The 72,089-nt window shown below is 44.0% G+C and overlaps 2 protein-coding genes and 1 pseudogene across 4 annotated transcripts; 1 reads left to right on the forward strand and 2 right to left on the reverse strand.

The window, feature by feature from the left end:
• The first annotated feature begins 9,832 nt into the window (after positions 1 to 9,832).
• On the forward strand, positions 9,833 to 12,020 carry LOC103637063 (putative polyol transporter 1). Its single transcript, XM_020546413.1, has 2 exons — positions 9,833 to 10,111; positions 10,208 to 12,020. The coding sequence occupies exons 1-2, from the start codon at positions 9,964 to 9,966 to the stop codon at positions 11,617 to 11,619; spliced, it is 1,560 nt and encodes a 519-aa protein (XP_020402002.1). The 5' UTR covers positions 9,833 to 9,963; the 3' UTR covers positions 11,620 to 12,020.
• A 17,042-nt stretch (positions 12,021 to 29,062) lies between these two features.
• On the reverse strand, positions 29,063 to 33,491 carry LOC100216908 (uncharacterized; annotated as a pseudogene). Its single transcript, NR_158612.1, has 7 exons — positions 33,381 to 33,491; positions 32,734 to 32,794; positions 32,439 to 32,646; positions 31,416 to 31,692; positions 30,979 to 31,148; positions 29,866 to 29,994; positions 29,063 to 29,313 (listed from the first exon to the last, which is right to left on the reverse strand). The product of NR_158612.1 is annotated as an uncharacterized protein (transcript).
• Positions 33,492 to 35,492: 2,001 nt separating this feature from the next.
• LOC100279761 (uncharacterized) lies at positions 35,493 to 41,242 on the reverse strand. 2 transcript variants are annotated; one of them, XR_004857141.1, is made up of 7 exons: positions 40,867 to 41,242; positions 39,220 to 39,820; positions 37,750 to 39,041; positions 37,579 to 37,657; positions 37,140 to 37,507; positions 36,150 to 36,243; positions 35,493 to 36,050 (listed from the first exon to the last, which is right to left on the reverse strand). XR_004857141.1 is itself a non-coding variant. In NM_001360996.1 (7 exons), exons 2-7 carry the CDS (start codon positions 39,770 to 39,772, stop codon positions 35,898 to 35,900), a joined length of 2,544 nt encoding a protein of 847 aa, NP_001347925.1. In that variant the 5' UTR covers positions 39,773 to 39,820; positions 40,867 to 41,104; the 3' UTR covers positions 35,534 to 35,897. The 2 variants fall into 2 exon arrangements, 1 of the variants encoding a protein (NP_001347925.1); NM_001360996.1 differs by having other exon boundaries at positions 35,534 to 36,050; positions 36,150 to 36,248; positions 40,867 to 41,104.
• Between the last annotated feature and the right edge of the window lie 30,847 nt (positions 41,243 to 72,089).

The raw sequence follows: 72,089 nt of genomic DNA on the forward strand, positions 1-72,089 counted from the left end.
AAGATTAGTCTCAAAAGGTCAAGTTGTAGCACTTCTCCCCCTAAATATGTGCATCATTTACACATGGACTTGTGAGGTCCGGGGATCCCTTGCACAACTTGAGCACCATAAATAAGCAACAATTCATATAAATGCATGAAGTAACACGATCAAAGGCATAGAACACATGTATGCTATAGATCAATCCAAGTTACGCGAATCTAAAAAATTTAGCTCACTACGCAACCTGCAAAAGGTTTTCTCATCCAACGGCTTGACAAAGATATCGGCTAGCTAGTTCTCGGTGCTAATATGGTACACCTCGATATCTCCCTTTTGCTGGTGGTCTCTCAGGAAGTGATGCCGGATGTCTATGTGCTTAGTGCAGCTGTGTTCAACAGGATTATCCGACATGCGGATTGCACTCTCATTGTCACATAGGAGTGGGACTTTGCTCAGATTGTAGCCAAAGTCCCAAAGGGTTTGCCTCATCCAAAGTAGTTGCACGCAACACTGTCCTGTGGCAACATACTCGGCCTCAGCGGTGGATAGGGCAACAGATGTTTGTTTCTTTGAAATCTAGGACACCAGGGACCTTCCTAGAAATTGGCACGTTCTTGATGTGCTCTTCCTATCAACCTTGCACCCGGCATAATCGGAGTCTGAGTGTCCAATCAAGTCAAAGGTAGACCCCTTTGGATACCAGATCCCGAAGCAAGGCGTAGAAACTTAATATCTAAGAATTCGCTTAACGGCCACAAGGTGACATTCCTTGGGGTCGGATTGATATCTAGCATGCATGCATACACTTAGCATAATGTCCGGTCTACTAGCACATAAATAAAGCAATGACCCTATCATAGACCGGTATGCCTTTTTATCAACGGACTTACCTCCTTTGTTGAGGTCAACATGCCCGTCGGTTCCCATCGGTGTCTTTGCGGGCTTGGCGTCCTTCATCCCAAACCGCTTGAGAAGATCTTGAGTGTACTTCGTTTGGGAGATGAAGGTGTCGTCCTTGAGTTGCTTCACTTGGAACCCAAGGAAGTAGTTCAACTCACCGTACCCATCATCGACATCTCAAACTTTTGAGTCATCACCCTGCTAAACTCCTCACAAGACTTTTGGTTAGTAGAACCAAATATTATGTCATCGACATAAATTTGGCACACAAAAAGATCACCATCACAAGTCTTAGTGAAAAGAGTGGGATCGGCTTTCCCAACCTTGAAAGCATTAGCAATTAAGAAATCTCTAAGGCATTCATACCATGCTCTTGGGGCTTGCTTAAGTCCATAGAGCGCCTTAGAGAGCTTAAACACATGGTCGGGGTACCTGTCATCCTCAAAGCTAGGGGTTGTTCCACGTATACCTCCTCCTTGATTGGCCCGTTGAGGAAAGTGCTCTTGACATCCATTTGAAACAACCTGAAAGAGTGGTGAGCGGCATAGGCTAACAATATTCGAATAGACTCTAGCCTAGCCACAGGAGCAAAAGTCTCCTCAAAATCCAAACCTGTGACTTGGGCATAACCTTTTGTCACAAGTCGAGCCTTGATTCTTGTCACCACCCCGTGCTCGTCTTGCTTGTTGCGGAACACCCACTTGGTTCCCACAACATTTTGCTTGGGACGTGGCACCAGGCTCCAAACTTCATTTCTCTTGAAGTTGTTGAGCTCTTCCTGCATGACCAACACCTAATCCGGATCCTGCAAGGCCTCTTCTACCCTGAAAGGCTCAATAGAAGAGACAAACGAGTAATGCTCACAAAAGTTAGCTAATCTTGAGCGAGTAGTTACTCCCTTGCTTATGTCACCCAGAATCTGATCGACGGGGTGATTTCTTTGGATCGTTGCTCGGACTTGAGTTGGAGGGACCTGTGGTGCTTCTTCCTCCATCACTTGTTCTTCCTGTGCTCCCCCTTGATCCTGTCCCTCTTCTTGAGGTACCTGTTCACCGTCTTGAGTTGGAGGATGCACCATTGTGGAGGAAGATGGCTGATCTTGCTCTTGTTGTTCCTGTGGTCGCACATCACCTATCGCCATCGTGCGCATTGCGGCCGTTGGAACATCATCTTCATCTATGTCATCAAGATCAACTTGCTCTCTTGGAGAGCCATTAGTCTCATTAAATACAACGTCGCTAGAGACTTCAACCAAACCCGATGATTTATTGAAAACTCTATACGCCTTTGTATCTGAGTCATACCCTAGTAAAAACCCTTCTACTGCCTTGGAAGCAAATTTAGAATTTCTACCTTTCTTCACTAGAATGTAACATTTGCTCCCAAATACATGAAAGTAAGAGATGTTGGGTTTGTTACCGGTAAGAAGTTCGTACGAGGTCTTCTTGAGAAGGCGATGTAGGTAGAGCCGGTTTATGGCATGGCAAGCTGTGTTCACAGCTTCCGACCAAAACCGCTCGGGCGTCTTGAATTCTCCAAGCATCGTTCTCGCCATGTCGATAAGTGTCCTGTTCTTCCTCTCTACCACACCATTTTACTGTGGTGTGTAGGGAGCGGAGAACTCATGCTTGACGCCTTCCTCCTCAAGATATTCCTCCACTTGCAGATTCTTGAACTCGGACCCGTTGTCGCTTCTTATCTTTTTCACCTTGAGCTCAAATTCGTTTTGAGCCCTCCTTAGAAAGCGCTTTAGGGTCTCTTGGGTTTCTGATTTATCCTGCAAAAAGAACACCCAAGTGAGCGGGAAAAATCATCAACAATTACAAGACCATACTTACTTCCCCCGATGCTAAGGTAGGCAACGGGTCCAAAAAGGTCCATGTGAAGAAGCTCCAGTGGTCTTGATGTTGTCATCACATTCTTGCTGTGATGAGTGCTTCCCACCTGTTTTCCTACCTGACATGCTGCACAAGGTCTGTCTTTCTCAAAACAGACATCGGTTAGTCCTAACACATGATCTCACTTTAGAAGCTTATGAAGGTTCTTCATCCCAACATGTGCTAGACGGTGATGCCAGAGCCAGCCCATACTAGTCTTAGCTATTAAGCATGCATCTAGATCGGCATTCTCTTTCGAAAAATCAACTAAGTAGAGCTTGCCATCTAATACACCCTTAAATGCTAATGAACCATCACTCCTTCTAAAGACAGATACATCAACATTTGTAAAAAGACAATTGTAACCCATGTGACACAATTGACTTACAGATAGGAGGTTGTAACCAAGCGACTCTACTAGAAATACATTCGATATGGAGTGCTCGTTGGTGATGGCTATCTTTCCCAAGCCTTTGACCTTGCCTTGGTTCCCATCTCCAAAAATAATCGTATCCTAGGAATCCTTGTTCTTGACGTAGGAGGTGAACATCTTCTTCTCCCCTGTCATATGGTTTGTGCATCCGCTGTCGATAATCCAGCTTGAACCCTCGGATGCATAAACCTGCAAGGAATTTAAGCTCGGGTTTTAGGTACCCAACTCTTGTTGGGTCCTACAAGGTTAGTCAAAACAGTTTTTGGAACCCATATGCAAGTCTTGTCTCCCTTGCATTTGGATCCCAATTTTCTAGCAACTACTTTTGCATTCTTACATGAAAGAACAAAAGAAGTGTTGCAAGCATGGAAAACATTAGTAAATTCATTACACACTTTCCTAGGCACATCATGCACAACATGATTTCTCCTAGGCCTACTTCTACCGTGAACAAAAGTAGAACTAGAGGCAAACATAGCATGTGAATCAAAAGCATCATGATCATAACTCCTATTATAATTGGAATGACTAGCAATTTTCCTATTATAAATGAAAGCATGATTCCTTTGAGTACTACTAGCCATAGGGGCCTTCCCTTTCTCCTTGTTGGGAATGGGAGCCTTTGGCTTGTTAAGTTCTTGGCTTTCTTTCGAAAACCAAGTCCATCCTTAATTGAGGGGTGTCTACCAATGGTGTAGGCATCCCTAGCAAATTTTAACTTATCAAAATCAATTTTGCAAGTCTTAAGTTGAGCATTAAGACTTGCCACCTCATCATTTAGTTTAGCAATAGAAATAAGGTGTTCATCACAAGAATTAACATCAAAGTCCTTGCATCTATTGCAAATAACAACATGTTCTACACAGGAACTAGATTTATTAACTTCCTCTAGCTTAGCATTTAGTTCATCATTTAAACTCTTTAAACTAGAGACCGATTCATGGCAAACAGACAATTCAGAGGATAACATTTCTTTTCTCTTCATTTATAAGGCAAGGGATTTTTGCACACCAACAAATTTTTCATGTTCCTCATATAAAATATCCTCTTGTTTTTTCTAATAATCTAACCTTTTCATTTAGAGCATCGATTAATTCATTAATTTTCTCTACTTTGGTTCTATCTAAACCTTTAAATAGACTAGAGTAATCTACTTCATCATCGGAGGAATCCTCATCACTAGAAGTAGAGTACTTAGGGGAATCTCAAACACTTACCTTCTTCTCCTTGGCCATGAGGAAAGTGTGGCGTTCATTGGGGAAGAACGACGACTTGTCGAAGGCCAAGGCCGCCAGTCCCTCATCGTCGGAGTCGGATAAGGAGCAGTCGGAATCACATTCTTTTCCAAGATGAGCCTCGCCTTTCGCCTTCCTATAGCTTTTCTTCTTCTCCTTCATCCCATGTCTTTCTTGTCCCTGGTCATTTTCATTATCGGGACATTGAGCAATAAAATGACCATTCTTACCGCATTTGAAGCAGGAGCGCTTTCCCCTTGTTTTATTCTTGTTGGGGTACTCCTTGCGTTCTTTAAATGTGGTCTTGAAGCGCTTGATGATAAGCGCCATCTCATCTTCGTTGAGGCCGGCAGCCTCCACTTGAGCTACCTTGCTTGGTAGTGCCTCCTTGCTGCTAGTTGCCTTGAGCGCAACGGGCTGCGGCTCGTAGACGGACAGAGGGCCATTTAAGGCGTCATCTACATACCTTGCCTCCTTAACCATCATGCGTCCGCTTACAAATTTTCCGAGTATCTCCTCGGGCGTCATCTTTGTGTACCTGGGATTTTCACGGATAAGGTTCACAAGATGGGGGTCAATAACTGTAAAGGACCTGAGCATGAGTCGGACGACGTCGTGATCCGTCCATCTTGTGCTTCCATAGCTTCTAATCTTATTGACCAGGGTCTTGAGCCTGTTGTAGGTTTGTATTGGCTCTTCACCCCTGACCATGGCGAATCTCCCTAGCTCGCCTTCCACCAACTCCATTTTGGTGATCATGGTGGTGTCGTTTCCCTCATGAGATATCTTAAGGGTGTCCCAGATCTGCTTTGCATTGTCCAAGCCGCTAACCTTATTGTATTCATCCCTGCACAGAGATGCTAGCAAAACAGCAGTGGCTTGGGCATTTTTATGAATTTGTTCATTAATAAACATGGCATTGTTAATACTATCAAAGTGCATTCCATTTTCAACAATCTCCCAGATACTAGGATGGAGAGAAAATAAATGACTACGCATTTTATGACTCCAGAAAGAATAGTCTTCTCCATCAAAGTGGGGAGGTTTTCCAAGAGGAATTGATAGCAAATGAGCATTAGAATTGTACGGAATACGAGAATAATCAAATGAATAGTTTTGATTAACCGGTTTCTTTTTTGATGAGGAGTCATCGTCGTCGTCGTGTGGTGAAGAAGACGAGGCATCGCTGTCGTAGTAGATGATCTTCTTGATGCGCCTCTTCTTCTTCCCGTCTCTTTTCTTGTGACTTGAGCCTGAGTCGGTTGGCTTGTCGTCTCTAGGCTCGTTGAGGAAGGACTCCTTTTCCTTGTCGTTGACCACCATCCCCTTTCCCTTAGGATCTATCCCTTCGAGCGGTTAGTCCCTTAGATGAAGAGTACGCCTCTGATACCAATTGAGATCACCTAGAAGGGGGGTAAATAGGTGATCCTGTAAAATCAAACACTAATAGCCACAAAAACTTAATTTAAAGTGTTAGTACGGCTAAGTGGTTGAGAGACAAGTTCTTGTGGACAAAACAATCACAGAGAAAGCAATCACAAGAGACACGCGTTTTTTATCCTGTGGTTCGGCCAAGTAACACTTGCCTACTTCCACGTTGTGGCGTCCCAATGGACGAGGGTTGCACTCAACCCCTTTCAAGTGATCCAATGATCAACTTGAATACCACGACTTTCTTCCTTATAGTATTTTCCCGTTTGCGAGGAATCTCCACAAGTTGGAGCCTCTCGACCTTACAATATTGATCACAAAAAACGCACAAGAGTAAGGTTGGGAAGACCAACACACACAAGACTCAAATATGCAGAACAACCACGCACACAAGTCACGACTTGAGCTCGAAACACAAAGCACGGAGTTTACAACTCAATTGGAGCTCAAATCTCTATCACAAAGAATTGAATGCGTGAAGTTGGAGTCTTGGAGTCTTAGGATGCTTAGTGAATGCTTGGGTGACTCCTCCATGCGCCTAGGGGTCCCTTTTATAGCCCCAAGGCAGCTAGGAGCCGTTGAAGACAATCTTGGAATGCTAATCTTGCCTTCTGTCGTGTGGTGCACCGGACAGTCCGGTGCACCATCAGACAGTCACTATAGCTTTCTGGTGCGCGATTGCCTTCCAAAACAGGCGTAGTTGACCGTTGCAGCTTCGGGCCCATTGGCGCACCGGACACTGTCTGGTGCCCCCTGCCGACCATTGGAGCGGGCCACGCGTCGCCCGCGGATAGCACGGCCGACCGTTGTGCTGGCGACCGTTGGCTCACCGGACAGTCCGGTGCACCACCGGACAGTCAGGTGAATTATAGCCACGTCCCCTTTTCCGTTACCCGAGAACGACGAGTTCGCCGTGGACGACTCACCGAACAATCCGGTGCACCACCGGACAGTCCGGTGAATTATAGCAGTACGCCGTCGTCGAGTCCCAAGAGCGGCCTTTTCACGCGAACCAGCTTGGCGCACCGAACACTGTCTGGTGCACCACCGGACAGTTCGGTGTGCCAAGCTGAGCTGGAGTTGGCTGCACAGAGCCAAGTCTTTTTCCAATTCTTTTCTCCCTGTTTCTAGCACTTAGACAAAATACATTAGTACTCAAAACAATGTACTAAGTCTAGAAACGTACCTCATGCCTTGATTTGCACTTTTTAACCTTTGGCACGTTAGAACTTAATTTAAACATGTTGGGCACTTAATCGCCAAAACATTATAGAAATTGCCCAAGGGCACATTTCCCTTTCAAACATAGGTAAGTTCTCAAACCCTGAACCCTAATGCATAAGCTAATATTTTTGGTATTTGAAAAGTAAGACATCATGTTATCCTTAGATTTGTCAGAAAAATTCAAGTGAGAGGAAGCTTTGAATAACTAGATCAAAGTTTAGATTTACACTTTTATTTTAATGTTAAGTTTTAAAAAGTATCTTTTCATATGCCCTAAAATTCATAAATGTGAAGTATCGAAACAAGTGACCAAAAGGGGGAGAGGGGATGGGATTACGAGAGTTAATATTTCTTTTTGCTCTAGGCAATCTTGGCTTGCTTTACAAAACTTCACCATGCCCTCAAGACGACGAAAATGGCAAATGAGTAGCTCATGGGACAAACAATGGATGAATATTCTTGGTGATGATTGACAAACATTTTTAGCACTAAAACCACCAAGAAACTAAGCACAAACATGGAAAGCCTTCAAAATCAGAAAAATAAATGTTCTCACTTCTATACAAGATAAAGTAAGAGCACACACATAAATAACTCAACCCAACTGGTGGTATGATGGCTTAAAAAAGTTCCTTGGTTGATTAGGAACCCATATGAACAAATTGATTGAGAAACTTAAAACTTCAAAACCACTCAAAACTTCAAGGGCATAGAAAAATCGGTCTAGCTAGGAAGAAGGGTTGATCTGACCGAGTTGCTCCCTAGCAATGGCCAAACCTAGATTGGCTAGAATGTAGGGGTGGCCTAGCTAAGATGGCAACCGAGTCGAGATGCAAGGGCAGTCTGGCTAGGATGCCATATTGGCCTAGTAGAGTTTCACACATCCACCCCTATAAACATTCCTAAAAAATATTCACATTAATTTCAACTCAAATTAAGATGAAACTAGGTATGCAATTTCACAAGAATATTAGGAAGATATCTAGAAAGTTTAACCTCTTATATTCATCAAGTCGACTGATATTGACCGGACCGCTCTCCGAATCAGGTTTTGTCCACAACTAACAAAAGGCAATACTTTGTGCTCTTGTGAGATTTACTCGACCCATCTTGAAGATGGATCTCAAGAAACCATAGCATGTAGAGAAGGCCAATAAATAGATCCAAAGCACACATGCCAACTAGTTTACCAAAATACTAAAAAAGTGAAAATCGGGTACGTAAGGCAAAGTGCAATCAAAACTTAGCAAACAACAAAAAACTGAGTGCCACAAACCTAGGAGGTAAAGGACTATATTCTGAGAAGATTCATCTGTTATAGAGTCTAATTGCACTGGTAAATGATTTCTAAAGTGTCTATATCATCTATGGATCTCAATATCAAACTAGAGAAAACAGAAAACCTGCAAGATGGAATGAAATGATGTGCTAGGGAGACAAGAATGGTTGGATTAACCTCCCCTTATTTGTAGAACTATTACACATTCCAACTTGCCACTAGGTAATTAGAGTCAAATCACTTAACCCTAGGGGTGTTATGGTTGAACTCAAGATATGTAGATATGAGGGCCACGAGCTCTTCATGACTTTGCTTTGCATCAACACAAGCTTCATGATGATGCCACCTATCGACTCTAGTTCCAGTTAGAACTTTACCCAAGTTTTGAGGCCCAAACCTAGAAATTTTCCACCAATGGTTTTGACCTCAAAACCACTCGCGAGTAGCATACTCCATATGCTTGCCCCACGATCATGACACATGTCACCTCTAGTCCTTCACTACCAGATCACCAAGTCCTCTAGCCCCTGTACTTGATTCGATCAATCGTCATCTTGACTTTGTCAACATGGCCTACTCATCCATGTCCTCTTGCACTTATTGATGACCCTAGGTATCAGCCACCCATGGTTGGTCCTATAGCTTCTTTATCTATACTCAGTCCAATCCTGGCGTTTGTCATTCACCACTCCCAATCCATCATCACAAATTCGCATGACCTTCACCTTCGGTGTTGACCATAGCCTCTATGTTCCAAATATGTGCACCACAAACCAAAACGCTTCTAAAATACCACATCTCACATTAAGGTTAGTTAACACTAAACCAAAACCGATCATCTCCTTAACCATTACTCATTACACTTGAATAGAGTGGACACATATCAACCACATGTTTGCAATCCCCCTTGATGAGTGCATGGTCAACACAAAACACAAAGAGATGAATCAAAAGCAAAAGGAAAACATAGAACTCACCAAAATGACCAAAACCTAGTGAAAAAATAAAATAGGGTTATTTGAAACGAATAAAGGTCTATGCCCAAAGATGTGGACAATGGCTCAACACAACTAATAAAAGAAAATGCATAAATGGATACGCCTCCATGTCCTCTTGCACTTGTGAATGACCTCTGGTGTCAGATAACCTCAAGTAGGTCCTCTAGTTTTTCCGGTCCCTCAGTCTAAGCCTGATGTTCATTCTTCACCGCTCTAAGTTCATCATCACAAAAACACATGGTCTTCACCTTCTCCGTGCTCCACACCCATTTTCTAGTTTGAACACATCATATGTACGTATCAACCATGTGTTCGCAACAACCAATTCTTTCGAGCAGCAGCTACATATTATATGTAGCATCCTCAAACATGAAAGCTGACACGGAAACAATACCTCTCCGATAATCGATCGGTGGTGTTCACATATCCAGCCAGCTTTTAGGCCCACTGGCCTATATATGCACGCCCCCTTCACAGCTTCTTTTGCTCATTGGCTAGGGACATGTAAAACCTTGTACACCACTAGTCTACCTAGTAAGCAGCAGCCTGATCCAACAAGTGCAGTGTGTGCACGGTACGTAATCTCAAGCCGCCAAAGCTAACAATGGCAGAACAGCACAAAGGCCCAACAAACAGGGTAGCCTCCGATGGCCTCCCGGACGGTGTTGCGCCGCCGCGGAAGAAGAGCAACGTCCGGTTCGCCTTCGCCTGCGCTATCTTGGCCTCCATGACCTCCATCCTCCTCGGCTATGGTACGTGCATGATGATGTTTTAGCTAGTTCATGTTATGTTATGTCAGATATATAGTTAACCTCTTCGTTATTTATGTATATACGTGTGGTTTCTAGACATCGGGGTGATGAGCGGCGCGGCGCTGTTCATCAAGGAGGACCTCAAGATCTCAGACGTGGAGGTGGAGGTCCTGCTTGGCATCCTCAACCTCTACTCGCTGATCGGCTCCTTCGCGGCAGGGCGCACCTCCGACTGGATCGGACGCCGGCTCACCATCATCCTTGCGGCCGTCATCTTCTTCGTCGGGGCCTTCATGATGGGCTTCTCGGTCAACTACCCCATGCTCATGGCCGGCAGGTTCGTCGCGGGCATCGGCGTGGGCTACGCGCTCATGATCGCGCCCGTCTACACGGCCGAGGTCTCGCCGGCGTCGTCACGGGGCTTCCTCACCTCCTTCCCCGAGGTGTTCATCAACTTCGGCATCCTGCTCGGCTACGTTTCCAACTACGCCTTCTCCCACCTCAGCTTGAAGGTCGGCTGGCGCCTTATGCTCGGCGTCGGCGCCGCGCCTTCCGTCGTCCTCGCGCTCATGGTGCTCGGCATGCCCGAGTCCCCACGGTGGTTGGTCATGAAGGGCCGTCTCGCCGACGCCAAAGTGGTGCTCGGCAAGACCTCCGACACGCCGGAGGAGGCTGCTCTGCGCCTCGCGGACATCAAGGAGGCGGCCGGCATCCCCGCTGACCTCGACGGGGACGTCGTCGCGGTGCCCAAGCGGACCGGCGGCGAGGAGCGCGTGTGGAAAGAGCTGATCCTCTCCCCGACGCCGGCCGTCCGGCGCATCCTCCTGTCGGCGCTCGGCATCCACTTCTTCCAGCAGTCGTCGGGCATCGACTCGGTGGTGCTCTACAGCCCGCGCGTGTTCCAGAGCGCCGGCATCGCCGACAAGAACAAGCTGCTCGGCACCACGTGCGCCGTCGGCGTGACCAAGACGCTCTTCATCCTGGTGGCCACGTTCACGCTGGACCGCTTTGGCCGCCGGCCTCTCCTGCTGGCGAGCACCGGGGGCATGGTCGTCAGCCTCGTCGGCCTCGGGTTCGGCCTCACCGTCATCGGCCACCACCAAGAGGGCACCACCATCCCCTGGGCCATCGGCGTCTGCATCGCCTCCATCCTCGGGGTGGTGGCCTTCTTCTCCATCGGGCTCGGCCCCATCACGTGGGTGTACAGCTCCGAGATCTTCCCGCTTCACCTGCGCGCGCTCGGGTGCGCTCTCGGCGTAGGCTTGAACCGCGTCACCAGCGGGGTCATCTCCATGACCTTCCTGTCGCTGTCCAAGGGCATCACTATCGGGGGCAGCTTCTTCCTCTACGCGGGCATCGCCTCGCTCGCCTGGGTCTTCTTCTTCACCTACCTCCCCGAGACACGCGGCCGCACGCTCGAGCAGATGGGCGGGCTCTTCGGCATCCCCAACATGGCCGGCGACAGCGACCAGCTGACCAGCAGTCGCCCGAGAAGGAGAAGACCTTGAGCAACGTCGAGATGTCATCGACGGCCACTAGTAATGATATCGATCTGAGACGAACGAACTGATCGAGTAATTAATAAGAACTAATAAGAAGACGAGAAGATTGCGCGGCGGTGGTGACCGTACCGCGCGTCCGCCAGACGCGCGGCTTTTTTATGTTCAAAACTACTAGTACTAGTATAGGAGTACTTATTGCGAGCGGATAACTTTCTTGTTTGACCTTTTTGGCTTCTTGTATGTACGGCTAAGTAGGAAATTATTGGACTTGCAATACGTGTATGTTTACGTGTATCGTGTATAAGTAAAAAAAAGGGTGATGTATGGACTCCGGAGTCAAACCAATATGCATGCATGGTTGTTGGTTTGTACTCGGTATGAAAAAAAGCTAGCTAACGTTTGTACTGTTTGGTTCACATTTTGTAACGTAAATGGTAATGATAATGATTCACACTCGAATAACAGTGGTAACAAGTTTGAATAGATCAGTATCAATTTCTAGTGTGGTATTCGATTACAGCTAGACTTAAACAAAAATGATTTAACGTTATCGGTTATCCATTACGTTACCAACATGTTAACCAAACGACATCTTTAGTGGCGTGTACGACCTTATTTAATATGTGATCTTTTTAGGGATTTTTAAAGAATTAATTAAAGGAAAATATACCTATTGTTTGTCAATTGTATTTATGATCAAAGGCTATAATATAAAAAAGTTAGAATACCATATAAAGGATACTTTTAAGTTTATCTTAAGTGAGCCAAACTTTGATTATGGAATACTTTTTACGTTTTTGCGTTTGAATGCTTTGGAAATAATGCGAGTAGATTGGTCTAGTTTTATATATCTACTTATATGATAAAGCAGTAGTGAAAATTTGATTAACTCACAACAAAAAAATTAGAACAACAATATTTCTGGCTCGAGTGTCACACCCAGTTTTAGAAGGCAAACCGAATGTGAACCATGTACGTGTCAGGATCAGCAATTCACGTACATAGCAGTTACATAACTGGACATCATCACACAATGCTCAAATAATGACATAAAAGAGGGTATAATAGTCGATTACATCATGATGTCCAAGACATCTGAAAGGGAATTAGGCTTACACCTAGTTCCTAAATAATTTTGGTGGTTGAATTGCCCAACACAAATAATTGAACTAACTAGTTTGGCCAAGTGTATAGATTATACAGGTGTAAGAGGTTCACACTCAGCCAATAAAAAGATCAAGTTTTGGATTCAACAAAGGAGCAAAGAGGCAACCGAAGGCACCTCTGGTCTGGAGGCACCGGACTGTCCGGTGTACACCAGACAGTGTCTGGTGCGCCACCGGACAGTGTCCGGTGCACCAGAGGACTCCAACTCGACCTCGCCACCTTCGGGAATTTCTCAAGCCGCTCCGCTATAATTCACCGGACTGTCCGGTGTACACCGGACAGTGTCCGGTGCTCCAAGGAAGAGCGGCCTCAGGAACTCGCCAGCCTCGGGATCGCGCAGCAGCCGCTCCGCTATAATTCACCGGACATGTCCGGTGTGCACCGGACTGTCCGGTGTAACCACGGAGCAACGACTATTTCGACGCCAACGGCTACCTGAGGCGCATTTAATGCGCGCTCTGCGCGCGCAGAAGTCAGGCGCGCCCATACTGGCGCACCGGACAATGAACAGGCACCGGACATCCAGGCGGGCCCAGAAGTCAGAAGCTCCAACGGTCAGAATCCAACGGCATTGATGACGTGGCAGGGGCACCGGACATGTCCGGTGTGCACCGGACTGTCCGATGTGCACCGGACTGTCCGGTGCGCCATCGAGCAGACAGCCTCCCAACGGCCACTTTTGGTGGTTGGGGCTATAAATACCCCAACCACCCCACCATTCATTGCATCCAATTTTTCCACTTCTCAACCACTTACAAGAGCTAGGCATTCAATTCTAGACACACCAAAGAGATCAAATCCTCTCCAATTCCACAAAAGGCTTTAGTGATTAGCGAGAGAGATTTGCCGTGTTCTTTTGAGCTCTTGCGCTTGGATTGCTTCTTTTCTTTCTCACTTGCTTTTGTGATCAACACTCAATTGTAATCAAGGCAAGAGGCACTAATTGTGTGGTGGCCCTTGCGGGGAAGTTTTATTCCCGACTTTGATTTGAGAAGAGAAGCTCACTCGGTCCGAGGGACCGTTTGAGAGAGGGAAGGGTTGAAAGAGACCCGGCCTTTGTGGCCTCCTCAACGGGGAGTAGGTTTGCGAGAACCGAACCTCGGTAAAACAAATCCGCGTGTCACACTCTTCATTTGCTTGCGATTTGTTTTGCGCCCTCTCTCGCGGACTCGTTTACATTTCTAACGCTAACCCGGCTTGTAGTTGTGTTTATATTTGTAAATTTCAGTTTCGCCCTATTCACCCCCCCCTCTAGGCGACTATCAATTGGTATCAAAGCCCGGTGCTTCATTAGAGCCTAACCGCTCGAAGTGATGTCGGGAGATCACGCCAAGAAGGAGATGGAGACCGGCGAAAAGCCCACTACAAGCCACGGGAGCACTTCATCGGAAGAGTCCCGCACCAAGAGAAAGGAGAAGAAGAAGAGCTCCTCCAACAAAGGGAAGGAGAAGAAATCTTCTTCTCACCACCAAGAGAAGAAGTCTTCTTCTCACAAGCCACGTCGGAGTGGGGACAAACACAAGAGGATGAGGAAAGTCGTCTATTACGAGACCGACACTTCATCAACATCCACCTCCGGCTCCGACGCGGCATCCGTCACTTCTAAGCGCCAAGAGCGCAAGAAGTATAGTAAGATCCCTCTACACTACCCTCGCATGTCCAAACATACACCTTTACTTTCCGTCCCATTAGGCAAACCACCAACTTTTGATGGTGAAGATTACGCTAGGTGGAGTGATTTAATGTGATTTCATCTAACCTCGCTCCACAAAAGTATATGGGATGTTGTTGAGTTTGGTGCACAGGTATCGTCAGTAGGGGATGAAGACTATGATGAGGATGAGGTGGCCCAAATCGAGCACTTCAACTCTCAAGCAACAACAATACTCCTCGCCTCCTTGAGTAGAGAGGAGTATAACAAAGTTCAAGGGTTGAAGAGCGCCAAGGAGGTTTGGGATGTGCTCAAAACCGCGCACGAGGGAGATGAGCTCACAAAGATCACCAAGCGGGAAACGATCGAGGGGGAGCTCGGTCGGTTCCGGCTTCGCAAAGGGGAAGAGCCACAACACTTGTACAACCGGCTCAAGACATTGGTGAACCAAGTGCGCAACCTCGGGAGCAAGAAGTGGGACGACCACGAAATGGTTAAGGTTATTCTAAGATCTCTCATTTTCCTTAACCCCACTCAAGTTCAGTTAATTCGTGGTAATCCTCGATATACTAAAATGACCCCCGAGGAAGTTATCGGGAATTTTGTAAGTTTTGAGTGCATGATCGAAGGCTCAAGAAAGATCAACGAGCTTGATGATCCCTCCACATCCGAAGCTCAACCCGTCGCATTCAAGGCGACGGAAGAAAAGAAGGAGGAGTCTACACCAAGTAGACAACCAATCGACGCCTCCAAGCTCGACAATGAGGAAATGGCGCTCGTCATCAAGAGCTTCCGCCAAATCCTCAAGCAAAGGAGGGGGAAAGACTACAAGTCCCGCTCCAAGAAGGTTTGCTACAAGTGTGGTAAGCCTGGTCACTTTATAGCTAAATGTCCATTATCAAGTGATAGTGACAAGGGCGACGACAAGAAGGGGAGAAGAAAGGAGAAGAAGAGGTACTACAAAAAGAAGGGCGGCGATGCCCATGTTTGTCGGGAGTGGGACTCCGACGAAAGCTCAAGCGACTCCTCCGACGACGAGGACGCCGCCAACATCGCCGTCACCAAGGGACTCCTCTTCCCCAACGTCGGCCACAAGTGCCTCATGGCAAAGGACGGCAAAAAGAAGGTTAAATCTAAATCCTCCACTAAATATGAGTCTTCTAGTGATGATAATCCTAGTGATGAGGAAGATAACTTGCGTACCCTTTTTACCAACCTTAACATAGAACAAAAGGAAAAATTAAATGAATTGGTTAGTGCTATTCATGAAAAGGATGACCTTTTGGATTCCCAAGAGGACTTCCTTATTAAGGAAAATAAGAAACATGTTAAGGTTAAAAATGCTTATACTCTAGAAGTACAAAAATGTCAAAAACTATCTAGTGAGCTAAGCACTTGCCGTGAGATGATTGACAACCTTAGGAATGAAAATGCTAGTTTAAATGCTAAGGTTGATTCACATGTTTGTAATGTTTCAATTCCCAATCCTAGAGATAATAATGATGATTTGCTTGCTAGGATGGAAGAATTAAACATTTCTCTTGCTAGCCTTAGAAATGAAAATGAAAAATTGCTTGTTAAGGCTAAAGATTTTGATGTTTGCAATGCTACTATTTCCAATCTTAGAGATAAGAATGATATACTTCATGCTAAGATTGTTGAACTTAATTCTTGCAAATCCTCTACATCTACCATTGAGCATGTCACTATTTGTACTAGATGTAGAGATATTGATGTTGATGCTATTCATGATCACATGATTTTAATTAAACAACAAAATGATCATATAGCAAGATTAGATGCAAAAATTGCCGAGCATAACCTAGAAAATGAAAAGTTTAAATTTGCTAGAAGTATGCTCTATAATGGGAGACGCCCGGGCATCAAGGATGGCATTGGCTTCCAAAGGGGAGACAATGTCAAACTTAATGCCCCTCCTAAGAACTTGTCTAACTTTGTTAAGGGCAAGGCTCCCATGCCTCAGGATAACAAGGGTTACATTTTGTACCCTGCCGGTTATCCCGAGAGCAAAATTAGGAGAATTCACTCTAGGAAGTCTCACTCTGGCCCTAATCATGCTTTTATGTATAAGGGTGAGACATCTAGTTCTAGGCAACCAACCCGTGCTAAGTTGCCTAAGAAGAAAACTCCTAATGCATCAAATGATCATGCTATTTCATTTAAAACTTTTGATGCTTCTTATGTGCTTACTAACAAATCCGGCAAGGTAGTTGCCAAGTTTGTTGGGGGCAAACACAAGGGCTCCAAGACTTGTGTTTGGGTACCCAAAGTTCTTGTTTCTAATGCCAAAGGACCCAAAACCGTTTGGGTACCTAAAGTCAAGAACTAAAATTGTGTTGTAGGTTTATGCATCCGGGGGCTCAAGTTGGATACTCGACGGCGGGTGCACAAACCACATGACCGGGGAGAAAAAGATGTTCTCCTCATATGAGAAAAACCAAGATCCCCAAAGAGCGATCACATTCGGGGATGGAAATCAAGGTTTGGTCAAAGGTTTGGGTAAAATTGCTATTTCACCTGACCATTCCATTTCTGATGTTTTTCTTGTTGATTCATTAGACTACAATTTGCTTTCCGTTTCTCAATTATGTCAAATGGGCTACAACTGTCTATTCACTGATGTAGGTGTCACTATCTTTAGAAGAAGTGATGATTCAATAGCATTTAAGGGAGTGTTAGAGGGTCAGCTATACTTGGTAGATTTTGATAGAGTTGAACTCGACACTTGCTTAATTGCTAAGACTAACATGGGTTGGCTCTGGCACCGCCGACTAGCCCATGTTGGGATGAAGAATCTTCATAAGCTTCTAAAGGGAGAACACATTTTAGGATTAACAAATGTTCATTTTGAGAAAGACAGGATTTGTAGCGCATGCCAAGCCGGGAAGCAAGTTGGAACCCAACATCCACACAAGAACATCTTGACGACCGACAGGCCGCTTGAGCTACTCCACATGGATCTATTCGGCCCGATTGCTTACATAAGCATCGGCGGGAGTAAGTATTGTCTTGTAATAGTGGATGATTATTCTCGCTTTACTTGGGTGTTCTTTTTGCAGGAAAAATCTCATACCCAAGAGACCTTAAAGGGATTCTTGAGACGGGCTCAAAATGAGTTCGGCTTAAGGATCAAGAAAATTAGAAGCGACAACGGGACGGAGTTCAAGAACTCTCAAATTGAAGGCTTCCTTGAGGAGGAGGGCATCAAGCATGAGTTCTCTTCTCCCTACACTCCACAACAAAATGGTGTAGTGGAGAGGAAGAATCGAACTCTATTGGACATGGCAAGAACCATGCTTGATGAGTACAAGACACCGGATCGGTTTTGGGCCGAAGCGGTCAACACCGCTTGCTACGCCATCAACCGGTTATATCTTCACCGAATCCTCAAGAAGACATCCTATGAACTCCTAACCGGTAAAAAGCCAAATATTTCATATTTTAGAGTTTTTGGTAGCAAATGTTTTATACTTGTTAAAAGAGGTAGAAAATCTAAATTTGCTCCTAAAACTGTAGAAGGCTTTTTACTAGGATATGACTCAAACACAAGGGCATATAGAGTCTTTAACAAGTCCTCAGGACTTATTGAAGTTTCTTGTGACGTTGTGTTTGATGAGACTAACGGCTCTCAAGTAGAGCAAGTTGATCTTGATGAGATAGGTGAAGAACAGGCTCCATGCATAGCGCTAAGGAACATGTCCATTGGGGATGTGTGTCCTAAGGAATCCGAAGAGCCTCCATATGCACAAGATCAACCATTCCCCTCCACGCAAGCATCTCCACCAACTCAAAATGAGGTTGAAGCTCAAATTGATGAAGTAGAAGATCAAGAAAATGAGCCACCTCAAGATGACGGCAATAATCAAGGGGGAGATGCAAATGATCAAGAAAAGGAGGATGAGCAAGAATCAAGGCCGCCACACCCAAGAGTCCACCAAGCAATCCAACGAGATCACCCCGTCGACACCATCCTCGGCGACATTCATAAGGGGGTAACTACTAGATCTCGTGTTGCACATTTTTTGTGAACATTACTCTTTTGTTTCCTCTATTGAGCCAAACAGGGTAGAGGAAGCACTACAAGATTCGGATTGGGTGGTGGCAATGCAAGAGGAGCTCAACAACTTCACTAGGAATGAGGTATGGCATTTGGTTCCACGTCCTAATCAAAATGTTGTAGGAACCAAATGGGTCTTCTGCAACAAGCAAGATGAGCATGGTGTGGTGACAAGGAACAAAGCTCGACTTGTGGCCAAGGGATACTCCCAAGTCGAAGGTTTGGATTTCGGTGAAACCTATGCACCCGTAGCTAGGCTTGAGTCAATTCGCATATTATTAGCCTATGCTACTTACCATGGCTTTAAGCTTTATCAAATGGACGTGAAAAGTGCCTTCCTCAATGGACCAATCAAAGAAGAGGTATATGTTGAGCAACCTCCCGGCTTTGAAGACAGTGAGTATCCTAACCATGTCTATAGGCTCTCTAAGGCGCTTTATGGGCTCAAGCAAGCCCCAAGAGCATGGTATGAATGCCTTAGAGATTTCCTTATTGCTAATGGCTTCAAAGTCGGAAAGGCCGATCCTACACTCTTTACTAAAACTCTTGAAAATGACTTGTTTGTATGCCAAATTTATGTTGATGATATTATATTTGGGTCTACTAACGAGTCTACATGTGAAGAGTTTAGTAGGATCATGACACAGAAATTCGAGATGTCTATGATGGGGGAGTTGAAGTATTTCTTAGGATTTCAAGTGAAACAACTCCAAGAGGGCACCTTCATTAGCCAAACGAAGTACACTCAAGACATTCTAAATAAGTTTGGGATGAAGGATGCCAAGCCCATCAAGACACCCATGGGAACCAATGGGCATCTCGACCTCGACACGGGAGGTAAGTCCGTGGATCAAAAGGTATACCGGTCGATGATAGGTTCTTTGCTATATTTATGTGCATCTCGACCGGACATTATGCTTTCCGTATGCATGTGTGCAAGATTCCAAGCCGACCCTAAGGAAGCTCACCTTACGGCCGTAAAACGAATCTTGAGATATTTGGCTTATACTCCTAAGTTTGGGCTTTGGTATCCTAGGGGATCCACATTTGATTTAATTGGATATTCGGATGCCGATTGGGCGGGGTGCAAAATCAATAGGAAGAGCACATCGGGGACTTGCCAGTTCTTGGGAAGATCCTTGGTGTCTTGGGCTTCAAAGAAGCAAAATTCGGTCGCTCTTTCCACCGCCGAAGCCGAGTACATTGCCGCAGGTCATTGTTGCGCGCAATTGCTTTGGATGAGGCAAACCCTGCGGGACTACGGTTACAAATTAACCAAAGTCCCTCTGCTATGTGATAATGAGAGTGCAATCAAAATGGCCGACAATCCCGTCGAGCATAGCCGCACTAAGCACATAGCCATTCGGTATCACTTTTTGAGAGATCACCAACAAAAGGGAGATATCGAGATTTCTTACATTAATACTAAAGATCAATTAGCCGATATCTTTACCAAGCCTCTTGATGAACAAACTTTTAACAAACTTAGGCATGAGCTCAATATTCTTGATTCGCGCAATTTCTTTTGCTAAATTGCACACATTGCTCCTCTATATACCTTTGATCATGTCTCTCTCATATACTATGACTAATGTGTTTTTTAAGTCTATTTCAAACCAAGTCATAGGTGTATTGAAAGGGAATTGGAGTCTTCGGCGAAGACAAAGGCTTCCACTCCGTAACTCATCGTTCGCCGTCGCTCCAAGAGACTCTCCATCTTTTGGGGAGAGAGCAAAAGGACTTCGTCTTTGGTATAATCTTAACTCATCTATTTATGAAAAAGGGGAAGATAGCACTTCGCGGGCTCTAATGATTCCATTTTTGGCGATTCATGCCAAAGGGGGAGAGAGTATGAGCCCAAAGCAAAAGGACCGCACCACCACATCAATTTCAAAAACTAAGTGTTGAATATTTTTCAATTGGTATCCTATTGTGTTCAAAAAGGGGAGAAGTAGTATTTCAAAATGATATATCAAAACCCTCTTGAACACTAAGAGGAGAATCTCATTTAGGGGGAGTTTTGTTTAGTCAAAGGAAAAGCATTTGAAACAGGGGGAGAAAATTTCAAATCTTGAGAATGCTTTGCAAAATCGTATTCATTTACCTTTGACTATTTGCAAAAGAACTTTGAAAAGGACTTACAAAAGAGTTTGCAAAAACAAAACATGTGGTGCAAGCGTGGTCCAAAATGTTATAAGTAAGAAACAATCCATGCATATCTTGTAAGTATTTATATTGGCTCAATTCCAAGCAACCTTCGCACTTACATTATGCAAACTAGTTCAATTATGCAATTCTATATTTGCTTTGGTTTGTGTTGGCATCAATCACCAAAAAGGGGGAGATTGAAAGGGAATTAGACTTACACCTAGTTCCTAAATAATTTTGGTGGTTGAATTGCCCAACACAAATAATTGAACTAACTAGTTTGCCCAAGTGTATAGATTATACAGGTGTAAGAGGTTCACACTCAGCCAATAAAAAGATCAAGTTTTGGATTCAACAAAGGAGCAAAGAGGCAACCGAAGGCACCTCTGGTCTGGAGGCACCGGACTGTCCGGTGTACACCGGACAGTGTCCGGTGCACCAGAGGACTCCAACTCGACCTCGCCACCTTCGGGAATTTCTCAAGCCGCTCCGCTATAATTCACCGGACTGTCCGGTGTACACCGGACAGTGTCCGGTGCTCCAAGGAAGAGCGGCCTCAGGAACTCGCCAGCCTCGGGATCGCGCAGCAGCCGCTCCGCTATAATTCACCGGACATGTCCGGTGTGCACCGGACTGTCCGGTGTAACCACGGAGCAACGGCTATTTCGACGCCAACGGCTACCTGCGGCGCATTTAATGCGCGCTCTGCGCGCGCAGAAGTCAGGCGCGCCCATACTGGCGCACCGGACAATGAACAGGGATGTCCGGTCCAGGCGGGCCCAGAAGTCAGAAGCTCCAACAGTCAGAATCCAACGGCATTGATGACGTGGCAGGGGCACCGGACATGTCCGGTGTGCACCGGACTGTCCGGTGCGCCATCGAGCAGACAGCCTCCCAACGGCCACTTTTGGTGGTTGGGGCTATAAATACCCCAACCACCCCACCATTCATTGCATCCAAGTTTTCCACTTCCCAACCACTTACAAGAGCTAGGCATTCAATTCTAGACACACCAAAGAGATCAAATCCTCTCCAATTCCACAAAAGGCTTTAGTGATTAGCGAGAGAGATTTGCCGTGTTCTTTTGAGCTCTTGTGCTTGGATTGCTTCTTTTCTTTCTCACTTGCTTTTGTGATCAACACTCAATTGTAATCAAGGCAAGAGGCACCAATTGTGTGGTGGCCCTTGCGGGGAAGTTTTATTCCCGGCTTTGATTTGAGAAGAGAAGCTCACTCGGTCCGAGGGACCGTTTGAGAGAGGGAAGGGTTGAAAGAGACCCGGCCTTTGTGGCCTCCTCAACGGGAAGTAGGTTTGCGAGAACCGAACCTCGGTAAAACAAATCCGCGTGTCACACTCTTCATTTGCTTGCGATTTGTTTTGCGCCCTCTCTCGCGGACTCGTTTACATTTCTAACGCTAACCCGGCTTGTAGTTGTGTTTATATTTGTAAATTTCAGTTTCGCCCTATTCACCCCCCCCTCTAGGCGACTATCAACATCCACATAGTCTTTAACAATTATCAAAGTGCGGAAAAGAAACGTAGATACCCACGGCCTACACAGGTAGCCGACTGGGGGTTTGGCGCTAACCAACGCCTAGAACTCATCATACTCCTGGAACTCCTGGAAGTCTTCCTCCACGGCTTCATCTTCTCCTGAGCAGTGGTTGCAATGAGGACAACCTGGGGAAGGAGGTTTGGTGTGTAGAGCAAGGGTGAGTACACATCAACATACTCAACAAATGTCCTGTTTGGCTGTAGTCGACTAGCTTTATGTGTAGTTAAGTCAAGCAGTTGCTTTTAGTTGGTCAAGTTATTATTACTAGTAGAAAGCCAGGTTTTAGCATTAACCCAAGTTATTAACCCAAATGTACCCTTTTCAAACGGAAAGAATACCACTTACCAATACCATAAGCATAATCATAACCATCATCCTCATCACCACCTGTAAACCAAACATCTCTGATCCAGTATCTCTAATCAATGGAGCTCCCTTGGCCGCTCATAACCGCGAGCACGGCTGATATATCAGTTTCATAACACTCTGCAGAGGTTGCGCACTTTACCCACAAGCTGTGATTCCCTTTCTGCCCAGAGATCATGACTCTCCATTAATCACTACCAAGGTGACCCAGCAGGGTATCACTACGTAGCCTTTACAAAGATTCCCCGGGGCTGTAGCCGCCCGTTAGGTTTTCTAAATGCACCGCACTCCTCCCCAAGGGGCGAACCAACCTTGGCAGAGCGAGCCGCATACACCGAGCCCCATTAACGGCACGATGGCTAAGCGAACTACACCCCGTTTCTCTAATTATTCAGCTAATGGCGTCCCATTCCACCCTCATGGTTGCACTGTTTTCCCGGGCGGTCATCCAACGAACAGGTCCTTACGGAGAGGTACTCGAGAAACCGCTCGAGTCCCCTTAAATGCCACAAGTATATCACCATAAATAAGAAGGAAAACATCGTATCATAGATAAATCTCATCATGTTCATTGATTAATGTTAAGCACTAGCATGAAGCTAAACCAGAATAATCCAACCCAAATAGGTAAGCAAGGACATGGATAACAAAAGCTAGTCAATCCTTAGGTATAAACTATGTAAATGCGGAAAGTGAATCATATAATCTATAGGACATAGATGGGTCAAGGGACACTTGCCTTCATCAAACAGATGCTAAGGATCTTCAACTTTGTAGAACTCGAAGAACCTGACCACTTGGTCGCCGAAGTTTGACCGTCGATTCCTCGAAGCGCGGAAACGAATCGCGATCTAATCGCAACGTGAAGCGAAGACAAACAAGTACAAGCAAACAAACATATATATGCATAAGAACATTACACCATACAAGATAAAACATTATAAAAACATGCAGGATAAAATAGAGCTCGCTTCTATGGTCACGCGAGGAAAAAATGCTTCGGTCGGAGCTACGGTCGACAAGTTATCGCATCGCGTTTACGCTAAACGAATATGAACTACGACATTTAATTCGGTGTTATCAAATATAAATTATAACTACTATTTAATTAAAACGAGAGATTCTAAGCGAGGCAAATTTACGACGAACGAAACAACACGACAGCGTGCAATCGACACGCGGACACGCGTGACATAGCACGTGGACCACGCACGAAACAGTGCACGCGATCAGCGTGAACGACGCGCGAATCAACACACGATCACGAGCACATCACGCGCGAACAGCGCGCAGACAATGAGACGATACGTGATACTCGCTAACAGATAACGCGATTATACTAAACAAGTATTATTAATAATAAAAACATTTATGTAGATATAATCATATTAACAGATATCCATAAAGCGCAACTAAAACTATAGACTAGTTTAAGTAAATTACTACTTTAATAACTCGGGTAAATAAATAATCAACTAATTAATTAAAATGTGTATCGTGACCAAATAACGTTACTAATACGTAGGAAATATCATTATAAAGTTAACACAACGAGAATAGGCTGAAACAGATTTATAATGCGATGATAATGAGTTATTATCTAATTGGTTGACATGGTGCAATATGATTGGTTGGAGGATGGCCACACGTAAGGTCGCGAAGTTCATAGCCAACAGCCATAGAAAGTCTAATCCCATGTGGGTGTGCAACAATTTTTGACTTTTCTAGGAGACATGCGACATGCAGGAAAATAGTGGAGCCATGCATGTGGGGGGCGACTTTTCTAGGAGACGTGCGACATGCAGGAAAATAGTGGAGCCATGCATGTGGGGGGCATTCAGTTTCCTTGCAACTCATGCAACCTGGAGTTTCGCGTGGGCGTGGGGTGTGGCCGTGTGGGCAACTGGGCATGCACATGTAGCACGGGAGTTTTCTTCCTCTCTCTACATTCGCGCACGAGCAGTACTTCTCTACGCTGTGAGTCTGCAACGCACGACGGCGACCATCGGTCAATACGACGCTGACTGCTGGAGCTTGCGCAGAGGGCAGGGGACAGAGCTCGCGCGCGGGGCTATGCCGGTCGCGCCCTGGGGCCTCTCGCCCGCGTGCGCTAGAGACCTGCCTACAGCAGGCGGGCCGCTCGCGCTCGGCCAAGGCCACAACGGCTGGCCATGACTGCGCGCTGGCTGCGGCAAGGCACGCCAGGGGCTGCTCGGCCAAGGCCGCAACGGCGGAGTAGGGCGGGCGCTGTGTGGTAGCGGCGGCCATGAAGGCGCATGCGGCTGGCGGAGCACGTGGGACGCGAGGCGAGCGACGAGTGCAAGGCAAAACAGCTTCGTGGCCGCGTGGGAGAAGGCCGAGAGGAGGAGACACGAAGGGAGCTGAGCGAGGAAGAAGGGGTCCGAGGCGAGGAGGAAGAAGGCTCACCTGTGCACGTAGAGCTCAGCTACGACGGTGACTGGACGGACTAGATGCGCGCGCAGAGGAGGCTCGACCCGCCATGGCCGCAGCAGCAGTTCGGTTGCAACTGCGCCGATCCGGATCGAGGTGAGGGGAAGAAAACTGAGGCACGTCGTGGGCGAGATTAATGCTTGGACGGTTCGGGAGAAGATAAACAGGGCTAGGTGGGCTGGTGGGTGGGACCCGCGTGCAGCGGCAGCTGGGCGCGCGGTGCGCAGCGGGGAGCACGCACGGCGCTGGGCCACGTATAGATGGCCATTTGGCACTAACACGATGGGCCAGCCCAGGCACGGCACGAAAAAGCACGGTCCAGGCACGACCCGGTCCGGTTAGTATAGTGCCAGTGCCTGGCACGGCACGGCTATAGTGCCGTGTCTGGGCCACTATCTCGACCCGTAGTGCTGGCACGGGCACGACACGGTTACATTTTTTATTTTAAAAATAATAGTTTACATATATTAAATATAAGAATTCAACATATAACACAATAAAACTGTAGCTGCACTGGTTAGATGGATGCATTTAAGCCTCTTATGCACTTAGGTTGTGGGTTCGAGCCCCCACAACTACACATTTTTTGCTAAATTCTACATTATACTCAGATGGGCTATAGTGCCACCGGGCCGGCCCGGCACGAGGCTCATGGGCCGTGCCTGGGCCGCGGCAGCGGCACGCCGGCCCATCTAGGCACGGCACGGTTTGTAGCCGGGCCTGGCGGGCCGTGCCAGCGACGGGCTGTGCCGGGTCGGGCCGTGCCGGCCCGTTTGGCCATCTATATAGGGCCACGCAAGGCTGCGGGGTGCGGGTGGACGCGGCCATGGGCCAAGGGAAGCAAGTGCGCGGGACGCTAAGGCACGACCGGGCCGCGCAAGCGCGCGTCGCGGAAGCGGGCCGGGGACGCAGGAAAAGGCCGGCTAGGAGGGGTTGGGGGAAGGCTTTCTATCTCTCCCTTTCTATTCGAATTTAAATATATTTTTTGAATCAAAGATTTAAATATATTTAATAAGTTTGAATGGATGCAGAAACACAACAACTCAACATAAAAAATGTCTCAGTATGCTATGCAGCAATCAAGGACTCTTTTAAGGTTTCATTTTACTAGGCTTATAGATATATAAAACCAAATAATTCTTCATTTTTAGAAAAAGTTGAACGAAAGCAGAGAAATGAGAGAGTAACACCTGAATTTGGTAGATATTAGAAAAGAAATTTTATACCCATAAATTCAGGGTGTTACAACGAGGCAGTATATATTCCCATCCATTTCCTTGCTTGCATCTATATATATTAGGAGTACTTATTATCATTATTGTCTATTCTATTCGGTCTAATTTGTTCAAAAATCAAGACATAAATTTATTAACGCAAACATTGGTCATACACAAGCTAAAGTTAGATCATCCGGTCATGACCAAAGAACCCAAGAGATAATTAACACTTTTATACGAAGGATAGCAAGGTTTACGAGAAACCCACCAAAAGGTAGCCAATTGTGCTTACGTGGTGAAGAAGGACTAGTTTTCGGGAGGAACCATCGAAGTTCTCACTTGAGAGAGACACCATCAAGGAAAGGGCACCAACCTTGATCATTGGATCATGTGATGAACAACACCATGGGGTGGGGACAGAGATTGGGGCAAAAAGAGATAGGAGTATATTGCGATGGATTGTGTGTGTTGAACACCTTAATTGACGGAGCACCTTATATTCAATAGGTGGAGGTAGCCTTATTCCCGTAGGAAATAAGTTTGGATCATAATCTTCAAGTTCCTCATACCAAAAATATATCTAAATCCGATTTGTACACCAATCAGTTTAGAATAGGACAAGAGAGCCAACCTAGCCAAATTGTGTGGGGAGAGGGTAAAGGATATATATATATATTATGGGTATCCTGGGCACGCTGATCCTAAAGGTGCTGACTTCTGGACCCAACCCGGACTCGGTATCATGAGAATCTGATGTCACACTCAATTTTAAGGACAAACCCAGATGGCAATGTATGTGTGTCTAGGATTGAATTTTCACACATACAGCCGACTTCGTCAGTGAACAAGACCATGTATTATGTAAGTGAATAATAACTTACATGAGACACAAATGTCTTTATCATAGGGATGCACAACATAGTGGAACTAAGCTCTTGTTGTGGCTCTCCATTTCCACAGGAAGATTGACTGGGGGCACACACTCCTTCAGCTCCTGGTAGTCTTCTGGTTCCACGTCATCACTTGTTTCAATTGAGCAAACTGAGTAGCGGTGTTGCATCCACACAACAATATATGTTTGGAAATAGTAAGAGTGAATACTTTCGCACTCAACAAGTATCCCACTTTAGGTAAAAGTGGACTAGTTATATAATGGGCTAGCTTGAGCGGTTGCAGAAGGAGTGTGTGCCCCCAGTCAATCTTATGTATATCATATAGTTTTCGTTTATAAGTATCAACATATGTACATGTTAAAACCTATTTCATTTATATCTTTCTTATTAGTTCTTTATTTTGTAATGTTTCGGTTTAAGTACTAAACCGTAGCAAACCCTAGCGTCACCTATTCGAGAACCATACATCTCGTGTTGATTCATGAGATGCGTGATTTTAGAATTGTCCACGTTTTTGGACAACTCGAGAATAGAGGATGTTGTATGTGATTCGTGATTTGCACTATGATCCAAATGAGGTTTCGATAGCATAACCATGTTGTTCTCCGTCACACCACCATACGACGTGCATTCGAAGAGCGGGCTTCCGAAATTCCGTTTGGATTGTAGTGCAATTCACAAATCGCATGCAACGGTCTCTATTCTCGGGTGGGTTCGAGACATATCTTTTCTAATAGGTTCCATACTTCCATGTCACCTAAGCTACACTCATTGATAATATTTCATGTAGTTCATTGATTCGCCTTAGAAATGGCTGACTATCGACGGACAATGTCGATGGGGTGGAGAAAGGATGAGGGCACACTCAATGGAATGGCTAGCGGTTGCTAAAGAAACCACATGTACGTGTTGGCAACTGGACGTGTCGCGAAGTGTCCGTGTAGCAAGTGTGAGAATGGAAAATACTATAAAAAGGAGACAATTGAGCGACATCTTTGCTACCATGGGATTGTTCCCAAATCCCAACTACATAGTGTGGCATGCACATGGAGAGTCGGCGCAACGTGACCTAGAAATGAACGAGCACACTGACAATGACATGAGATGTTGAATGACCTTGGTAGGGAAGTGGATTTTGACTTGGAAAGACAGGGGAGTGGGAGCCACTGTCGGAAGTGCAGGAGTTCTATCATCTACGTGATGTCTACATGAGTATACCAATATGACTGCTGCATATACAGTAACGAATCTTATGGAGATATAGTCGAATCACAATGTTTCAAATACTCCCTCCGTTTCTTTTTATTAGTCGCTGGATAGTGCAAACCTCCGTTTCTTTTTATTAGTCGCTGGATAGTGCAAAATTGCATTATCCAGCGACTAATAAAAAGAAACGGAGGGAGTAGTCATTAACATGAGAGTCTGGCTGTCTGGTATTTTGGCCACCTAGAAATTGGAACCAATCAAGTCCGGACCATAGGAGCTCCAAGTAACCATAAGCTGTTTGGTTGGGCCAAACTATGCTCCCTTTGATCTGCAATTTATAATATTTTGGGGAAAAAAGAAGATAGGTAGACATATATAGAATTAACAGTCGTTGCCCACAAATATAAAGGCCAACCTCAGTGAAGGTTTCGCAAATTTTATGGGCATGAAGTACGCTAACATGATAGTGTACTGATGAAGAATAGAGTTTTATAGTACGCTGAAAACCCCACTGATAAATGTTATTCTCTCCTTTCTAAATTATAAGATACTAGGTGAGTGCCCGTGCGTTGCAACGGCAACATATAATACCATGATGAATTATGTACAAATATGTGTTTCATTGTTATAGTACCATGTCCGTGCTTTGCACACAATCATGTTTGATACCCATAAAAATATATGTTCTATACACATTTGGATCTTCTATACACATTTAGATCTCAAGATGTCCCATTCCCTCCAACGAAATAAGTCCAAGAAATTCTGTTTGAGGCCTAAATGACCTCAGAACAAATGTTTACATTCTGACAAATCTTTTTAAGATGCTAGAACATATTCGATCTTTAAAAAGAACCATAGATTCCAATCTGAAAAATCAGCTTGCTGACATTGCCTTGGCTCCACGGTATCGTTGTCACTGCCACACAGGAACATCGGTCCCTCGTAGCCGCCACAATACGCCATCCCTACAACCGCGTGCACAACAACGCAACAAAACGGCCCGACATATAGCAATAAAAGGCAACAGTCAAAGACATTTACTGAAAACAATGTTGATGCACTAAACACTTCTGGAAAAAAAATGAAGGTAGTAAATGAAAGGCATAAACGTTGAGTAATAAAATCAAATTCCCTTGGAGTTGGCAGTATATATTACCACTCAACTCAATAAGTGCTTTTGTGCATATCCTACACTTCTGTCATATTGTAATGGTGATTAAGTACGAAATTTCTAGCTCAAAACGGGTGTAGTAGGAGCAACAAAGATGATTTACTGCTATAATAATAGACACCTGTCATCTCCTTCAATAGAGGTAACCTCTTGCCTATAATAAAAGAAATAATTTTTAAAATTAAAAATGTGAAACATCATACCTTTTATTCAGTTTAACTATTCAGTTAACAACATTGGTTGTGCGAGAAACTCTGGGTCAGAAACAGAACTATGAAATTATGAAGAACTAAAAAACAAACTAAAAAGGGTTTGTGACAGACTTCAAAAGCAGAGCAACACATACCGCCTTCCCCTTGGTTGTGCGAACATGGGCGTTTTGGCCATCAATTCGAAATACCTCACCATCAACCCAGGACAAATCTTTATCTTCCACCCATATATGAGAACCTGTGACAATGTTTAACATTGAAGCCTACAAAATATGACAAGCGGCAAATTTAACCTATGAAATTGCATTCCATGTGGGTTAGCAGATTAACATACATGCGTATCAAATTATTGCACCTCAATGGCCTACAAAAAGTAAGTGGGTTTCACCGACGAAAACATGTATATCGACTACACTTCAGGTTTCTTATATAATAATTCAGGTCCGGTCGCATGTAATGTGTAGCTGATTACAGCAATGTCCATTTCTACCCTGAAACTAAACCAGGAACAAATTACGGCCTTATACAGTTCATTTAATCCTCAGGAGTAATTGAAATTTACTTCATTCAACTCTAGAGCATATTATTCTACCGGATTCACTCCTAAGCTGTGGCAATTACTAATATGCATGCTACATGGAACAGGTGCCTAGAACATGACGTTGGATGCTTAGTGTTGCTGCTGTTCCTGCCATTGTACAGTTAGTACCTAAAAGCTATGCTACTGAGAGAAAATATTAATTGAAGAATGCAATAAGAACATTTCATTAGATTTCTTGTGTAAAAGTTCGCTCGTTTATGTTAATTATTATCTGTTTGAGAAGATATTAGACTTGTCTAGGGTAAACAAGAGGGACCTTTATCAAATCTGTCGATCTTGCTTCAACTCACTTGTTTCTGTCCCAGCATTGGTGGCATTAACCTCTACAACAAGTGAACAACTCAAAGAAGTGATTTCTTAAAAGTGGTAGGTACATTAACTATTGGATGTTTACAGTTGAACCTACTAAAACATCTAGACAAATTTATTCAGAGTAGGCTTTGTAGCTATTCTTATTAAAACCTGGGAGAACCTTCACTCGTGCTTTATAGTGATGCTTGCTAAAACCTGGGAAAACCATTTAAGGAGGTAATATGGTGGTATGAAAACAGAAAAAAAAACACGTAAATCTTCACATACTTTATTTGATAAGAAGTTGGACTTTAGATAAGTATGTCGGCAATAGGCAAATAATTTTCACTCTTACATACGAGGACGTTGGTGACGAAGTAGTCTCGGTCGAGCCTACAATCCGCGGCGGCGCCCCGACCTGCCGCACCTCGATCCACAGTGGCCGTCTGAACCGTGGACGAAGCTTGCGATCCTCAGGCCGTCTGAACCGTGGACAAAGCTTGCGATCCTCAGCTTGGTGGCTTTCTGTGCTCGAGGGGGAAATGAAAAATAAACAGCAATTCAGATGACAGAGTAAATGAACGAACAAAACAGCCTTGTGAAAGCTGCTGATGAACACGCATGAAGTATGATCCTCTCGATGGTGTTCCCTCAATCTCAACTGTTTGCAGCTTTGCTAGATCACTGCGATTCTTTGATTTTTTTTCTCTATGTTTGATGAGGGCGCTGCAACATTGACAATTGAACATCGATTCAGCGTGGTAGCATAAACAAAGAGACGCTGATAGCTACCTTGATCGTTGGATGGGATCCCTCTGCCATAGGGATGTCAGTCCTGCCAACAGCCTCCAGCTCAAGCACACACATCAGAAGCAAATGTGAGCCGCGGTCGGAGTGGGTGGAACAGACGAGCAGGGTGGGGGAGAGAGAGGAAGGAAGGTAGGCGGCGGCACCAGGTGGAGCGCGTTGCGCGTGGCGAGGGCGGTGTGGACGTTGCCGAAGGTAGTGGTGAGGCCCAACACCTCCAGCTTCGGCGACCGCAGCGCCAGGAAGATGGCCATCGTGTCATCTGCTCCGTCGAACAGTGGTTCGGTTCGGTCAGTGGACTGCGATCCGAACACCACAACAAGAAGAAGCACCATGGATGGAAGCCGGCGCGGTCGGGGGACCAGGGCGCGGCTGCCATGGATTGGTCACGGCAGCCATGGCTGGAAGTTTTGTGGACGAGATTCGCGACGGATTTGGTAGACCGACGAGATTCGCGGCCAGCGCGTGGAGAAAGGCAGAACCGTGCACCAATTTTGAGTGTGGACGCCTACGTTAGGTACATAAGTAGTAGTAGAGAAGTAGAAGAGATGGGAACTGGATGGCTGACCATATTTACTTGGTTGAGTGTAACAACTGGAATGTTGGCTATGTTTTGTGCCGCTTGTCTTGAAAAAACAAGTAACAAAAAAGCTTAGTTTTAGAGAAGGCATGCTACAATGTTTTTAGAAGTTTTGCGCCCCTGTTCAGCATACCTGATGAGATTTAGAGGGAAGGATAATATGTGCAATATTTTCCTGGTGGTATGTTTTGGGCGGACATCTGTAAATCAGATATTTTCTTTATGATGTTAAAATTAACTTCTGATCAATTTGGATAAGTGCAACGTAGTAAGGTCTCGTTCTGTTCCATCAAATGCAATATTTAGAACAAGAATAAAATCAAATTCTCTAGACTATGCATCTAAGACATGCTATAAATGTGAAAACATGGAGAAACTCAATACTTCAAAGAATGACTGCTAATGTAATTCGTAAATAGAATGCAAACCTGGAGAACAAAAGTAGATGAAGACAGTGAAAGGGCTATTCCCTGTCGCCTCATCCCTAAAATATTAGGGGGCATTCATGTAGTCTCAAGTGAATGTATTATGATGCAAGCATCACTTACTAGACTTGCCAGGTCACAATTTTCAAGGGTAGTCCACTGGTGTTGCTCGCTTGCTCCTTTCGATCAACAGCAGGCCTAGTAGCGATACCTGTAAGGGTAGATTCAACAATGGGCGAGCATGTACAGAAACTGAATTGCCGGGACTTAAAACAACACAATCTAGCTAATCACTTACAAGCAAACGAACATTAGATCCACCAAGCCATCCCCCTCAGCGAGCTAGTCAAGATGCATACCTGTAAGTAGTAAGATATATGCCTCCACAATCACATGCAATCCGAAAGCTGCTAGTTACAATGTACTAAAACAAAAGGAATCAGAAAGTAGTAGGGCATAGCACCATAGACTACTTTTTAATACAATCACGCTTAAAAATATGGGCATAGCACCACGCCCAGCCACCACCTTTGTGTTTTCTGTTGTGTCCAATGCAAAGTTGGTGAACGCACATGCAACTTCAAACTGCGGCAAAAAAATAATTTCTAGTGTTGTACATAGCGAGTGGCCACTAATTAGTAAGAGAGGAAATAAAGTAAAGTCATGTTATTGATCAGGGAGATTGTTCCCAAACGTAGAGTTGAAGATGGTCTATGTGTTAGGCACTTAAATGAATCGAAGCACCATTCCTATGCTGAACCGTGTGGTGTCCTCAATCTGCACATTGGGGTTGTTAAGGACCACCTTCAAGAACACAGCTGACAAGTTCATGTGATGATGTATTGTGATATGCTGAGCAGGCAGCTGGCTCACTCACTCATTTTCTTTTACTTTCTGATCAGCTCAGTACAATTCAAAAATGAAATTCGAGCTCAACGAGCTTGCCTGTCATTTATCGTTGTCCTTCTCCGCTGCTCGATAGTGAAATGCTTGGATCTCGGTGTGCTGGCCCCTGACCAGTTTTGCTGCTGCTGCTTTTCCCCTGCCCTCTCGCCCCTTAAGATGCACCGGGGCGGTCTCGCCATCAGTGCTAGTGGCGGAGATATCTAGTTTTGTTCGTTAGCAAGCTTCATCCTGACAAACAACTAAAATAAAAGTAAATAAATTGTTAGTAATGCATAAAAAATGCGTGAATCAGGTACATACAACTAATATTATATTGACGAATATTTCGCCATTACAAATATTCTAATCTAAGTGAATGGAGAACGCAAAAAAACAACACAACTGACATCAAAATCTATTATATAAGTAACCCATCACCTAAATTATCATCTATATTTTACTACCACGTGCTGGTAGGATTTTGAAGAGATAAATGAGCCGCTACAAACTTGTAGTTCTCAAAGATTCCAAATGATGAACAGTGATAGGAGCTTGACCCTTTTTTTGGGACCAAATGCATGTCCGATGGATGAGTAACAAACGAAATGCCTACAAACCATCAAGAGTAAATGATTAGTTCTACAAATGTATCCCTTTGGAGAAATCGGTTACCATACATGGAAATAACAAATATTTACCAAACAGATGGCTACTAAACCATGTCATAAAAGCTTTTGTCTGTACTGGGCCAAATTTTGCACCAAAGAAAAAGTTGGAGATATAAATTTTTTAAGGCGTCAAAAAAGTTTGAACCATGAACCACTCACAATAAGACAATAGAACAATACTACTGCGTTGTAATTACAATTAAAATCAAATAGATTGAGTTGTTTGAACTTTAAATAATTAGAGCTCAAAAGCTGCAACAAATGCTCCTAGATATGTCAATTTGTTTGGAAAAAATACAGATTAAATCAGAATGTTGTTTCTTCCTAACCGGGAAGCAGAGAAAATTCTTACTCTGGAGGAGGTGCGTATCTGTTCTGCACCTCTGAGCGTGCGCTTCTTCTACACCTCTGAGAGCTCGCGTTCATGAACATTTCGACCGCCGTAACGAGGAGGTGCGTACCTGGAGGCAGAGGGCAACTCGGGATGGTAGAGCGTGCGCTTCTTGTGCACCTCCGAGAGCTGGTGTGGCACACCATGGAAGGGCATGGCTGCACCTGCACGGGCCACAGGACCGGCAGCTGGCGACACCTACGATAACAGGGCAGCGCCAAGCGACGACGGAATTCCTAGAAACCGGGGAATCCCTAGAAACCTTGTTCAGTAGAGGAACCCGACGAGCGCGAGACCGACGCCGACGACATCAACGCAGACGGTGAGCGCGACCCACACCCACCACGCGGCCACCCCGTCGGCCCCATGGTCCAGTTTCGGATCCGCGTCCGCATCGGCCCCATCTCGAGGGGCGCGTGGGCTTGAAGCTTCGTCGCCGCCTCAAGATCTAAACTGGGGGCGGCGCTGCGCTCACCGCCACGGCTGAGGAAGAGGAGGAGGCGGTGGCGGATCCCCCGGGGCGGCGCGTGCTCGAGCGTGTGGGCCAGGGGGCGGAGGAAGTGCTCGAGGATGGCAATGGCAAGGAACATGGACATGAGCCCAAACGACACCGCGCTCACGATGCTGTCTAGCTGCCGCCACCACATCTCCTCCACTAACACAGCTGCGACCGCAGCCTCCACCACCATCGCCCCTAGCACAACCGCCGAGGTGGCTGAGGTATGGGTGGTGACCGGGGAGGGGAGGAGAGATGGCGATATGGGAGGGGAGGGGCGGCACACAGATTTGCGTCGTGGGGTGAGCCAGGATGGCGGCGGGGTGGCGGCCTCGAGATGGGGGTGAGGGCGACGCCGAGGAGCACGAGCCAGGCAGGCAGACAGACACCGGAGGCGAAATGCGGTGTTCAACCTTTCCCGAAACCTTCGCGAGCAGGAATTGCGCCTGGACTGCGTGATGCGGGGCAAGGTGCGGCCGCGGGCGGGATGCGCGGGCGGCAGAACGTGCACCACCGTGGGGGTGTGGACGCCTACGTTATGCTTATAATTAGTAGTAGAGATTTATTTTTATTACGTACTAATCTAAAACTTAGTATAACTTAAAAGAGAATATTCCTATTACTGAAACTTAAATAGTTCCTTCAAATAAAGCACTTTGGACCAACAGTATCCAATAATTGTATTACAGAGGCTACAATTCTGGGTTACAAATACTTGTGGCCTCAGCGAACATTGTAAAAATTGCCGCTTTACATGGACTCTTGAACTCAACATACAAGGATAATACCTGAGTTGGGACAACAATGTCATCAATTAATTTACAGTAAAATACATACTGTGCGTTCAACATGCGCTAACTTCTCCGTCTGTTTTCTACTGTGCGTTCACTATTTTGGTTCAATATACTGTGCGTGCGTTCATTATTTTGGTCCATCTGAGCTGAGCAGCTTGTTTGATTATATTCTGTTGTCAACAAGGTTTCCTTTCTGATCAAATTTCATGATGAAGACCAGCTTAGTGCCTATAAATCACTCTGGCATTCAGAAAGAGAGGCTTGTCCATCCTTAAAAAACTTAACATGGCAGAGCATTCCTCCAGCTTCATCTGCAAACGTTATTTTTCTTTGTTTCCTTGGCGCTTCAGGATGAGAAACATCATTCTTCTTTGCTAGGCTCTGCAATTGAAATTTTAATAGACATGAAGAAACTATCAGTTCAGAGTCGTTTTTTTAATAAAAAAATTAGTATGATCTTCAAAGTGGATAGATACAAACCAATATTTTACAAAAGCGACTGCAGTCTTTGTTCATTATCGACAGCCATTTCCTCGTAGTCCTCTCCACTTCTAATGCATCCTCAGAGGCTGCTCTGATCTGTCCATAGAACATTGCACCACTTTAATCAAATATAGACATCAATCGAGTTGCTTTGCTTTTGCATAAGTAAATAGAAACTGGATGTTTTCTGAAAGAAATTATATTAAAAGAAAAAACATATAGATGTTGTTCAAATCCCGTGTTATGTACGTTGGTTTTCTTGTGAAATAAATATTTAATTTAGAGCATTTGGAATCCCAACTTAGACCCACATCTACTGGTCAGGTGATCTTTAACTGCCAACAGTATTACAGGTAATTCATAGCAGTTGTCCTAACTGGTGGTCTGGTGGATATAGAAGTTCTAATCTCCTAGAACAAACACTTTCAACAATTAATCTAAGGACAAAATCTGCATCTGCACTAACAGGTATGCTTATGGTACAAAAAAGTGACAAGTATGTAAACAAGATCTGCAAAACGTTTTCTGCCAACAATTGACTTGCATGAGAAACAGTACAGATTAAACAAATATTTTAGTCATGGAAAACAACACTGGGCCCAAAGTCAAAGTGTATTTTTTCATACAAATATATTAGCATGTACTGGTCATAGCATCTAGTAATCAATTAAACGCTAACAAGAGAAGCATTGCCTGGTATTGTTAAACAATGCCAACTAAAAAGGCAACATAGAAATGAAGACAACCAAACTAGTTCATGTCTTTAAGGTTAAAGGAGTACCATACTATCATATAAATAACAATCTTAAGAATAATTAACCTTGTATGCTTATCATGTTACTGGAATCACATTCTTTTGAGTAATACTGTAATAGTTTCAAAACATGGTGTAACTTCAACAAACAGAAACGCTTATCTATTTACTGTGAGAGCAGCAATTTAACTATAAATTAGAACGAGAAGTGCATATTCCATTTAATGTCTCACCTGGGCAATGTTAAAATTAGGAAGTAAAGAGTATGCTTCTGTTGACAAACTTTCATCCACTATACTTTTCATGTGTTTCAAGCTCCTGATAAGCTTTGCAGCAATATTTTCTATATCATGCATCTGTCTTTGTGAAAACTCAACAGCTTTCTCAGTGTCTAAGACCACTGGCGAACTTCTCATGCAAGAACAAGTCTGTTGATTGGGCGGGGATCCTGTTGACTTCAGAAGTCCTTTGCTTGTAGGGGAGACAGATGTCCTGTCCTTAAGTCTCCTGTCTGTGTGGAACATTGATTTGCCTTGCATGTGTGCTGGCTGAGGCAATGATATTGTAGTTTTGTCACAATCTTCAATAATGATTTTGCTATCTGCAACAAGAAAGAATGATTACAACTGATCTTGTAAAAATATTTGAAACGGACAGCATATAATCGCTTACTCGATCTTTGGACTCCATCACACAAATCAATACCAGTCACAGCACTGTAAAGCTTCTCCTGAGACGTTGGTGACATAATCTGAAAAGGAAAAAGAGGAAAACAAAAGATGTTAGTATGATTATCTTGCTAATGCATATGCAATAGAACATTGTTGACGGGACGGTTCAGACCTTTCTCTTGGACAGTAATACTTTTGGAGCATGTTCTTCAATTGATTCCTCATCCACAAAAAAATTTGGCCTTTTAATTCGTCCGTCAGTTTCCAAAGAAGTAGCAGAAGAATTTTGAGTTCCAGCAGATAATTTTTGTGATTTTTCAGCATTAGAGATCTCTGGCATGACACTGCTAAGGTTGAACTTATCACTACATGACTGGTATAACTGATGTTGAGGCACTATTTCTTCTTCTGATCCTTCATTATTAATAGATCTACAAATGTCATAGTCTATTGTAGAATTTAACGTATCCTTCAATGGCAAGTCCACATTATTGGGATGTGAAAATTTATCATCTGAAGCCCTTTTATCTTCCAGACAATTGTCAGTGAACTCAATAAGTGAGCTCTGAAGCACAGCAGTATCTGGAAGTCCAACAGAAGATTTACTTTTAGAGGTTGTCCTTTGTGCATGATTATTCAAAACATCATATACTATACTTTCTAGCCTTCCATCTTGTGCAACAAAATTGGCAGGATGAGCTAAGTCGATAGTCTTGTCAAAGGTGAATGTACCAGTGGCTGTATGTCCAATTTCCATATCTAGTAACATATGCTTTGGTCTTACACCACAGCAGACTATTGAATCCAATTGGCCCTCAGCCTCCATCCGTACAACCCCCTCAAGTGAAGTGAAATTCATTTCTGTGCTTCTACACAAATCAGATTGAGTATCTGTGCTAGACTCATCAATAGGAGACAACTCTTCCAAAATCTTTGCAGGTTCATTCCCATGGGCAAATAAATTCCATTGCTCATCTTTATCTATACGGTCATGGCAGGACTCACTGAAAGAAGCCATAAGTCCATTTGCAGTAGAAGACTTATCCACATCTAAATTAGTTATATTTTCAGATGTTTTCTGATGATTTCTCACTTCATCAGTGAGATCCAATGAAGAAACAACATCAGTTGCCTTTGCAGCTGTAATGTCATCAGAATTGTTTTCTTTGGAACTGCAGGTTTGTTCGCAGGAATGATCAGAAACATCAGCTAATTGAGCTGGTCGGGTCATGAAACAAAATGGAGGCACACAGTCATCATCATCCACCAGCTTCTGTTGCAGCTCAAAGGATGAATGATCAGGATTCTTTATGGAACACATAGAAGTTCCAAATTCAGAATAATTTGTATCTTCAGTTTTTATTTCATATAGTACATCAGGTTTTACACAACCCGCTAGAACTCCAGCTGTATTGTTCACTTCAGCACAATAAATTTGCTCCCCAACTATTTCTTCAGCAGAATCTGAAAGTGCAGTACAGAAAAAAAACATTTAGCCACATAATTGAAAAAGGGTATGTTTATTTCAAGAAAAAGTATATGAGAAACAAGAAAAAAACTCTACACATGCATCTAACACATCTAGACAATAATAGACAGTGATATAAGAATTGGACTTCATATGAACAGGCTAGTCACTCACCAATAACAACTTTAGACTGCTCCAGTTCTGCAATTCTCCTTCCAGGCTTCTCTAATCCTCGGTCTTGCATTGTTGCTTTCAGCAGGAAAGTCTGTGCAGAACTAAGAATCTTGTCTCTGGCTGATGTTGTATCTTTCTCTTTAGCAGCACATGGAGAAGATCTTAGCGCATCCATCTTTATATTAGCCTTAGCAGGAGATGTTTTCAGCCTCTTCTGTTTCAATGCAACAATAGGCTTATCAAGATCAATGTCATCTTCTGTTTTAACCTGATTCTTAATGCCACATCCTTCCAATGTGATTTTTGAAATCTTCCGATTCTTAGCTTTACACTGAGTCCTGAGATCCTTGAGTAATACATCATGACAATTGTGTTCACTATCCTTGTCACTGACAGAACCAACACTTAGTTCAGAATCAATTACTTCAGTTTTGATCCTCTTAAAAGAAGAAGGATCCCTGTCAGAATCTTCATAAACTACATGAATATCCTTAAACCTTGTAGATCTCCTAGGACAACCAGAATCGAGATTTTTGTGAGCAGAAGCAGGCATTGTGGGTCTGGAAAGCAATGGTACAGACAGAAAAATATTTCCTATTTCCTGTAGAAATGCAGAAAATCAAGTGTTATGATCAGGTGCATGTGGTTAGGAGCAAACGGTTAGGCTCTGCCTAGCACCTAGGCAGTTATACTATTTTCCAAGCAATTAGAGTAAGCCTTGTTAAACACAGAAGATATTGCATATTAAAAGAAAAACTTCAACATTAGCACATGTCCATGAGTTCCATGACCAAATCAGTACATAAACCCTAAACCTCTTACCAAATCAGCATGGAAACAGTACATAAATGTGCCTACGCAATCTTCTACTAATAAGAATTGTATGTATGTGTTGTACAGGAATGATCCATAAACCACAGACCATCACTACAAATAAGACACGAGAAACTGCTATACATCAAGGAGTCAAGTATCAGACAGACTTCCACTACCCAGCACATGGATTAAAAAAAGGAATAGAGTGACATGGATGTTTAATGGACAAGCTTGCGCGCATATTTCATTTGAAGAGTGCATTTTTAACATTTGCTCGTATGAATCAACTCTGCAGGGATTATAAAGGAAGAGGACAGTAGTCGCATCCCTGTACTCGTCAAGAAACCCCCAGTGGCATTCACCTTGAAAAACTGGGTGGCAATACTGAAGCCCTGAAACATCTGTAGGGCTTCCGCCTCTCCAATTTCCTCAAAAAAAATACTGAAAGCCCTGAAACGAACACTTTGCCGGAGAAGAGCATTTCTTCGCCTAATTCCCAGTGGACAGTGCCACCAACCACACACCCCAAATCAATAGCTACGGAAACAAGGGAAAGAGTCCTAGCCACGGCTCATTCGAGCAGATCGATTAACAGATCTGCAACTTTCGGGAAATGCTAAGATAAAACAAAGATGGTTTTCCAACAAAAAAATAAACATAGATCTACTACAGCGCGCAGATTTCGGTAGGGAAATGCTAAGATAAACAAAGATAGTTTTCCAACAATAAAACATAAACATAGATCTACTACAGCGCGCAGATTATCGACGGCCAAAGAGGGCCGTCGCCCGCCGCGGCGGCGAGCGGGCGTGAAAAGCTGGACGTGCTGACCTTGTATGACGGTGAAAGGCGGCCGGCGAGGTAGCGGAAGACAGGGCCCGGAAACCGGCCTTCTTGGCAACGCCGGAATGGGGAAGGAGCTCTGACGTCCGTGAGGAGGAGAGAGAAGGGAGCGGAGGGGAGGGGGACTAGGAACTTTGGCTTACACTGTAGATAGTGTTATTGCTGGGATGCGGGAAGGGAGCGCGCAAGGTAGCTCGGCAAATTTCGCGCCAATGTGCGAGCAGGCGGGAAACTGCAGCCGCCAGCCCGCTTCTTGTTTTGGGGGGAGACTAGGAAGGGGACGGGAGACGAAACGGGCAACAGGGCGTGGCGCCGTGGGCCGTGGCGGCGGCAGTGTGAAACTGCGATTGGACCGCCCTTCAACTAGGGCAGACGCAGCTACAAACGGTCTTAAAAAAACGGACAGTTTCGCCGTTGCCAGATGAATCTCCAGCAGCTCCGCGGCAACACAATACCATTTTTTCCTACTTTGTTCCGTGCACTATTTTTTTTGTTTTCTTACGTAAACAGTATAACTTGATTTTTGCTTGATTCCATATCTCGTGACATTAATCCTTGTTCTTTTTATTGTGCAGATGCGTCATGCACCGGGATCTTAAACCAGAGAAATTTTTAAATGCAAGCAAGCAAGTATGGAGCTAAGGGTGCCTTTGGTTGGGCTTCTAAACTTACTTTTACTTTCAGAAAAGCCCAAATACCAACCAAAGAGATAAACTTTTACTAACGTACTTCCAAAAAAAGTAGCTTTTCTCTAGTTCAATTGCCACAGCAGCCCTTGACGTGCTTCTTTTGGCTGTGTGGGCGACCTTTTCCACAAAATTACCCGCACTGCCATTATAAACGTACCGATTTGTCGTTGCTGCTTTCAAAGAAATTAGATCGGCGTGTGGAATTGTGGCGGCGGCCGTATCCTCCCGAGCCTGCTCCCAAGACGGTGGCCGGTCCTCTCCAGGCGAGTCCCCAACAGCTACCCAGTCGGAGGCCGGGTCTTCCAAGCGGCTCCCAGCGAATCCCAGGCGGTGGCTCGTCTTCCTGCCCGTCGTCCTCCCCAGGCGATGCCCGTCGTCCTCCCCAGGCGCCAGGCGGCCGGCCGTTCATCCCCAAGCGCCAGGCGGCCGTCGTCCTCCCCAGGCACCAGTCGATCGTTACTTCCCAGGCGCTGCCCATCATCCTCCCCAGGCACCAGGCGGTCGTTCCTCCCCAGGCACTCGACGGCGGCGGTCTACAGGTGATTGCTTGCAACGTTGTAGCTAGTGATTGCACGCTGTACAAGCTAATGCACATAAACCAGTTAACTTTAACCCGAGGCGCTCAGCCACCAACTGGTGAAGTGATGATCTGCTGGACGCTATTCTGCGCTAATGGATATGCCTGACACAATGCAATTTCAGCTAGTAGTACGTGCTATTAGAACTTGTGGAAGATAAGGTCATTCTCAGTAGGATGTTGTGACACATCGTCACTCTTAATGACTTATAGTACAATTTAAAAGAAGAGATACATAAAGATTTTTATGAGAGACGGTAGAGTTTTATGAGGATAAAACTTACACGATTACTTAGTTTAAATCTAATGTGTCAATATTGAAACAGTGCATTGAAACTCATCACTGATAATGACTTAATAGCACAAAATAAAGTGTTATAATCAACTCGAATATTAAGTGTCTCCTACAAGGTAGGGCCATTATAGACATTTTATACCAAACCTACAATTTCACAGTTGTTCGAACCAAACGGCTTTCTGCTTTTTTCACAGCTCATATTTCACAGCAACTTTTTCACAGCTTACAGCCCACAGCAGCTTTGTTTCACAGCTACAGCACAACCAAACACACCCTAAGTACATAGTGGTGGCCCTAGAGCAACATACTTGTGGTATGTACCCTAGTTATGTTACCTAGCCGCATAGGAGACTTCTAAGGATAAAACTTACATACTCCCTCCGGTGCAGTAAAGGTAGTCGTTTAGGACATGATTGTGCATACCAAGGAGTGATTAATTATCATATAGTTTTCCCTGTTTGCCCTTATTAAATAGGGATATGGGTGCATTAACATCACCAAAACAATCAGGCTTGATTGGTTACTGCCGCACCTCCCGCGGCATTTTAGACTGGAGGTCTCAAGCTCGATTCCTCTTGAGTGCATCTTTTTTTTCCCGATGCAATTACTCAGGGGCAGCGACGTCCAAATTCCAGACCCACGCGCGCTATGACTTCTTTTGTGCACGCTCTGTCACGCGCAGGATGACTTGCTTTACTGCACCGGAGGGAGTATGTGCTATATGTTCCACAGATTATGCAGCATATCACCCATTGTCGAGATACCTCCGTGGCTTGAAATGGTCCCTCCCAGGTGGGGCATAGCTTGTTCATCCCAATTCGATTAAGTGTTAGGTAAACTAGATCAGGTGGCGCCCCTTCGGGCGCCCTATCCAGCATAGGGAAAATTCCACTTCGTACAAGGAGAAATCAGTAATAAATAATTGTTGATGTAATCTCCCATGAAACTTATCAGTGCCAAACTGAGGAACAAAGCAATGGTAAAACTAATAACATAAAGATACCAAACATAATTTACATTAAAATTGCAGTTGTTTTCTGTTTTAGCACAAGTTATCAGACATAGAGGTTTACCGTAGTGTAATGATAAGACCTGATATAACAAAAACTAATAAAAAATAAGATGTAGGAAACTAATCCAAAATAAGATGACAAGATCCAAGTCTACGTTAGGTGATGTACGTAGGGACAGGCACCACAGCGGGAGGTATATACATGATATTGGGCTAATGCAATCCACATAATTATATACATAAACCTTAGAAAACTACAAGGCAGCTTCACTTCATCTATAAAAGTCAAGCGAATAGCCCAGTCCATTCACAAAAGGCAAGCACATCAATTGTAATGTGTTCAAACTTCAGGTTTCTCGAGGCTGCAAACAACAAATACAAGAATGTGACTCAATAAATATTCCACGTGTCATGTTCCATCCACCAAAAAGGAATTGGCATCTGAATTCATTGTATTTCACAACCATTTAACTCTAAAAGTGATTGATTGTCATCAAGGCCAAATTGTATACGGGGATGTTTACAACACGTGCAAAGTTAACCAAAATAAAACTTTCACTCGCAGCCATTGTTGAGCGGTGTTTTTTCTTAACATACAAATATTCGATATGGTACAGAGTAAACTGTGTGTAACACCCCGGGCTTTAAGGGACAAAGCCGGGTGCATCTCATACATGCGTCAAGAAGACAACATATATAATAACAGAGTGTATAGAGATAAATGTCATAATATAATCAGATTATTTATTACATAGCGGAAGTCTTATTACAAAATAAAAGAATAAATATAAAACGAACTAAGGATCGTCCTTGGCGCAGAAGTCAACTGGGGAAACGTCACCTAGATCAGATCAAACTCCTCGCCTTGTGGCTCCTCCTAAACCACCTGTTCTTCTCCTGTGGGGGGGTGTGAGACAACAAGGGTGAGCTCACACATGATCATAGCTCAACAAGTTGTGGGGAACCAGTGGACATGAACTCACAAAGGTGGGAGTTCGTGTGATGTGTAAGGCTAATCAATGACAGGGGTTAAAAGCTGAGCATTGCTTTTAAATAGTTGGTCAAAATTTTATTAGCAGTTACTAAGTGTAAGTAAATACCAAACCTTAAATAAAGTAATAGAACAAAATTAATAATAATCCCATGCAATGTAAATGACAAAATTGTATTTAAGTTCCATAAATTAATCATCAGAGACTCCTGAGCTGCTCATGTCCGCGAGCTCGGCTAGTATACCAGTTTTACACTCTGCAGAGGTTGTACCCTTTACCCACAAGTGGTGTTTCCTATGTCGCCAGGGTTAGCTAGGCCCTTAGACACTACCAAGGTGAATGGCTAGGGATCCACTACGAGGCCTTTACAAAGTTCCACTAGCTTCCGAAAACCCGCTACAGTTTATGGGAAGAGCACTTGCAAGAATCCCCCGTCTGACCGCCATCGCAGCAAATCAACCCGAGAACCTCCTTGCATGCAACTCCCCTACTGCCCTTGCCCCTTTCGGGTAAGGTAGTCTTCCACTAGCTTTCCTAATTAGTTAACCAAGGGGTCCCATTCCTCCCTTGTGGTGGCACGTGTTTCTCAAGTTAAGCTCTATGTTCCAATTAACATTAATGACCTTGACATGAACATAAATAGAATAACAAAAGAATTGGAACATAGATATAATAAAATGTTAACCCAAAACCATGTAAAGCAATAGCATAACTACCCATATGATTCAGGGGTAAACAAGGTAAAATGGATAAACAATCTAGGGTGACCTATCAGATCCCATCAAAATTAAACCTATGCATTTAATAGTGATAATAAAGAATATTATTAGGTAGCAAAAGTGGATCAAGGGCACAACTTGCCTGACACTTGAGAATCCAGGTGACAGGATGAACTTTAGGTGACTCGCAACCGCACTGCTAGTCGTAGCAATACAAACAAACATGGTATAGACAAAATTAACATCACACCAATCATAAGAATAAAACTATGTAATAATAATCTACGCGTTGTTACGAGATCGTGGGAACGAGAACCACTAAAATCGGAGCTACGGTTAAAGAGTTATGATTTTATATAAGATTTATGTGAATAAAATATTAAACTATATTATAAATTGGTTAATATAAATCATATGAGAGGTTATTCTATAAATAATTATCTCAACTTTAATCTAAGTTATAAATTGACCATAAATTATATTCTATTAGATTATAATGATAAGCTGATTAACAAGACTAACCAACATAAATTAAATAAAGATCTAATTAGAAAAGAATGAGACATGGTATAATAAATGTTGTTACTGCATAGTAAATACTTGTACGAGATTAACGCAACTTGAACGGATCAATTTGGCATTAAAATGAGAAAGTTATGAATTTCCAAGGGTTTTATGTGTTTAGTACAAGATTAAATAGGATATAAATTTTAATGTGACATTCATGTCAAAACAAAGGTACTATGTGATAAATAATAATATTATAGAATTATAGAAATTGGAATGGACTCATTTGGACTTAATATGAATTTTCTATTGATTTAACAAAATTCTGGATTGTTTTTATATAAGAAATTCATTTTATAAATCGATTTCTCTGATTTTCCATTACCCTGAGCCACGCCTCAAATATCAGATAATACAAGGACCCCAACGCAGGTATTCCCGTGACTCAAACAACAGACAAACTGGAGGGCGGGTTGATTTATGGAAAGTGTGAGGGCTCTTTTACAAAAGTGAACGGTTGAAGGGGGTACGAGCGCTATAGAGCCGTTGGATCTGCATGCTACGGTTGCGATTACATTATAATAAGACTCGAACCGGTATGCAATCTGAGCCACAGGATACTCAATCCACGACCCTGATTCAATAGGAAGCACTTAACCTAATCTTAGCCGTGCACTAGGGAATCGACGGCGCCCGCCAACCCACACCTTGCTCGAACCCGGGCGGCGGCGCACAACGCCCAGGCGGCAGTGGCCATGGCCGACCAAACCCCACCCGGTGGTCAGATGTGCATTTCCAATCGTAGTCTAGTGTAAGAGAAAGCGGGAGCTAACGTGAACTCGAGGAAGGTGTCTCACCGAGGGTAGGGATGAAGGCGAGGCCAGTCGACGGTGCGGTACAACACGACGGTGGTGCATCCACTTCGGCGAGGAATCTCTGGACATCCAGCACACAATCCTGCCAGCCGTGGGCACTAGAAGTTCCCAGAGAGCGCCGCCAAGCATCCAGGCCCGTCACCAAGTCCACACCAGCGGCGAGAGGTCGAGCAGCGGCGGTGATTCTCGCTTTCAAACACTCCCTCAATGGTGGTAGCGTTGAGCTCTAGGTCGGAGCAGGAGGGACTGAGCGAGGCTGCTCCTTATATTGCCATGATGGTGGAGTCGGTCCTCAAGAATCGACATGGCCACCCGGAATCTCCCGCTGGTTGTTGCAGGTCTGCGCCATGGGTGCGTCCGTGGTGGAGTCGGCACGGGTAGGGAGATATACAGGAGTGTAGGGATGTAAGGATTACACGCAGGGCCCGCCCGTCAGCGAACACTGTGACCCAAGCACGTAGCGGACGACAGGTGGGGCCCAGCGCGCGGATGGAAGAAAGTGGACTGCGCGGGGTGGATCCAAAAATGGGCTGAGAGAGAAAAAAATTGTCCTGAGACCAATCCGTTCATTTTTTTTCTATTTTCCATTTTCCTCCCTTTCTTTCCAAATTCAGATTTCTACTTCAAATTTGAATTTAAATACTGTAGTGATCTTGTACCCAAATTATAGGTACATAATAATCATAACGGTATAAAAGGGTTTAATTATTTATATTTTTCTTTTCTTTATTATATTTTTTTGTTTAGTACTCTTCCTTCCTTTTCTCCAATTCTTAATTGTCCAAATTGAATAATTGTCCATTTCACCGTTTGCACATTTCTATTATCACTATCTTTAGGAGTGAATGCACAAACATATAAACTCCAGCATGATGCACAAGTTGTTCTTGTTTCATTTGTTAATTAGTCACTTTTAGGTGTGGTTATTCACATGTAATACTAAATGGAGACAAAGTACATGAGAGTGTTATCCCCCCTCTCTATGGTTTACAACATTGGGTATTACACTATGGTCAGAGGACATTCGTAGCTTTTCGCATAGTTTTACTTTCATCTCTACAAAATAGATTCTGTCATGGAATCATATTTGCTTAGATTGGAATCACTATATAGTATATACACAATAACAGAGGATGAACATAAATAAACAAATTGCTTTGAGAAACACATTTGATAATTGACAACACTCAGAAAAAATTGAAGTACCATTTTTGACAAAATTGAACATGAAACAAGGGTTAAGGCCTTATGGAAACATGATCTACATAACAGAGCTCTATAGTAAGCTTACTCTAGATCAGGATTACCTTGAAGGGATTCAAGACCTGTAGCAATAAATTATTCCTAGTCAAATCATGAACATGAAAAACCTTCTTATACTGGTTTAAAGAAAAGAAATGCTCGTTTTTCATTAATATATATTTATATAGTCTACGTAAGACAGAATCAAAGTATATTAAGCTTATCAATGTAATAAAAAATTAATTACCTCCTCAGTCTCAATGTAGGCTTCTGCATCATTTTCTTACTTCTTTAGTATCTTTATGTCAAACCATTGTAAAGACTGAGCCAATTTTCTTCGCTTGATGTAGTCGTTTTGTAGAAGTGTATAGAAGGCATACATAATATCCTTAGTATCGAATCCATCCTCTGTTATAAACGGGTTGGTGGTAATTTTACCACTGCCAACATGAGAATCCATCTATTTGCATTATTCCTTTCATCTGGCGTACTGCATCCTGATCATAGTCCATGAGTTAAGAAAGGGAGGGAGGGTGGTGTAAGGAAAATGGACCCCGGGTCATTTGGCTAATTGAATTTTGGTGTTTGATGATTAACACAACCTGTGAACTAATAAGTTTCCTAGTGTTTGTGTTTGTAGTTGACAGGATGCTAGAGTTACTTGGACTAAGGAATTGAGGAAAGCAACACCTCAAAAGAAGATATTAAGAAGATCCAGGAAAAGTCCAAGAACAAAGATGTGTGTTGCCCGCGGACTGTCTGTGCGTGGAGCACCGGACTGTCCGGTGGCATATCGGACTGTCCGGTTGTAACACCCTGATTTTGGGGGTATAAAGTTTCTTTCTAATTATCACCCAAAATCATGTGTTACTCTTCTTTTTCTCACTCTAGGTTTTCTCTCTCTAGATTCGTTCTCTTTCTTTTTCCTTTTTTATTAGAGATAGCCTAAACTAGTGGAGGTTAATTATTTATTTTTGCCAAAACCTTATGAGTCATGACATGTTGCATCATGCTGAGCTTAAAATATTCTTTGAAGTGTTGCACATGTTTGAATTTATTTGAATTTGAAAACCTAGATTGAATTTGGATTTGAAAACCCTAGAAAAAGAAATGGAAAAGGAATTAGAAAATTCAGAGAAAAAGAAAAGGGGAAAGCAGCCCAAACCAGCCCACCAGGCCCAGTCCCGCGCGCGTGCCTGCCGCCCCTGACAGGCGGACCCCGCCTGTGGGCACCAGTCTTCCGCGCGCGCTCACTCTCCCGCTCTCTACCTAGTGGGACCAACCTGTCGGCGCCGGTTTTCTTCCCCGCGTGCTCCCTCTCTGTCTGTCTCGCGGGCCCGGTCCGCCAGTCGCCGAGCCATTGCTCTGCACGCCCCTTTCTCCTCTCTCTGTGTCGTGGGCCTACCCTGTCAGTTCCACCTTCTCCACGCTCGCAGTGGACCGACGCGTGCGCACTCACGCACGTCACCGGGTTTCTCAGCCACGACGCCTACCCACGCGCCCAACTCCCTTCATAAAGCCCCGCCAGTGCCCCGCGCACACCCCTCACCTCATTTCGCGCAGCTTCGCCCTCTCTCGCGCTCTACCCACACTGCCAGCCGCCGTCGGAGACCCGCGCCCGTGTCCCCGACTATCCAGCTCGCCGGAGACCGCCCCAAGCCTCCCCGAGCTCCACCCCGAGGTGAGATACCCATCCTCGTGTCCAATTTCCCCTATTGCACCCTGTGTTCGATCAATTTCGCCTTCGCCGGTGCTCGGCCGCGGCGGTCCACCGTGCTCGTGCGGTGGCCGGTCGATTTAGCCTGGTCTAGTTCACCGGAGTAGGCCCCTGTGTCACCCCTGCCTCTGCCGAAGTTAGCCAAGACCTTAGCGCGCCTTAAGTCCCCTCCTCGTGGTCGGAATGGCTCGCCGGAGTTTCTCCGACCCGCCTGAGGCCTTCTCACCGTCGTTCTCCCCTCTCTGCCAATGGATTCATGGCCCCTTCCCCGCCATTGAGTTCGCTGTGGCACCCTCTTCCCCTCTGCCCAACTCCGGGACCCTGGAGCCACCCTAGCTCGCGCTAGCCCCAACCCTGGCGACCTCACCGACGAGGAGAGGAGTGGCGCTGCCCGCAGCCGTCTGTTTCCTCGGTCTGATTTCCCCCGTCCAATCTTGATCGCACGGCTCGGAACGTGGGATGCCGCTTCGCGCCGCGCGCCTGACGCCCTGGCCCACCTGTCAGTGCCGCTCGCAGCCGCTCATCATTCCCTGTCTGATTTCCCCCATCCGATCTTGATCGAATGGCTATAACCCCCTTAGTCCGATCTTGATCGAACGGCTCGGACCCCCTCGGACCCCTGCAGCCGTCCGTTTCCCCCTAGCGCTGGGCCCGCTCGGTCAGTGCGCTTTCCCCCCCCCCCCCCCCCCCTCTGTCATTGACACTCCCTGGCCCGCCTATCAGCGCTCGCTAGCCCGCGAGCGCACCCTCGGCCGTAGATCTAATCTCATCCATTGGTTTTAGATCTGACTGTTAGATTCACCCGATACCCCTTCGCGCGGTAGTTTTCTTAAAGAGACCCTCGTTTTATTGGAAACCAACCCGTCGTCCTCTGTTTTAGCGCATAGGTCCCTGGTTTGTTTTAATTAGACCCCTAGACTTTTATTTAATCACAGATTTAGCCCCAGTTTCATATTTCAAACTTAAAAACTTGCTTATTTCATATCTTTTTCATATGAACTCCAAATTTAGTGATTCAAATTACAAAATGTTCATAGAATTATTCTCTGTTTAAATAAAATGGTTTCACTTACTGTCTGCACATTCTAATTTTTATGATTGAATATGAACTAATATATATGTAGTTCTATTTATTTAATAAAATAAATAAAAGGAGAACCTTAGAGATTTAATCATGTTTAAACTTGTGATATTAATGATAGGTATTGCATGAGTTCATCTCTGTTCTAAATTATAGGTCACAATAAAATAAATTGATATATGATTATGTACTTGTAAATAACACTTAGGGAAATAGTAATCTATTTTCAAATAAAGTTAAGGTATGTTATAGTTTATGTTATACTTTGAATTCATTATCCCTCATGTAATATTGTGCCTTTTTAAGATGTGTTCCAATGTTTGTACATGTTTGGTGTGATGTTCATTTGTACTTTCCAAATGTATTGAATGCATGCTCGCCATATTTAGACAACGAGCAGCTCGTGGTTCCTGAGTGTGTCACCGAAGATCCCTCTGAGCAATAACCTAGTGAAGGCAAGTGTCCTCTGACCTATTATGTCCTACTTATTGTATAATTCACTGTCCCGCATTACTTTATGAAACCAAAGGATTGACTAGCTTTCTATTTACCTTATCCTTGTTTACTTTTTTTGGGTTATCATGGTTAGCATGTTGCTATTGCCTTAACTTAATCAATGAACATGATGTGAACATTTATGATACGATACTGTTATCCTGATTATGTGAATGATCTTGTGATACTCTAGGGGGGCTCAGGCCTTTTTTCCTGAGCACCTCTCCATAAGGACCTGTTCGTGGAGTGACCACCCGGGATAACAGTGCAACCATGAGGGTGGAATGGGACACCCTTAACTGCATTTGTACGACTGGCGAAACCTAACGAGCAGCTATGCACCAGGGGAGTCTTTGTAAACGCTACATAGTGAAACCTTGCCAACTCACCTTGGTAGTGTTTGAGGGTATGATTGACCCGAGGCATAAAGGGATCACGACTTGTGGGTAAAGTGTACAACCTCTGCAGAGTGTTAAAAACTGGTATATCAGCCGAGGTCACAGTTAAGAGCAGCCTTGGGATCCTCTTTGATTAGAAGAACTTTGGATACTTTTATGATGATGATTAAGAATGTTGGTTATTGTTGGGGACTTGTTCTCAAATGCTATGAATTAAGAACAAGGCAACACAAAATGTTAAAGGTTAAGGCCCTTCGTCCTTCGAAGCATTATTTCCCTTAGGATATAATGATCTTCAGACGAAGGTCATGAAGGACATACCTTCATCATCACAATATTTACTAATGAAAGAAGAAGCATGTGAAGCATAAAAAAGAAACATGAATGATTACATAACATTATTAACTCATCTTCTATTATATTATCAAGAATAAACAAAAATAATGCAGAATTACATTTGTACCTTCGGCTTGACAGAAGGAGATAGTACAAGCATGATGCACGAGCGAGTACAAATCATCGTGAACAGTACGGGGGTACTGTTCATCTATTTATAGGCACAGGGGCGCAGCCTGTGTGAAATTACATTTATACCCTTTACAATCGATTACATTCATGACACAAACTATCATGGGTCAATATGTCTTTTTATCTTTAAGTCTGTGCAACCCTTCGTCTTTGGCATGTCGTTATACCGAAGTTCCCTGTAAGGTAGCTTCGGCGTTATTTCCGTGCTGATCTTCCGAAGGTGTTTCTTCTTACAGGACCTTCGGCTCATCTTCCTTCTTCATCCAGATTTAGTGGTAGCCTGAGTAACAATCTAGTAGACTCATGAGCTCTGACGAAGCTGCTGCATCTACTAGAGAATCTATCCTTAGCCATGGGAACTCATCTTTTGGACAAGCTTTGTTAAGATCTGTAAAATCAATGCACATTCTCCATTTACCATTGGCCTTCTTCACCATAACAGTATTAGCTAGCCACTCTGGGTATTTGACCTCTCTGATAACTCCAGCGCTAAGAAGCCTCTTTACTTCGTTCCGAGCACCTTCAGCTTTGTCATCAGACATTTTCCGAAGCCTTTGCTTTCTTGGCCTGAAAGATGGACCCACTGAGTGAATGCTCAATGACATCTCTGTTGACACCGCAAAGGTCATTGGCTGACCAAGCAAAGACATCTTTGTTGTTGAATAAAAATCTTAGCAAATTCTTTTCCTGCTCTTCGGATAACTAAGACCCCAACAATACTTTTTGTTCTGCTATGTCTTCACATAAGAGCATAGGCTTCGGCTGATTCGCTGAAGCAGCCTTCTCTCTTTTGTATCGATACTACTCATAGGCTTCGGCTCCATCTATGTTATGGATTGCCTTTGAATCTGTCCAGTTTCCTTCAGCATTCCTGGCAGCTTCTTGACTGCCATGAACAGCAATGGGTCCTTGTTTCGAAGGTATCTTCATGCATAGATATGCTGGATGAAGTATTGCTTCGAAAGCATTAAGTGTTCCACGACCAATGATTGCATTGTAGGGGTACTCCATGTTAACAATGTCAAACACAACTTGTTCAATCCTTGTATTATGAACAAAGCCGAAGGTTACTGGCATTGTGATTTTGCCAAGTGCTACAATTTGCCTTCCCCCGAAGCCACATAAAGGATGTGTAGCATCATGAATCTTATCTTCTAGCTCTTGCATCTGTCTAAAGGCCTTAGCAAATATGATATCCGCTGCACTGCCTGTATCAACCAGAACATTATGCACTAGAAATCCCTTAATGACACAAGATATGACCATAGCATCATTATGAGGGTAGTCTTTGAGCTGAAGATCCTCCTGGGAGAAGGTGATTAGGATGTGGGACCATTTTGACTTGATGAAGGGTCCCTGCACCCCAACATGTTGCACCCTTCTCTGTGCTTCCTTCTTCTGCTTCTTGTTAGCCGGCTCTAAACCTGAGCCACCTGTTATCGGAAGCACCAGCTTCGTAGCCAAAGATGCTTCGGCTTGGTTGCTGAACGAAGCCATCAGCTCAAGAGTGGAAGTGAGTTCACCGGAGGTGGGCGCCAATGTTGGGAAGTTGTTCTCAAATGCTTTGAATTAAGAACAAGACAACACAAAATGTTAAAGGTTGGCCCTTCGTCCTTTGAAGCATTATTTCCCTTAGGATATAATGATCTTCAGATGAAGGTCATGAAGGACATACCTTCATCATCACAGTATTTACTAATGAAAGAAGAAGCATGTGAAGCATAAAAAAGAAACATGAATGATTACATAACATTATTAACTCATCTTCTATTATATTATCATGAATAAACAGAAATAATGCATAATTACATTTGTACCTTCGGCTTGACAGAAGGAGATAGTACAAGCGTGATGCACGAGCGAGTACAAATCAGCGTGAACAGTACGGGGTACTGTTCATCTATTTATAGGCATAGGGCACAACATGTGTGAAATTACATTTATACCCTTTACAATCGATTACATTCATGACACAAACTATCATGGGTCAATCTGTCTTTTTATCTTTAAGTCGATGCAACCCTTCGTCTTTGGCATGTCGTTATGCCTAAGTTCCCTGTAAGGTAGCTTTGGCGTTATTTCCGTGCTGATCTTCCGAAGGTGTTTCTTCTTACAGGACCTTCGGCTATGAAGCAGACCCCCAACAGTAGCCCCTTCGTGGTGCTAGATCGTTTTTCGTAACGAGCTTGATCCGTGAAAAATTGTCCTAGGCTTCAGAATGCCAAAGGTCCGAAAAAACCTTCCCTGAGCTCGTTGATGAGAAACGATTAAAATAATCCGAGCGCGGGGTGGTCCCACCATGCAACGGGTATGTACGATCTGTCGATTCATCTTGCACGAATCGTGGTCCACCGTTCAGTGAGTACGGGTGACTGTTGAGCGGGTACGGGCGACTTGACGATTCACCTTCACACATGCAGCACTATATAAACAGACGGGTAGGTGTGAAGTTACCACAACATTCATTGCCATTGCACTGTTGTGCTGCTGAAAAATTTGACCATAGCCGAAGCTTTCCCATCGTATTCTCAAGCAAAGCATCATTTTGAACTAGCTTCATCATAAGAGAGAACTTCGTCACAGCCGTAAAAATCATCAACATTCGTAAGAACTGCAAGGAATTCAACGCCTGATGGCCAGAGTACGTTCAACCGCTAGGGTGACCCACGACGGAGAAGAGGCCGAAACTATAGAGTCTGCTCCGATCTCTGAAGTGATGAAACAATCGGGAATGGTTGTGATAGAGGTAGCTGCTGAGGAAGGTGCACCTGCTGCCGAAGCTGAATATGCTGACATTGAGGAAGATGTTATTGATGAAGAAGAGGAAGATTATAATACTCTCATGCCAGCCAAACCCAGTCACTTGGCTTTTGTTAAATCTACCGTTTCTGAGGCTGATATGCCTATAATGGTGAAGCTAGGATATTTCGGAGAAGCTGAGAAGAAGCTGATTCGTTTTAGCGGAGAAGAAACCACTCCAACACCGGAAAAAGATGAGGTGGTAGTTTTCAGGAGCTTCTTCAGAGCGGGATTGAGGTTTCCTTTGAACGAAATGATTGGAGAAGTTTTGGAAGACTTCGAGATCTATCTTCATCAGCTGACTCCTAACGCTATCATTAGGCTCAGTGTCTTCATCTGGGCTCTCCAAAGCCAAGGAATAGACCCGAATGCCGAAGCCTTCTGCCGAGTGCACGAGCTTCATTATCAGACGAAGGCTAGAGAAGATGGTCTTCATGAGAATTTTGGTTGCTACAACTTCGCCTACCGCAAAGATATGAAGACTCCAGTTGTTAGCTATCGCACCAAGTGGCCAACTGGTTGGAAAAATAAGTGGTTTTATGTTAAAGACAATGAGAAGAAGAGGGAGAAGCTAAAGACATTGGTATTGAGCCCGCTGAGCTTAAGCTTCGGGCTGACTAGGCCGCTGTGCCGTATGGGGCTGGGGTTACCATGCCAACAAGCTATGGCAAAATTCCAGGTGGTAGCCGAGCAGATCAGTACAAGAGATCTAGTTCATGAATATCTGGCCTACAAGGTGTTCCCGACGCTGAGTGAATGGAACATGCTGAAGCTTAAGGGTACAAAGGAGAAGAAAGAACTTGTGCGACTATACCTTATAAATTCAAATTTGAGAAACAGTTCAAAGGGCCATGTCAAGAATGGTTAGAATGATAGAAACCATGTGCAATGAAATTTTGGGGAATTACACTAAAAAAGAAGATTAGTTGATGACTGCAGCCTTCGGCACCCGACCGAAGCGACGGTTGAATCGGGTGATGGATGCCCTAAACTTCGAATATCCTGATTATGAGCAATTGAACAAGGGTGCCAAAGGGTAAAAAAGGATTGTTAGTGTTCTGAGCAGACAAGCTGCTAGAATGGTGAAAGAAGATGAAGAAATTCTGAAGAAGAGAAAATCGAGTCCTGAGCCAAAGGTAGCTGCTTCGAAGAAGAGGAAAGCTGCGGCTTCGAAGCCAAAAACAACTGAGATAGAGGAAGAGACTCCTTCGACACCTTCTGCTGCTGACGTGGAAGAAATTTTAAAGGTAATGACTGAATCCTTGCCTATCAAGCTAAGTCCACTGGGGCCACATCTGACGAAGCTTTTACAGAAGAAGGAGGAGGAGCCCTCGGCAGCGAAGAAGTCTGCTGGGCCGAAAAAGCGGAGGATTATTTCTGTAATCGAAGCCATTGAAGAAACACCACCGCCGTCCTCAGCGTCGAAGATAACACCTGTTATCAAGGGCGCTGCATCTGCGGAAGCTGCTCCCGCCGAAGCTGCAACGATCGAAGATATAAATATAGAGAGTACATTTTCTGATATTGATAAAATGCTTTTGAATATAGCTACGGAAGAAGCTGCTACAGCTGCCGAAGAGACCCTGGCCACAGTGCCTAGAAAAGAGAAGGAGATCGCCGAAGATACTTTAGAGGAAAAGGATTTCAATTTTCAAAACATAATTGGTCAAAAGTTGTCTAAGGCTGAGAAAGAAGAGCTAAGAGATTATGCAATATCATGCGGCTATCAACCAGGAGCATTGCTCTTTGGCGGTATTGACGACGAAAGCTTAGGATGCCTCAGAGACCGAACTGGAGCGAAGGTTATCAGTACTCTATTGAAGAGTATTGGTTTCCCGAAGCTTGAGGCCGACATCAGCCGCTACCGACGACAACATATCGTCGGTAGTTTATTCTATTCTAATTTCATGGTAAAAATTTTTCTTCGGCTTTTCATTGTTTTATGACGAAGGTGTTTTCTGACGAAGGTTGTTTTGCACAGAGTATGCTATTATGTAAAGCCTTAAGAATGCAACAGGACCTTGAAGATAAAAAACATGAGGTTATAATTGAAGGCTTAGAGAGCAAAATAAAAGATCACGAAGCTACTTTTGAGAAGAAGGATTTTGAACTCCAATCAATGGAGGGCTTACTGGCGGAGGCCGAAGCTAGAATCACCAGATTGAATAGTGAACTCCTCGTAAAAACAGAAAACTTCGAACAAGAAAAGCATAAATTTGATGCGAAGTTTGAAGCTGAAGTTGAAAAAAGTTTAAATTTACAGAAATCATTGAAAGAGCTTTAAGATAAATGTCTAGACTTCGGCAACCGATGCGTGCAGCGGCTGAAGTAGGTCTTTAACTCAGTTGGGGCCAGTTCTAAGAAGTTTGAACCTTCAGTTGAAGACCTGCCAGGGACCTTCGAACATATTGAGGGCGAAGTTGATGCTCTTGACGAAGTTATAGCTGGGCACGACGACTTCTGTGCCCTGCTAGCTTCTCGAGGCATAGATGTTGCCTTCATGAAAACTGGTTGCACGCATGGGAAAATCGTTAATAGACCGAACTTCAACTTATCACCAGCAGATTTAATTGATATCCCCAGCCTGGCTCGAAGCATAGGAAATAGATTCATAACACAAATCTGGACGAAGGGTGGGCGAAGCTTAGCTGGTGATGAAGCTCGAAGTCACCTCAAGCCGGTAATAAAGTCATACCTGATGCTTACCTTCTCCTTAAAACTTGAGTTTACCTTATAACGCTTTGTTATGTACAGGATGACGAAGCCGAAGAGTAATGATCCGAAGCTTGGCGGATGATGATGAAGCTGAAGACACTGCTATGAAAAAACTCTGAAGAAATTCTTGAATTACCCTTGTAAAAAATGTTGTAATTTAAGAATCAGATACTACTTTGTAAATTTGTGCATACCTTGTAATATATTTTTACCTTTTTGTCCATGTGAACTGCTTTGATGTGGACAAAACTTGTATTTTTTGAGCCGAAGGCGAAAAACACCTTCCCTTCTTTTCATTCACAACGAAGCATAAATCTGCTTCTTTTTTCTTTCGCCGAAGCCTTGTCATTAAAGCCAAAGCAACTGTCTGTACTTGTATGATATGATGATGATGATCCTACGTATGTCTAAATGAATGTATATGAATGCAATAAATGATGTGATGTATTGTGTAAATGAATGTCCAAACACACGCTTACGAAGCCACATCCAAACTCTGCATTCTCTTAGGAATGACTGAAATCTCTTTGCCGTTTATTTTTCGGCTGCACCACTTATTTTTCGGTGTAAGTTCTGCATCCCCTTAGGAACGTCTTTTGAACTTCTTCGCCTTCTATTTTGGCGGTATAAGTTCTGCATCCCCTTAGGAACGTCTTTTGAACTTCTTCGCCTTATATTTCGGCGATATTTGGCTCTGCATTTCCTTAGGAACGACTTTTGAGCAGAAAACTTACGATGCGCTCCCTTAGGAACAACTTTTTGTAGCTTCGTCGTGCTCTGCATCCCCTTAGGGACGACTTTTGAGCTTCTTCCTAGTTTTTTTTCTTTTTCTGCACTCGATGGTGCCCGCTCAGATGTTACATTTTATATTCTTTTGAGAGATTTTGCTCTCGTAGAGCTGAACAAGAAAAGAAAAATTACAAGCTATGGCCCCATTAAAAACCTTTCTCCCCCTTTGGAAAGGAAAAGGGTGCCATAGGAAAAATTGAAAAAAAGATTACATCAAATTACACATAAAATCATTGAAGCTCATCCACATTCCAAGATCTAGGAATGTCATTGCCGTCCATATCCTTCAACCTGTAAGAACCGGACCTTGACGAAGATACCACCAGAAAAGGTCCTTCCCACTTCAGCTGTAGTTTGCCTACTGTGTCCAGATTAGCCACTCTCCGAAGCACCAAATGTCCTAGCTTGATATTTTTCAGCTGGACTTTTCTGTCGCGCCATTTTATTGTTTCGGCTTGATATTTATTGATATTTTCCACAGCCTGAAGTCTAGTCCCTTCTATAGTGTCTTTTGCCACGTGATAATCAGCTTCGTCTTCTGCCAAAGCTGTTGTTCTTATTGACCCTGCTTTAGCTTCTTCTGGGGTTATAGCTTCGTCACCAAATAATAACTTGAATGGCGTAAAACCTGTTGATCTTGATACGGTCGTATTGTGGCTACACACCACTTTAATCAACTCATCTGGCCACTTTCCTCTAGGCTGATTAAAGATTAGCTTCATTATTCCTGTCATTATAATATCATTTGCTCTTTCGACAAGTCCATTTGACTCTAGATGTCTGACTGACACAAAATGAATCTTTGTGCCAATTTGATCACAGAATTCCTTGAAAGCTTCAGCATCAAACTGTGTTCCGTTATCCACAGTTATAGCCTTCGGCACGCCGAAGCAACAAACAATGTTTTGCCAGAAGAATTTCTGGACTGTGACCGAAGTTATTGTGGCCAAAGGCTTCGCTTCAATCCACTTGGAAAAATATTCTACAGCCACCACAACATATATTAAATTGCCTTGTGGTGGTGGAAGTGGACCTAACAAATCCAGGCCCCATCCTTGCAATGGCCAGGTTGGCTGTATTAACTGGGTTAACAACGAAGGTTGTTTCTGGTCTCTTGCACATCTTTGAGAATTTTCGCACTTTTGAACCAGATCTGCTGCATCCGAAGCTGCCTTTGGCCAATAAAATCCTTGTCTGAAAACCTTCCCCAGCAAAGGCCTAGACCCGATGTGAGATCCACACAAACCTGCATGTATTTTCTTCATCAGCTCTATACCTTCGGTTTTGGATAAACACTTGAGAAGTGGAGAGCAGACTTCATGTTTGTATAACTCCCCTTCTATTATCACATATGGTCTTGTTCTTGCCTCCATTCTCTTATTATAAGCTTCTTCATCTGAAAGACAATTACCTTGGAGGAAAGATATAATTTTAGTCCTCCAATCTTCACTATGTACCGGAGAAATAGTAAGCACTGCTCTCTCCATGAGTTCAACCGAAGGTGCCTTTATTGTTTCAAAAAATACTTCCGAAGGTAGAGGGAGCCCCTGGGCCACCGATTTGGCTAGTAAATCTGCGTGCTCATTTTCACCTCTTGGAATATTCTTAACAGAAAAACCTTCGAAAGAAGCCTCCAACCTTCGAACTGTATCCAGATATCTTTCAAGCTTCGGATCTCTTGCCTTGCTACTTTTGTCCACATGGCCAGAAACAACTTGGGAATCAGTTTTCAGAATGGCCCTTCTTATTCCCATTGCCCTTAACTTCCGAAGCCCCAATAGAAGTGCTTCGTACTCAGCAATATTATTCGTGCAACTGAAATCAAGCTTGGCTGCATAACATGTTTTGACTTTTGAATGTGCCACTAGGACCGCAGCCGCTCCTGCACCGAAGGTTCCCCAAGAACCATCGCAGAATACTATCCAAGCTTCGGCATCTTTGTTTACTTCTTCTTCGTGAGCCCCTGGCGTCCAATCAGTGATGAAGTCTGCTAACGCTTGGGACTGAACTGAGGATCTATGCACATAGTCAATGGTGAATTCGTTAAGTTCTGCAGCCCATTTCCCAATCCTTCTAGTGGCTTCTCTATTCCTCATAATATCCTTCAATGGCTATGACGAAGGAATTATTATGTGATATGCTTGAAAATAATGCCAAAGCTTTCTGGAGGCCATTAACACAACATATAGCACCTTTTCCAATTCTGTGTAATTTTTCTTTGACAGACTCAAAACTTCGGAGATGAAGTACACTGGAGCTTGCTTTTTAACTTGGCCATCTAGCTTCTCCTGTACAAGTGCCGCACTCACTGCAGAATGTGAAGCTGCAACATATAAGAGCAATGGAGCCCCTGGCGTAGGTGGAGTTAACGTTGTTAAATCAATCAAATATTGCTTCAACTCTTCAAAGGCTTTTTGCTGAGCCGGACCCCATTGAAAGACTTCGGCTGACTTTAGTATTTCAAAGAATGGCAGATTTCTTTCTGCTGATCTGGATATAAATCTGTTCAATGATGCTAATCTACTTGCCAGCCGTTGAGCTCCTTTCTTTGTGCTTGGTGGTTCCATACGAAGGATAGCTTCAATCTTGCTTGGGTTAGCTTCAATTCCCTTCATTGATACTAGACAGCCAAGGAACTTGCCCTTCTTTACCCCAAAAACACATTTTTCGGGATTTAATTTCAAACTAGCTTGCCTGAAATTAGCAAATGTCTCTTGCAAATTAGCAATGTGTTTTTCTTGCTTTGTGCTTTTAACTATGATATCATCAAGATAAGTCAACACATTCCTGTCTATTTGAGAATGGAGGACTCTGGCTGTCATTCTGCTAAAGCTTCCTCCAGTATTTTTGAGCCCCTCAGGCATCCGTAGATAGCAATATGTGCCACTGGGGGTTATGAAGCTAGTTTTCGGCTCATCTTCCTTCTTCACTTCGTTCCGAGCACCTTCAGCTTTGTCATCAGACATTTTTCGAAGCCTTTGCTTTCTTGGCCTGAAAGATGGATCCACATTGAGTGAATGCTCAATGACATCTCTGTTGACACCGCAAAGGTCATTGGCTGACCAAGCAAAGACATCTTTGTTGTTGAATAAAAATCTTAGCAAATTCTTTTCCTGCTCTTCGGATAACTGAGACCCCAGCAGTACGTTTTGTTCTGCTATGTCTTCACATAAGAGCATAGGCTTCGGCTGATTCGCTGAAGCAGCCTTCTCTCTTTTGTATCGATACTACTCACAGGCTTCGGCTCCATCTATGTTATGGATTGCCTTTGAATCTGTCTAGTTTCCTTCGGCCTTCCTGGCAGCTTCTTGACTGCCATGAACAACAATGGGTCCTTGTTTCGAAGGTATCTTCATGCATAGATCTGCTGGATGAAGTATTGCTTCGAAAGCATTAGTATTCGACGACCAATGATTGCATTGTATGGGTACTCCATGTCAACGATGTCAAACACAACTTGTTCAATACTTGTATTATGAACAAAGCCGAAGGTTACTGGCATTGTGATTTTGCAAGTGCTACAATTTGCCTTCCCCTAAAGCCACATAAAGGATGTGTAGCATCATGAATCTTATCTTCTAGCTCTTGCATCTGTCTGAAGGCCTTAGCAAATATGATATCCGCTGCACTGCCTGTATCAACTACAACATTGTGGACCAGAAATCCCTTAATGACACAAGATATGACCATAGCATCATTATGAGGGTAATCTTTAAGCTGAAGGTCCTCCTAGGAGAAGGTGATTAGGATGTGGGACCATTTTGACTTGATGAAGGGTCCCTGCACCCCAACATGTTGCACCCTTCTCTGTGCTTCCTTCTTCTGCTTCTTGTTAGCCGGCTCTGAACCTGAGCCGCCTGTTATAGGAAGCACCAGCTTCGTAGCCAAAGATGCTTCAGCTTGGTTGCTGAACAAAGCCATCAGCTCAAGAGTGGAAGTGAGTTCACTGGAGGTGGGCGCCAATGTTGGGGACTTGTTCTCAAATGCTATGAATTAAGAACAAGGCAACACAAAATGTTAAAGGTTAAGGCCCTTCGTCCTTCGAAGCATTATTTCCCTTAGGATATAATGATATTCAGACGAAGGTCATGAAGGACATACCTTCATCATCACAATATTTACTAATGAAAGAAGAAGCATGTGAAGCATAAAAAAGAAACATGAATGATTACATAACATTATTAAAACATCTTCTATTATATTATCATGAATAAACAGAAATAATGCAGAATTACATTTGTACCTTCGGCTTGACAGAAGGAGATAGTACAAGCGTGATGCACGAGCGAGTACAAATCAGTGTGAACAGTACGGGGGTACTGTTCATCTATTTATAGGCATAGGGCGCAGCATGTGTGAAATTACATTTATACCCTTTACAATCAATTACATTCATGACACAAACTATCATGGGTCAATCTGTCTTTTTATCTTTAAGTCGATGCAACCCTTCGTCTTTGGCATGTCGTTATGCCGAAGTTCCCTGTAAGGTAGCTTCGGCGTGATTTCCGTGCTGATCTTCCGAAGATGTTTCTTCTTACAGGACCTTCGGCTATGAAGCAGACCCCCAACAGTTATAATATCTGATCTCTGGAATTTCCTCGTTTGAGGAAGTACTTTTGGGTAATAATTGGGTTTATTACTAAAAGTTGGCTCTACTAATAATAATAAATACTTGACTAACTTAAAAGCAACTTCTTGCCCTCAACTCCATAGACAACTAGTCCACTTTAGCCAAACGGGACATTTGCTGAGTACGTTGATGTGTACTCACCCTTGCTTTACACACCACCCCACCCCAGGTTGTCCCCACTGCACTTAGTACTTAGGAGGTGATGTTGGCGACATGGAAGATTTCGAGAAGTTTTAGGACTACGACGAGTTCTAGTTCTTTCTTAGTGGCAAACCCCCAGTCAGCTGCCTGTGTAGGCTTAGCATCTACGTTTTCGTAATTCCGCACTTTGATAGTTATGTTGAACAATGGTTATGTATTAGACTCTGTGGATGTCTTGGACATCTTGATGTAATAAAGTACCTTTCCGCTATTTATTTTGAGCACTGTGTGATGATGTCCAATTATGTAATCGCTGTGTACATGAGTTCTGATCCTGGCACGTATATGGTTCGCATTCGGTTTACCTTCTAAAACTGGGTGTGACATAAGTGGTATCAAAGCCCTTGCTGACTGTAGGACCGCTAACCTAGACTAGATTGGTCGACCTAAGGACTATAGACCCTTACTCTTACCTTGACCTTAGAGTCTTTTCAAAAGTTGGTCATCTTGACCAACTCTATGTCATTTACTCATCTCAAAAGTTTTGTCTCACTTTTCTATCTGTTTACTTCCTGGTCTCATAGTTCTACTCTTACTCTTGTGCTTACGATGTCTTTTGTAGATGGCTCGTCTTAGGTGCACTTGAAAGGGAAATGTGCCCTTGGGCAATTTCTACTATGTTTTGGTGATTAAGTGCCCAACACATTTAATTAAGTACTTATGTGCTAAATGAAGAGAAAAGTGCAAATCATGTAACAAGGTACGTTTCTAGACTTAGTACATTTTTTGAGTACTAACATACATTGTCTAAGTGCTAGAAACAGGAAAAGAAAGGATTGCAAAAGACTTGGATGTGTGCAGCCAAAGTCCAGCTCGGTCTGGCACACCGGACTGTCCGGTGGTGCACTGGACAGTGTCCGGTGCGCCAGGCTGAACTCGATGAACAGGCTGCTCTCGGGAAAAGTTTGGCGGCGTACGACTATAATTCACCGGACTGTCCGGTGGTACATCGGACTGTCCGGTGAGCCAACGGTCGTATGCGCCAACGATCGGCCACGCAATCTTCGCGCGACGCGTGGCCCGCACCAACGGTCGGCAAGGGGCACCAACGCTCGAGTCACAAGAAGAAGGACGGGAAGAAGAAGAGGCGCATCAAGAAGATCGTCTACTACGACAGCGATGAATCTTCTTCTTCACCAAGAGACGACGACGACGATGACTCGTCTAAAAAGAAACCGATTAATCAAAATTATTCATTTGATTATTCTCGTATTCCATTCAATTCTAATGCTCATTTGCTATCAATCCCACTTGGTAAACCTCCACATTTTGATGGAGAAGACTACTCGTTTTGGAGTCACAAAATGCGTCGTCACTTATTTTCTCTCCATCCTAGTATTTGGGAGATAGTTGAAAATGGAATGCATTTTGATAGTATGGATAACCCCGTGTTTATTAACAAGCAAATTCATAATAATGCACAAGCTACCACTGTCTTGCTAGCATCTTTGTGCAGGGATGAGTACAACAAGGTGAACGGCTTGGACAACGTCAAGCAAATCTGGGACACCCTCAAGATATCTCATGAGGGGAACAACGCCACCATGATCACAAAAATGGAGTTGGTGGAAGGCGAGCTGGGAAGGTTCGCGATGATCAGGGGAGAGGAGCCAACACAAACATACAATAGGCTCAAGACCCTGGTTAACAAGATTAGAAGCTATGGAAGCACAAGATGGACGGACCACGACGTCGTCCGACTTATGCTAAGGTCATTCATGGTAATTGACCCCCATCTTGTTAACCTTATTCGTGAGAATCCTAGGTACACCAAGATGACGCCCGAGGAGATTCTAGGGAAGTTTGTGAGCGGGCGCATGATGGTAAAGGAGGCCCGATATGTGGATGATGCTCTAAACGGTCCACTACCCATCCACGAGCCTCAAACCGTCGCCCTCAAAGCAACAAGCAGAAGGGAGGCGCTACCAAGCAAGGTGGCACAAGTTGAAGCTGCCGGGCTAAACGAAGAAGAGATGGCCCTAATCATTAAATGCTTCAAGACCGCTCTAAAAGGACGCAAGGAGCACCCCAACAAGAACAAAGCAAAGGGGAAGTGCTCCTGCTTCAAATGCGGTAAGACTGGTCATTTTATAGCACAATGCTCCAATAATGAAGATGACCAGGAACAAGAAAAGCATGGGAAGAGGGAGAAGAAGAAGGTTTACAAGAAGGCAAAGGGCGAGGCGCACCTTGGCAAAGAATGGGACTCGGACTGCTCTTCATCCGAGTCAGATGATGAAGGACTGGCAGCCTCGACCTTCAACAAGTCTTCTCTCTTCCCCAACGAACGCCACACATGACTCATGACCAAGGAAAAGAAGGTAAGTGTTCGAGAAACCCCTAAGTATACTACTTCAAGCGATGATGATTCTAGTGATGATGAAGTAGATTATACTGATTTATTTAAGGGTTTAGATAGAGCTAAAGTAGATAAAATCAATGAGTTAATTAATGCTCTAAATGAAAAAGATAGATTGCTAGAGAAGCAAGAGGACATTTTATATGAAGAACATGACAAATTTGTTAGTGTACAAAAATCTCTTGCTTTAGAAACTAAAAGGAATAAAATGCTATCTTCTGAGTTATCTGCTTGCCATGAAACTGTATCTAGTTTAAAGAGTTTAAATGATGATTTAAATGCTAAGCTAGAGAAAGCTAATAAATCTAATTCATGTGTAGAGCATGTTAGTATTTGTAATAGATGTAAGGACTTTGATGTTAATGCTTGTAATGAACATCTTATTGCTATTACAAAATTGAATGATGAAGTGGCAAGTCTTAATGCTCAACTTAAGACTTGCAAAATCGATTTTGATAAATTAAAATTTGCCAGGGATGCCTACACAATTGGTAGACACCCCTCTATTAAGGATGGACTTGGTTTTCGAAAGGAAACCAAGAACTTAACAAGCCAAAAGGCTCCCATTCTCGCCAAGGAGAAAGGGAAGGCCCCCTATGGCTAGTAGCATTTAGAGATGGCAATGGGTAAATACCCACCGGGTATTACTACTCCATACCCATACTCACGACACAAAAATAACCTCATCGGGTCACCCATGTACACTGGCGGGTATAGATTTACCCCCATACCCATACCCATGTGGGTATGGGTCACCCATCGGGTCACCCGTACGCACAAAAGCAAAACATCTATCAAAATGTTATATGATACAAATGTCAAGTATATCCATCTAAATACAATTACAAAATTTCTAGCATTATTTAACCATCCATTCAACACACCAAAGATAATTGGATAAAGTAGTAACACTAGGATAGTACTACATAGCACATTACATGTTCCATTACATGGTCATTAAATTGTCGTTAAGCCTTTTATGACACTATGGCCTAAAAGGTTGTTAAATAGTAAAAAAGATGGATGACTAAAGTCAAAGTTCATGCTTGGGCTAAGTTTATATTGGGTATTTTATACCCACGGGTTAACAGGTATGGGTGAAGGCAGAACGTTCTAATACCCGTTTACCCATTGGGTGAAGATTTTTGTCCAATAACAGACCCACGGGTAGAATATTTATCCCACATACATACCCTAATAGAGTAAATACCCATCGGGTATCGGGTCGCGGGTACCCATTGCCATCTCTAGTAGCATTCAAAGGAATCATGCTTTCATGTATAATAGGAAAATTGCTAGTCATTCCAATTATAATAGGAGTTATGATCATGATGCTTTTGATTCACATGCTATGTTTGCTTCAAGCTCTACTTTTGTGCATGGTAGAAGTAGGCCTAGAAAAGGTAATGTTGTTCATCATGTGCCTAGGAAAATGTGCAATGAATCTACTATCATTACCATGCTTGCAATACTTCATTTGCTCTTTTATGTAAGAAGGAAAAAGTAGTTGCTAGCAAGTTGGGATCCAAATGCAAGGGAGATAAGACTTGTATTTGGGTTCCAAAGGCTATTGTGACTAACGTTGTAGGACCCAACAAGAGTTGGGTACCTAAAACCCAAGTGTAAATTGCCTTGCAGGTTTATGCATCTGGGGGCTCAAGCTGGATTATCGACAGCGGATGCACAAACCACATGACAGGGGAGAAGAAGATGTTCACCTCCTACGTTAAGAACAAGGATTCCCAGGATACGATCATCTTTGGAGATGGGAACCAAGGCAAGGTCAAAGGCTTGGGCAAGATAGCCATCACCAACGAGCACTCCATTTGAAACGTATTTCTAGTAGAGTCGCTTGGGTATAATCTCCTGTCTGTAAGTCAATTGTGCCACATGGGCTACAATTGTTTGTTTACAAATGTTGATGTTCCTGTCTTTAGGAGTGATGGTTCATTAGCGTTTAAGGGTGTATTAGACGACAAACTCTACTTAGTTGATTTTTTGAAAGAGGAGGCCGATCTAGATGCATGCTTAATAGCTAAGACTAGCATGGGCTAGCTGTGGCATCGCCGTCTAGCACATGTTGGGATGAAGAACCTTCACAAACTTCTAAAGGGAGAACATGTGTTAGGACTAACAAATGTATGTTTCGAGAAAGATAGACCTTGTGCAGCTTGTCAGGCAGGAAAACAGGTGGGGAGCACTCATCACAGCAAGAATGTGATGACAACATCAAGACCACTGGAGCTACTACATATGGACCTCTTCGGACCCGTTGCCTACCTTAGCATCGGGGGAAGTAAGTATGGTCTTGTTATTGTTGATGATTTTTCCTGCTTCACTTGGGTGTTCTTTTTGCATGATAAAACAGAAACCTAAGGGACCCTAAAGCGCTTTCTAAGGAGGGCTCAAAACGAATTTGAGCTCAAGGTGAAAAAGATAAGAAGCGACAACGGGTCCGAGTTCAAGAATCTGCAAGTGGAGGAGTATCTTGAGGAGGAAGGCATCAAGCATGAGTTCTCTGCTCCCTACACACCACAGCAAAATGGTGTGGTAGAGAGGAAGAACAGGACGCTTATCATCATGGCGAGGACAATGCTTGGAGAGTTCAAGACGCCTAAGCGGTTTTGGTCGGAATCTGTGAACACAGCTTGCCACGCCATAAACCGGCTCTACCTTCATCGCCTCCTCAAGAAGACCTCGTATGAACTTCTTACTGGTAACAAACCCAACGTCTCATAGTTTCGTGTATTTGGGAGAAAATGTTACATTCTAGTGAAGAAAGGTAGAAATTCTAAATTTGCTCCCAAGGCAGTAGAAGGGTTTTTACTAGGATATGACTCAAATACAAAGGCGTATAGAGTCTTCAACAAATCATCGGGTTTGGTTGAAGTCTCTAGCGACGTTGTATTTGATGAGACTAATGGCTCTCCAAGAGAGCAAGTTGATCTTGATGATGTAGATAAAGATGATGTTCCAACGACCGCAATACGCACGATGGCGATAGGTGATGTGCGACCACAGGAACAACAAGAGCAAGATCAGCCTTCTTCCTCGACAATGGTGCACCCCCAACTCAAGATGATGGACAGGTTCCTCAAGAAGAGGCGTATGATCAAGGGAGAGCACAAGAAGAACAAGTTATGGAGGAAGAAGCACCACTGGCCCCTCCAACTCAAGTCCGAGCGACAATCCAAAGAAATCACCCCGTCGATCAAATTCTGGGTGACATAAGCAAGGGAGTAACAACTCGCTCACGTTTAGCTAATTTTTGTGAGCATTACTCGTTTGTCTCTTCTATTGAACCTTTCAGGGTAGAAGAGGCCTTGCAGGATCCGAACTGGGTATTGGCCATGCAGGAAGAGCTCAACAACTTCAAGAGGAATGAAGTTTGGAGCCTGGTGCCACGTCCAAAGCAAAACATTGTGGGAACCAAGTGGGTGTTCCGCAACAAGCAAGACGAGCACGGGTGGTGACACGAAACAAGGCTCGACTTGTGGCAAAATATTATGCCCAAGTCGCAGGTTTGGATTTCGAGGAGACTTTTGCTTCTGTGGCTAGGCTAGAGTCTATTCGCATTCTATTAGCCTATGCCGCTCACCATTCCTTCAGGTTGTTTCAAATGGACGTGAAGATCACTTTCCTCAATGGGCCAATCAAGGAGGCGGTATACGTGGAACAACCCCCTGGCTTTGAGGATGATAGGTATCCTGACCACGTCTTTAAGCTCTCTAAGACGCTCTATGGACTTAAGCAAGCCCCAAGAGCATGGTATGAATGCCTTAGAGATTTCTTAATTGCTAATGCTTTCAAGGTTGGGAAAGCCGATCCCACTCTTTACACTAAGACTTGTGATGGTGATCTTTTTGTGTGCCAAATTTATGTCGATGACATAACATTTGGTTCTACTAGCCAAAAGTCTTGTGAGGAGTTTAGCAGGGTGATGACTCAAAAGTTTGAGATGTCGATGATGGGCGAGTTGAACTACTTCCTTGGGTTCCAAGTGAGACAACTCAAGGACGACACCTTCCTCTCCCAAACGAAGTACACTCAAGATCTTCTCAAGAGGTTTGGGATGAAGGACGCCAAGCCCGCGAAGACACCGATTGGAACCGACGGGCATGTCGACCTCAACAAAGGAGGTAAGTCCGTTGATCAAAAGGCATACCGGTCTATGATAGGTTCCTTGCTTTATTTGTGTGCTAGTAGACTGGACATTATGCTTAGTGTATGCATGTGTGCTAGATTTCAATCTGACCCCAAGGAATGTCACCTTGTGGCCGTTGAATTCTTAGGTATTTAGTTGCCATGCCTTGCTTCGGGATCTAGTATCCAAAGGGGTCTACCTTTGACTTGATTGGATATTCAGACTCCGATTATGCCGGGTGCAAGGTTGATAGGAAGAGCACATCGGGGACGTGCCAATTTCTAGGAAGGTCCCTGGTGTCGTGGAGCTCAAAGAAACAAACATCCGTTGCCCTATCCACCGCTAAGGCTGAGTATGTTGCCGTAGGACAGTGTTGCGCGCAACTACTTTGGATGAGGCAAACCCTCTGGGACTTTGGCTACAATCTGAGCAAAGTCCAACTCCTATGTGACAATGAGAGTGCAATCTGCATGGCGGACAATCCTGTTGAACACAGCCGCACTAAGCACATAGACATCCGACATCACTTCTTGAGAGACCACCAGCAAAAGGGAGATATCGAGGTGTACCATATTAACACTAAGAACCAGCTAGCTGATATCTTCACCAAGCCTTTAGATGAGAAAAGGTTTTGCAGGTTGCGTAGTGAGCTAAATGTCTTAGATTCGTGTAACTTGGATTGATCTATAGCATACATGTGTTCTATGCCTTTGATTATGCTACTTTATGCATTTCAATCCATTATCATTTATTTGTGGTGCTCAAGTTGTACATATGATCCCTAGACCTCACAAGTCCATTTGCAAGTGATGCACTTATTTAGGGGGAGATGTGCTACAACTTGACCCCTTGAGACTAACATTTGTGTTTGAGTATACTTGATGTAGTCTCAAAGGTGCATTGAAAGGAAAAAGTGAACTTGGACCATGCAAAGACTTCCACTGCACTCCGGTATTAGTGTATTTACTTCCAAGTTCATATCTATGCTCTTATTGCCTTTTTGCTCTTAATTGACATTTTTGGTGAGGCAATGGGGTTAAAGGGACAAGAATAATCCTGTTTTGGTGCTTAATGCCAAAGGGGGAGAAACTAAGGCCAAAGCAAGCAAATGGATCAGCTACCACTTGTGAATTTTGAAAACAATAGAGTTAGAACTTTTGATTTGCCAAAATACTATAATTGCAAAATTTGGTCTCTTGTGGGGGAGAATTTTGATTATGGGAAAATGGGGAGTTCTTGGCTCTTGATCATTTTCACTCTTGGATTATCTCTCTTAATGCCCAAACAAATGAGTTTGAATTAGAGATAGGAAAATGAATTTGATTTGCAAAAACAAACCAAGTGGTGGCAAAGATTGATCCAAATATGTCAAAACTTGTGGAAAGATAATTTTGTTCTCAATTGCATTGATGTTGCACTTATTTTGGTTGCTTTTGGATGTGTTGGCATAAATCACCAAAAAGGGGGAGATTGAAAGGGAAATGTGCCCTTGGTCAATTTCTACTATGTTTTGATGATTAAGTGCCCAACACATTTAATTAAGTTCTTATGTGCTAAATGAAGAGAAAAGTGCAAATCATGTAACGAGGTACGTTTCTAGACTTAGTACATTGTTTTGAGTACTAACATATATTGTCTAAGTGCTAGAAACAGGAAAAGAAAGGACTGCAAAAGACTTGGCTGTGTGCAGCCAAAGTCCAGCTCGGTCTGGCACACCGGACTGTCCGGTGGTGCACCGGACAGTGTCCGGTGCGCCAGGCTGAACTCCGGTGAACAGGCTACTCTCGGGAAAAGTTTGGCGGCATACGGCTATAATTCACCGGACTGTCTAGTGGTACACCGGACTGTCCGGTGAGCCAACGGTCGTATGCGCCAACTGTCAGCCGCGCAATCTTCGCGCGACGCGTGGCCCGCACCAACGGTCGGCGAGGGGCAACGGACTGTCCGGTGTGCACTGGACAGTGTCCGGTGCGCCAACCGATCCTGAGGACCAACGGTCGGATGTGCCAGAAAAGGAAGGAGATCGCACACCAGACAGCTACAGGCACTGTCCGGTGGTGCACCTGACTGTCCGGTGCACCACCCGACAGAAGACATGATTGGCCTTCCTTGTTGGCTTCCAACAGCTCCTAGCTTCCTTGGGGCTATAAAAGGGTCCCTAGGCGCATGGAGGAGCTAACCCAAGCATTCACTAAGCATCCTAAGGCATTCAGACTCTGTTCCCGCGCATTTGTTTCATTGTGTTAGAGATTTGAGCTCTATTTGAGTCGAGGACTCCCCGTGTTGTCATTTGAGCTCAAGTCTTCTCTTGTGTGCGTGGTTGTGCTGCGATTTGAGTCTTGTGTGTGTTGCTCTTCCCAACCTTACTCTTGCACATTCTTTGTGATCATTCTTGTAAGGGCGAGAGGCTCCAACTTGTGGAGATTCCTCGCAAACGGGAA

The sequence above is a fragment of the Zea mays genome, chromosome 1 (genome assembly GCF_902167145.1).
Source record: "Zea mays cultivar B73 chromosome 1, Zm-B73-REFERENCE-NAM-5.0, whole genome shotgun sequence".
NCBI lineage: Eukaryota > Viridiplantae > Streptophyta > Magnoliopsida > Poales > Poaceae > Zea > Zea mays.

Coding starts and splice junctions, on each gene's coding strand:
- LOC103637063 (XM_020546413.1), top strand. CDS start 9,964: ATGGCAGAACAGCACAAAGGCCCAACAAACAGGGTAGCCTCCGATGGC. Junction 10,112..10,207: donor CTCCATCCTCCTCGGCTATG/GTACGTGCATGA, acceptor TGTGGTTTCTAG/ACATCGGGGTGATGAGCGGC.
- LOC100279761 (NM_001360996.1), bottom strand. CDS start 39,772: ATGCCTGCTTCTGCTCACAAAAATCTCGATTCTGGTTGTCCTAGGAGA. Junction 39,042..39,219: donor GCAGTCTAAAGTTGTTATTG/GTGAGTGACTAG, acceptor CTGCACTTTCAG/ATTCTGCTGAAGAAATAGTT. Junction 37,658..37,749: donor TATTACTGTCCAAGAGAAAG/GTCTGAACCGTC, acceptor TTTCCTTTTCAG/ATTATGTCACCAACGTCTCA.